Raw genomic sequence first — 72,089 nt, 5'->3', positions numbered from 1 at the left:
GGGCACGAGATGGTGGCCACACTGACACAAGCTGGCAGGGTCACGCAGCATTAGGCAGGCGCCTAAGGGAGCCCTTCACCAACCCACATCCTCGTGATACCTTTGGGGGTTGCCGATCTTGGAGGCCATCGGAAGGGTCCATGCGTGGCTTGAGTTCCCTGCCCTCAGCTGGGGCACCGTGGGCACTGGGCCAGCAGCTAGTCAGAGGGGGCTGAGAGCACGTGTACACACTGAGTCACGGAGCAGTCTCCAGACCCCCAGGGGGGCTGGCACTAACCCCATTAGCAAGTCCATTCCCCAGGGAATGTGACATGAAGTAGCAAATAAAAATGGGGAGGGGGGAGAGAGAAAAACTGGGGTGGGGGGAGAGAGAGACAGAGAGGATAGATCACTGAAGAACTGAAAAAAATCTTCATATTTTAGTATCTTTAGTAACACTTTTTTTCCTGCTGTTTGAACTAAGTTCCCCCCATTTTTATTTTGCCGTGGGCCCCACAACGTCTGTGGTCTGGAGACATTTTGCACTGTCACAGCTAGGGGTTGCTACGGCATCTGGAGGTTAGAGGCCAGGGATGCCGCCAAACACCCTGCAATGCCCAGGACAGCCTCCCAAACTGAGAAAATTATGTGGGCCCAAGAGAACCCTTGGGGGATTTGCTCCTCCTTTCTGCTTCCAGAATCCTCTGTGCTTTGCCTCAGCCCTTTCCCGTGTGGTTGAAAGGACCTCAGCAGGTTTCTAGAGGGGGTGGGGATGGGGTTGCATTTTTATTTATCTTTGTGTTGTCAGGTCCTAAGGCAGTGTTGGCACATGGTAGGTTCTCAATGCCCGTTGACTGGACTGACCAGCAGGGCCTACGAACTTACCTTCTCTCCTTTAAACCTGTCGTTTCGCGTCTGTTGGAAGCATGAAACTACCTGCAGCTCTCCCGAGGCACTACATGATTCTGTTTCGTCTCCTCCGAGTGGATCGTAAGTATCCAAAGCCACGGGAAAGAAACCTTCTCAATCTTGCGTGCTGCTCGGTGGCCCTGAGAGCGAGCCCCGTGTGCAGCTGGTGCGGGCTTACTAACTGCTTTCGCTCTTCCGCGGGCCCAAGGCCCAGCCTACATTCACTTATTCATTCAACAAACATCAATCAAGCACTTACAGTACGGGAAGTGCTGGGGGTTTAAAGATGTTAAAGGGACCTCTCCTATGCTTAAGGAGTTGGGTCTGGCCAGGGAGCCAGAGAGTGTTCTAAGTCAGTGTAATCATGCATCACGGTGGCTGTGAAATTAGCCTTCGGAAGATTAATGACAAAAGAGAGAAGAGAGCCGATCCATGACTCCATTGGTTTGCTCACCGAGCACCTGTCTGTGTGGGGCACAGTTCTCGGATGGCGGGGCAGGCTGCAACAGTGAGGAAAGCCAGGGAAGGCCCGGCCTCACAGAGCTTTCACTCCAGCGAGGGTGGGAGACCCACAACAGGACCCGTGAGCAAGCAGATGCATGGCAGGTCAGAGGATGGCCCGCTATGGGGAAAGGTCAAAGGGCAGCAAAGTGAAAGGGCACGTGGGAGACACTTGGTAATGAGGGGTCTTCCTTCAAGTAAGTGACATAGTGCTGAAAATCGAGCCTGGCAGCAGCCCCTCAGCTCAGGCCCTGGGTGCCCAGAAGTCCCCCCTGAGGGCACTGCCCATCAATAGGAATGAGTTGAATGAAGTGTTAGTTTTTAAGGGGCTTTTCCTTAAAGCAGGCATCTGTAAATGGGTGTCCCGATTATTCTTCTCAGTTAAACTGAAAAAGTGTGAGCACCTCAATTCTATTATCCGTATTAAGTAATTAATACACTTACTAGAGGTACTACTGTACTAATACTTGAATAAAGTACTAATACTTGTACTAATACTCATTATGAAGTGAACAGGAAAGTTAAAAAGGCCACGGAGTTAACGCAAACATGAAAGTAAGACCTCGTTTTTTCACCCTGTCCTCGCAACATACCGCCTCGCATGCTCTGCTCTGGGACCCATGTTCTAATGCACTAGAGTGCTACATTTTATTTTATTTTATAAGTGAAAACTTGGCTAGAGGCCACCAGATATCTGCCTCTCGGGAATTTTCAAGATTTGGGAAAAAGGGGAAATTGATTGGAGGCATAGGATGAGAGAAAGATTCAAAGGAAGAAGATAATGAGAAAAAGAGAGAAGATTGATACAATTTTAAAGGCAAAGGAGGAAAGATAAAAGGGAGAGAAAGAAAGAAAGAAAGAAAGAAAGAAAGAAAGAAAGAAAGAAAGAAAGAAAAAGAAAGGAAGAAAGAAAGGAAGAAAGAAAGGAAGAAAGAAAGGAAGGAAGAAAGGTGTTGGGGGGAGGCAGACAGGTAAAGGGTAGAGGGAAAATGTCCCCAGGATGCCACTGGATAGAGGCAGTGTGGACGTTCTCGGGCCGGCCTTTGCCCAGACCTCACAGCGTCGTAAGAACGTCTCGTCACAGTCCGTAGGTTGGACCTTGGCCTCTTTCCACACGTTTGGAATCACCAGCTAATGAAGTGGATATTGTTTTCTGATCCTTCTCTCTTACCCTATGGCTAGTTTCCCTTCCGTGGCCTTCACTTAGCAGTGGTGTCAGGAGTGATGGAGAGACTGACTTTTTCCCATCACTGTCCCACACACTTCATTAACTCCTTGCAGCTGGAGGTGCCCATCATGGGCTAGGCAAGCTGATGGGTTCTTCAGAGAGCTGAGGAATGCACAGTTTCCCAGAAAGCTCCTGACCGAGGGCTTCTCTCCTGCAGGACATGGGAGACAATCTTCTGGTTTAGAGAGTTGTTAGCACAAGAAAGTCATGTTGGAAGGTCATGAAAAGAAAGCCCCGAGCACTTTCTTTTTAGAGTCTTGCTTCAAAGACAAAGGAACAAGACAAGGCACTTCAATGTGGAACTAATCAAAGAATACAAAAATACTGTACAAAATTACACAGAATGAAAACTCGAGCAATGCTTCATTGAATGCTTATTTCGAATTTGATCTAGCCCTGGGCCAGGAGGCCATGCAATATTTGTTGAATAAATGAATGGTGAATTTTCACAATAATCTTGTGGATTAGGGGCACCTGGGTGGTTCAGTCGGTTAAATTTCTGCCTTCGGCTCAGGTCATGATCTCAGGGTCCTGGGATTGAGCCCCAAATCAGGCTCCCTGCTTGGTGGGGAGTCTGCTTCTCCCTCTGCCTCTGCTGTTTCCCCCACTTGTGCTCTCTGATGCTCTCTCTCTCTGTCAAATATATAAATAAAATCTTCTAAAAAAATCCTGTGAATTATACAAGGTGGTAGTGTGTTCATGTAACCGAGGAGACAAAGGCCAAAGAAGTCAAGGGCCCAAGGTCACACCGTGAGTAAACAGATGACAAAGTCCTGTCCTCCATTGTCACGGGGGCCCTCCTTCCATGCAGTCTTTTTGTTACCTTTGGGAAGATCTGTCGCTTGCCTAGATGCTCTGGTGAAGCCATTCCTTTAGTCCATGTATATTGTGCACCCACCAGAAGACAGCATGGTGCTGGGCATGGGGTGGGGTGGAGGAGAAAGCTGCAGAGCTGGCCCCTGCCCTCAGGAATCACTCAGCCCAACAGGTGCTCCTAGAGCCCATGATGACCTCAGTGACCCTTAAGCCCATCGTCTTTATCCATTATTATCTTCCAGTCCTCCTTATTAAACATGTTTTAATCTATGTGAGTGTTCACTTAAAAACAACTTTTTATTTTTTTAAATTATAAAACTTATAAATATTGCCATATGATCCAACAATTCCACTTCTGGGTAGATACCCAAAAGAACTGAAATCAGGGTCTCAAAGAGATACTGGTACACCCATGTTCCCAGCAGCATGATTCCCAACAGCCAAAAGGGGGAAGCAAGCCAAGTGTCCATCAGTGGATAAACGGATAAGCAAAAGGTGCTGAGTACATACAACAGAATATTATTCAGCCTTAAAAAGGAAGGAAATACGGACATGTGCTATAACACAGATGAACCTTGAGGCCATTATGCTGGGTGAAATAAACCAGTCACAAAAGACAAATGTTATATTACTCCCCTTCTATGAGATGCTGACTATAGTCAAATTCATAGAGACAGAAAGTAGAATGATGGTTGCGGGGGTGGGGAAGGGAATGGGGAGTTAGTGGTTAATGGGTATAGAGTTTCAGTTTTGCAAGGTGAAAAAAGTTCTGGAGATGGACGGTGGTGATGGTTGCACAAGAGTGTGAATGTATTTAATATCACTGAACTGTACACTGAAAAATGATTAAGATGTATACTTTTAAAAACCAAAACAGGATTTCTGATTCCTTCTTTCCCATTGTGTACTCACTCCTCAAGGGCAGCCAAGAGGGGCATTTAAACGCATTGGCAGTAGGGACACACGGCTGGGACTGAATCTGCATTCTACCCTTACTGACTGTGACCATGGGCTAGAGACTTTACCTCCGTGAAACTCGATTTCTTCGTGTGAAAATGGGTACACTATTATTGCCAGGATTTAAGAAGAAGAAGAGTGGCAGATGCTTGGCACATAGGAAACAGACAATAAGGGCTGACTGTGGTTGTCCCTCTCTGGAAGCTTCCCCCATGACCTGGGCTCTGCGAGCAGTCGGGGCTCAAGGAAGTCCATAGCAGGGGAGGGGAGGGAGGACCTTCTGGGAGGTGCTATGGTCATACTTGCCATGTGTGTATCATCTTTCCACAGAGGGGCTAGCTGAGAACACGTGATTAAGAAGGCATTCTCTTTATCTTTCCAGCAATCAGGAGAAGCTGTTACATACAGATGTCCCCTTCAAAACAGCAGATCCTCAGAGTGAAAACTCATAATGTAAACTTTTAGGAGGTGGTGACAGAGCAGAATCCAGGAAATACTTAGGACCCAGGTTACCTGGATAGATAACCATAGGGGGTGCCTGGGTGGCTCAGTCGGTTAAGCATCTGCCTTCAGCTGAGGTCATGATCCCAGGAATCCCAAGGTCTGGGGATTGAGCCCCACGATAGTCGGGCTCCCTGCTCAGCCCGGAGTCTGCTTCTCCCTCTCCCTCTCCCCCTGCCCCCAACTCGTGCTCTCTCTCCTCTCTCAAATAAGTAAATAAAATCTTAAAAGAAAGATATTGGGATAATGTAATATGTGCACCACTTGGCATCAAGAGACCTGAGTCCAACTTCTATCTTACGGTTTTGCGTTACCTTGAGTCATGCATACTATAAACTCTTTGAGCCTCAGTTTCCTTGCCCTGAATGTTGGCATCGTATTGCATATCATATAAGATTAGTATGAGGATTAAGGTAAAGTAGTATGCAAACGTGCTTTGCAAACCACAAAGCTCTAAGCAGGTGCAAATGATGATTACTGATTTTTTGTTATCGATGGATTTGTGCCCATGTCCTGCCACACAGCAGTGCTGGAATCTTATTTTGCTTTTTAGGAGTGGAAATAACTTGCTTTTTTTTTTGTTCTTCATAACATATAACCATTATAAAAAATTAAAGCAAAATGAGGAAGTGCCAGTTTCCTTAATCTCAAGTGCTTTTGATACTTTTTCATCCTTACTTATTGATTTAAAGATATCTCAACATATTAAGTGAAAAAAAGGTTTCAAACATTTTTATAGTGTGATCCTATTTATGACTTATGAAGTACTACTAATCAAGTATCAGTGATGAGAATAAACATACAAGACACTACATTAAGATCATACGATCTTTTAGGGCTTTTGTAATTCTGAAATTCTATCAGTTATTTCTAAAGAGCCTTCCTGTATTTATTTATTTTATTTATTTATTTTTTAAGATTTTGTTTAGTTATTTGAGAGACAGACAGACAGAGATAGTGAGAGAGAGCACGAGCAGGGAGGAGAGGGAGAAGCAGGCTCCCCACCGAGCAGGGAGCCTGATGTGGGGCTTGATCCCAGGACCCTGGGATCATGACCTGAAGACAGACGCTTAACGACTGAGCCACCCAGGCGCCCTGCCTTCCTGTATTTAAACTGGAATAGGGTTCTAGTTAGGACCTAGGTTCTACATGGGTCAAATGGAGTTAATGTAGTGTAAATTCATGGTTTTAGTGAGGATTAAATTAGATAATGCACAGCGATGCCTTCAATAAATGTTAGTTGCTATTACTGTCAATAATAATATATTAAAGTAATTTCATTCTCGGGCGCCTGGGTGGCTCAGTCGTTAAGCGTCTGCCTTCGGCTCAGGTCATGATCCCAGGGTCCTGGGATCGAGCCCCGCATCGGGCTCCCTGCTCTGCGGGGAGCCTGCTTCTCCCTCTCCCACTCCCCCTGCTTGTGTTCCTGCTCTCGCTGTCTCTGTCAAATAAATAAATAAAATCTTAAAAAAAAAATCTTAAAAAAAAAAAAAGTAATTTCATTCTCTGTGTCTGTCAAAGCACTTGCTTACTGATTACCAGTGGGTAGTTGATCTGATTAACCCATGATTACCTGAGATAAATAATGTAGACGATTTTAGGAACTTGGATTCTCAATTTACCAGGTATGAAGGTAAAGCAGAAGGAAGGATGATCAAATGAAGACCCTTTGAATGTCGGGAGTGGTGGATTTCTAACCTTGGAAGGTCAGGAGTGGTCCTGGGATTTCTAACCTGGGGTGACTCACTGTGGCTTCTCTGGTCTAAACTTTAGCCACTATTCCTGAAATTTCATGTGACTTTCTCCCCATCTCCCCATCCAAAGCAGCTTGAGGGTTATGGCCAGATTGGCTCATGTGTGAGGAAATAGTACATTTTTCTCCTCTGCCAATGATGGGAAACTTATTATGTGAACCTCTCATAATTCCCAAGCAAAAAAAGTTTGCCCATTTAATCTAGTTCTAAAGTCTTTTCCTACCACTGTCGGATAAAGGGATTATTAAATGTTGTACACTCGACACTTGGGACCAAACAAGAGGCATACATACTGGTTTTTGAAGTTTAAAAGTTATTTTTTAAAACAGCATTTGCTACCACAGGGAATTTTTTCTGTATCAAAGAAAAGCTGTTAAACACACACACACACACACACACACACACACACGCCCCCTCATAGTTTTCAGTGAATGGTATACAAAACAATTGGGACTTTAACCACAACAAAAAATGTGTCACCTGCTAGGTGGTCTTTGAGGTTTACTTTCTAAAAACTGTTTCGAGGAGCCGCCCAGTTCTGGTTTTGGTTTTTTTTCTCTGATCACTGCTGACTGACTAAGGACTTCAGGCTGTTTACCCGCGGGAGAGCTTTAGATATGGTTATTTGTGTGGCATTGTATCAAGGCCCTCAAATATTTGCCGGGAGGTTTGGTGGAAAATGTCTAGACCAGTGCAAACACTGCAGGCCCCAGAGAAATCCAAGAGGCTCAAAGGGACCATTCAAGAAGCCCCCATCTGTCCTGTCGTCACTACCGGGAAGCCCTCCCGCATCTTTGTCAGCCTGGATGAGCCCGCTGACGAGACTGAAAAGGGTCCACGTCGAGGAAAAGATCCCGATTTCACCACCGCTGCTTTCATTCATCCATGAAGGGGACAGGGCAAAGCCACGGGAACACCGACTTCCAGCCCTAGCTCTGCTCCTCACTTGCTGGCTCACTTCAGGAAGTCACTCACCCTCTCTGAGCTCTGGTATTATTCATTTTCAACAGAGGCGATGGAGCAACACGATCTCTAAGGTCCTTTTTTCGGTCCTATCTGCCTGTTAAGAATCTTCTAGTTGTGGTCATCGGGCTGGGCTGGCAGTGGACCAAGCTCTCTGCTAGATGTTTTATACTTTGTCTAAGGAATCCTCATAACAACCTTGTAAGTTAGGCAGCATCATCTCCATTTTACACACAAGGAAACCAAGACTTGAAAAGATTACGAAATGTGCCCAATGTCCTATTTATAGCAAGAGACTCCAAATCCAGCTCTCCTTCCTTCCAGAGACTGGTCTCCTTGCACTGTACCTCTGCCTCTGGGGGTAATGTTTGGCATTTTGCAAAGCACATCTACACAGCTCGATTATGGAGATGAGTAGGTCAGAGCACAGAGCGCTTAAGGGATGGGCCCCGAATCCCTTGGCTAGAGGGTGGCAAACGTGTGGCTTGAAACCAGGTGTTCCGACTCAAAAAAACCAGGGCTTTCCCCATCTCGCAATAATGCTTGTGCATGCGGCGGTGGACCAGTTTTGTCAGAATTTTGGATACCCCCCGCAAGCCTGACACATGTCTCTCCCCTTCTTATTGTATATACACAGCTTCCTATTTCCTTTCTCAACCTTGCTTTTCCTGCAATCTCTCCCAATTCCATGAATGGCGATTCCGTCTTTCCACCAGCTTGTGCCCCAAACAAGAACTCATCCTTTTCTCTTCTACCTGCATCTAATCCTGCAACAAATCCTGCTGGATCTTCCAAATAAACCCAGAATCTGGCCACTTCTTGGCACCTCCGTCAACATCCTCTCGGTCACATGAGACATCATTGTCTTCTCTAGTCCTTCTGCTCCTGTCCTTGCTCCCTATAGTCTATTGTCTACACAGCAGCCAGAGGGATTTTGTCAAATCAAAAGTCAGATCATGTTCTTTTCTCCTGAGAAATGCCCCAGTGGCATCCCTTCTTACTCAGAGCAAAGGCCCTCCATGAGGTACTTGGCTCCAGCCACAGAGCCTCTTTGCTGTTCCTGGAACATACCAGACACATGCCTGCCTCAGGGTCTTTGCACTTGTTGTTTCCCTGCCCTGGGACACTCTTCCCCAGATATCTGCACAGCTCACTCTTCATCTCCCTCAGGTCTCTGCTGAGTGTCATCTTCTCATCTTTTCCAGCATCTAGAGCAATGCCTGGCACTTAGAGGAGGTCTCAGTGATGGTTTTTGAATGAATGAATGAATGAATGAATGAATGAATGAATGAAACTTCTCTGGCCCCTGACAGTAATTTGAATTTCAGCCCTACTGGGCCTCATCTTTTCATGATCTGCAGAACAGATCATTTTTCCCTCAATCACCTGGCCATTCTTCTGCGGTATGGTTCATTTATCATCGCCTCTTCACCTGAACCCAGCTCCTACCTAAGAAGTTCTCCAAAGAGGCCTGGGTTGTTGACCTAACCCCACATTCTGTGAATTTCACGAGGAACATTTACTCCAGTGACATCCTGGACTCCACCAGCAGACAGTGCCTTCATGTACCACATTCTTATTCTTAGGAGCCACCCAGCTGCTGAAGGTCAACCTTCAGCTTATTGAATATTAATTATTTAGATGTGTCTGTTCATATGGGAAATGTTCAGCCAGTAACGAGATGAGGATGAATCAGGGCAAGGGAGAAAGCCCGTAATAATGCCCCTCTTTCCCCCCTCTCTACAGGGGTAAGAAAATACCCTCTAAAGAGCCCCTGGATTTCTGGGTTGAAGAGAGGGCAGGAGCAAAGAAGGAGAGGCAAGACTACTTATTTTGTAATTTGCAAAGAAAGAAGTTTGACATATTTAACGATATAATTGCCATTCAAAATTTCTTTGGGGGTAATGTTGCTGATTAAAAACAAAGCTTGTGCTCCTATTTTATGAATGAGGAAGCTGCCACACGAGGAGGGGGGGTCATGGTTCTCCACGAACAACAGCAACCCAACCAACCCTACCCCTCTTATCAAGGGATAGTCATGTCTGCCTCCATCTACCTGAAGGGCCCCAGACTGTCCCTGGAGACGTATGTCATCATGAAAGTTACCCGCCCCAGAGAGGGAGAGGAAGTGAAACTCACCTACTAGTCAAGGCCCTGACACTGTTGAATCAGGGGTGAGAACAGAGCAGGCAAATCTGGGAATAACCTGAGAAGTGGCATCAACGGCTCAGCTAGAGTGGTCCCCAGAGGTCATCCAGAGAGACCTCAGAGGTCATGCACACGCAGGCAAGCTGGGGTGCCGAGAGGAGAACGACTAGGGGTCACAGGGAGAGTTGGTGACTGGAAAGGAGCCAGAGTTATCCCACCTTGTGCCTCCACCTGGGGCCACGTCCAGGTCCTCAAATGACCTTGTGACCTGCCGCTCGCATACTCTCATTTTCCAGTTGAGGAAACAGAGACCAGGAAGGCAGAAAGAGCAACGAGGCCGAGGAGGACTGAGGAGGCCAGAGAAGATATTTAGAATGGACCTTTGCCCCTTCAGATTCTCTTGAGTTTATGTAAGTAGGACTTTCAGTTCTTTCTGTCTTCCTTTCCTTCAATGTCACAATAACTTATACATCAATTTCGTCTAGTCCCTGAGGAAATGGCCTTGTGAACTTGAAAAACAAATGCCTAAATGCACTGAACCAAGTTAGTTTCTTGTACTGTCCCTTCTGTTCCATGCCAGTGTTTCTGTCCAGAAGTGGGGTCAGTTAGGTCGGAGCAGGGGTAGGAGGTACACGGACTCCCCCAGAGCCATAGTTTGGCAATGAGAAAAAAGGGACGCCCAGGACATTCTCCTCAGAGTGGACGATCCCAGTGTTCTTGGCATACAGCAGGTGCTTAGCAAACAGTCGTTGGATTTCCTCGTTAGGTGCCATGCTGGAAAACCTGTAGGTCATCAGTCTCGCAACTGACCCATGCATGAGCTTCTTGATCGCTCAACTCCCCTGTGTCCAGAATTACAGTCAGAATTGTGCAGTGGTCAGGAGGAGACAGAGGTGTTTTGAGTCTTACCCTCAGGGTCCTTGAGTTCTCACTGGGAGGTCAGTTCTGCCCACATGTGACACAAACTGAACAAAAGACAAGACAGCTGGCACGTGAGACCATACGACCTCGACAGGACTGTGGGAGCGGACGTGACGGCAATCCTCCTCCATCACCACAGTGATAGTAATAATAACAGCTGCCTTTCTTTGAGCAGTTACTGTACTTACTACTGGGCATGTGCTAAGCACTGAACAGGTATTGTCTCATTTAATTGGCACAATGACCCTCCAGCTTGGTACTAATATTATTCCCTTGCCCAAGGTCACATGGCTATAGTGTAGAGGCAGAATTTGAACCCAGGCCCGTCTTGCCCATACTCAGCCTTCTGCCCCACTCTAGGCCTCCGTGTGTAAGGGGTTTAATTATTATGCCTCCAAGACCTTTTAAACTCCCCTCATCCCCAGGCCACCATGTGCGGTCCAGACCAGCAGTTCTCCAAGTCGCCTAATAGGGTCTAGATGAGTGAGAAAGAAAGGGGAACTGCTCATAACCTGTGACCCGTTTGCTTCCACCCCAGCTGGGAGGGAGCGAAGCACAAGCGCACCCTGTCGCAGCATCAGCAGGCGGTGGAATCAGTTGAGAACCACCGCTCGTGGTCACCCCCTATTGCTCCATTCCCACTTTGCCCATGCCCTTCCTGCTCTCCGGAAGCCCGTCTTAAATGACAGGGACAAAAATCACCTCTAAAGCTTGGGGAGCCAACCCTCCTCGCTTCACCAGGAGTCTCCTGAGCTCTTCAGAGTACTCCCAGTTCCTGCAACGCAGTCCTTTTGTCCTAAGCGGGGGTTCAGACATCGCGGGTGCGCCATCGCTGCTCCACCTTGTGGCTGTTCCTGGAACTGCAGCTCTCCTCTTCCGTTACCTCGGGCGGGCGTGAGGACGACCCGGCGTCCCCGCGTAGGTGCTGGGTTTCAAATCCACCCCTCTCCCGCTCGTGCACTCGCTCAGACGGTCTTCCAGTTTCGTGTGGCGCTACATCAAGCTGACAAGCCCATCTGACCTCCTCAAATTACTGCCTTGGCTTCCGGGTACACTGGAATTAAGATTACCCTGATACTACTACCACCGCCAACCCGTTACCCTCACCCCCAGCCCCAACCCCACCCCCGCTAAGGTCGCCGCCGCAGCCACTGCCTCTGCGAAGACTCGCTGCGGGCTCCGCTCGGGCCATATTACTTCAGTTGTCTCATTTAATTCTCACGACAACCCCTGAAGTAGGCAGTATTGTGATCCCTAATTTACAGACCAAGCCTTGGCGGGTCCCCTGATTTGTCAGAATGCCCGCTGCTTAGTAAGAGGCAAGTCAGGATATGAATCCAGTTCGTCTGACACCAGCCCATGCACTTGACCACTCTGCTAAATGGTCGTCCAGTGTTAAGGAGGTGACGTCTGCTTTGGAGCAGGGCGAGCTGGGTAACCAGGCGACTTAGTCCTCTCTGTAAAGTGAAGTGTCCACTCGCATGTGTAGGGTTCCTTTAGGAGGACATGAGTATATGAAACATGTAACAGAGAAGTTACCCTAATTCACCCGACCCCCAGGGAGCCTAACAGACCTTCCCTCTTTGTGGCTCTCCTCGCATAGCCAGCAACAGGGGCCCTGCATACATTTGTAGGATGACCCACTCTCCACTCAGGCCATATAAACTCCCTGCTAATCATTCATTTGTGTGTTCACTCATCTATGACACAATCACTGAGCACCTGCTATATGCCAGGTATCATGCTGGGACCCCGGGGGGGATTAGAGGGTGAGGAGAGCCCTTGCAAAATGTGCCGGAGTGGAGTTTTCCGTGTGCAGACAATTGGGTGTGCAAAGAACAGTGTGGACAAGCGAGGCACGTAGCATCTAGTGAGCTTAGAAAGAAAAGCAAAACAAGGACATCAACAACCAGGCACAACAATGATGAACGTCTTAAGAGATCTGAGAATGGATAGTCGAAAGGGAGCGAACTCCTATCAGAGAAAGAGAAATCCCACTGGAGGGCTGATCAGGCAGAGCTTGGTAGCACTGATAGGAAGGGAAAAGCAACGGCCACAGGTAGCAGCCGGGGTAGGGGGTGGGGGAGGGGGGTGCATGGCAGGTCATCAGTGCCTTGTCCTGGAGGACACTAACCAGTTCTTTCACAGCATTTCCACTGGAGAAGGGGACCTTCAAAGTTCCTCTAGGATCAAGAAGGGACAGATGATTAACCAAAGGGAAAATACTTCCCCTACATGCCGGGCACTGTGCTGGACCACACTCTTCATTCGAAGATAAGCCAGTAGTATCTACCGTAGGATTAAATCACTTAAAAGAAGAGGAGCCCCGCCCAAGGCATATATATGGGAAGCCCTCCGTGCGTGTGAGTTATCAAGCATTCTTTTACGAAGAAGGACCGAGGGCGGTGCTGAGGACACGCTGGTGCCCCAGATGCAGCTATCGGGCTTCCTTTCTTCCCAAGACCTGCCGAAATCCTGGCCACCATACCCCGAACCTGTAAGTCAAGTGGGTGTTTCGTGAGCTTATGAATTTTTATAAGATTCTATTTTTGCAATTTCATGCAATGCTCCAGTGCCACGGGACACGTCAGCTCCTGACCTTTCGGTCGGCAAGGCACTTCCCATCAACAGAGCCATAAAAGCCTGATGGTTTTCTCCTTGGCATGTGAATTGGTCTGGTGCTCTCTCTCTCTCCTTCACCATTTGAATAGTGATGTCATATCCAAGAGCCTCTCATCTCTGCTGAAAAAGACCTACCCGTGATTCCCTCCTGGGGGCTCTGCAATCCCCAGGGGGGAAGTTGTGGTTTCCAGCACGGAGCAGGCATCATGAAACCGAGAGAGAGAGAGAGAGAGAGAGAGAGAGAGCGCGCGCGAGTGAGCACTGGCGGGGGAGGAGTCACCCAAAGGTAGGGGACAGAGGAAAATGGCCCTGTGTGCTCATTGAACCTCAAGTCAGTGGCCGAGGCAAGTTTTGTTTTTTTTGGGCTTTTTAAATTTTTTATTTCTGAGGTCTGCTGTTAAGACATTGGTATAACATTCAAGGAAATAGGGATAGAATGAAGCACCCACCCATATTTCCCCCCGAATGCTGGCCCAACGATTTTTCTCTGGGACCGCTTTCAGTTTTTACACATATTTTTATGAAAATTATAATCACACTGCAGGGGTTAATTTGGAGTGCTCCTCTTTTTCCCTTAACATTATTTCAGGAAGGCTTTCCTGCGCTGTGCATCGTCTTTGCTCTTATCACGCGGGCTGTAGTATCGTGGCTCATTCCTGAGACTTGCCGCTCCAGGGGTCTTGGTCCTAAGCAACCCTAGGGATGAGTGGAACAGTTATAAAGTCTTCAGTTCAAGCCTTGGTTCTGCCATTTGCTAGCCATGTGACCTGGATTCAGTTCCCACCTTGGGCTCTGAGCCTCAGTTGCCAGGTCCGTGGTACACCTGCTGTGAGGCTTGAGAAGCCTGTCGAGACCTGTCAGAATTTCTTCCACAAAAGGCAGCTGTCCATAGGGAACTATTGTTGGAGAGTTCTAACACTATGAGGGACACCTGTTACGAATGTCCTTCTTTTGACTTCTCTTTTGGGGAAGAGTCCCAGGAGGGGGATCAGTTAGCCCAAGGGTATAAACATTTTGGGGGCTTGGGATATGCGATGCCAATTTGCCTTCTAAGAAAGCTGATACCAATTCATGTGGTTGTTGGCAAGGTAACCTGTACTTGACCCAAAGCTAGTAGCCAAGGGAGGTCTGGGGACAAGTAATGTTAGTCCTGCAGTTTAGCAATAAGCAGGTTCTTTAAGGAACCAAGATGCAGCAGTTAGTGGAATTTTGACGATGGAAGTCAGGAATTTGCAAGATGGTATGGAGGTGGTGGGAACGAGGCTGGGCCTAGTTACAGACTAACCAAAGGCAGAGAGTTGCCATCTGGGTGTTCCTTAACGCTTGTGCTTCAGGAAAGCTCAAAGAACTTAATATTAAAATGTGACTCTTCCCAAATTTATTTCTAGTTTAAAGCCTGAAATGAAATTCCTGCTGAAGTCTTGCATTGATGGTTAACATCGCTAGTTCTTCCCTTGGGGAGTTTGTTAAACTGTTAAAAGCAAGTGGCTCTATTCCTGTCTTCTGATTTGTGTAATACGTCGAAGCTGTTGCTTTGCTGGTTTTTATATTCCGCTCAGGCAAGCGGTAGACCACAGTGCTCGAGTACTATTTTCCCGTTTGGAGGGTGGCATGTTCATTCGTACTTTATGATTTGTACCACACCTCTGCAGTTGGGCGGAGAGCACCCGGAGTGGAGAATTGCTTGATCTGGGCTCAGGGCCTGGTTCTCTCATCATCTTACAGAGTCATTTGCGGTAAATCACTTCCACTTCCCCAGACTCTGAGGCCTTCTTCATCCTTGGAGACTTCTTGCCGTGGTGGTTGAGTTACTGGTGACTGATGAGAATATAGCCCTTGGCCGACGGTCTCCTTCTATTATTTTTCATGCCTAAATGTGAAGATTCTCTGATTTCCCAATTCAAGGGCATGACTCTGCTCTGTCCATCATGTAGGGTCGTGTAGCCCCTCCAGGAATCCACACCCTTAAGTTGAAGACGTTGAATTAGATAATACTGAAGGTCTCCATCTACCTCTTACTTCCAGAAAAGATTTAGTGAATGTTGGCATTGATCCAGGAAACACACTTGGACACTGAAATGTAGTTAGGTGACTATTTCTTTTCTTTTTTATTTATTTGTCAAAGAGAGAGAGAGAGCACAAAGCAGGGGGAGCGGCAGGCAGAGAGAAAGAGAAACAGACTCCCTGCTGAGCAGGGACTCAATCCCAGGACCCTGAGATCATGACCTGAGCTGAAGGCAGATGCTTAACGACTGAACTGCCCAGGCGTCCCGGTGACTATTTCTTTTCTTAACTTTGATTTACAAAGATGATAACTGGAAACAAATCGAGTGTCCGACAGGAGGGGATAGTGAAGTAAATTATGGCTCGTTCGCATCATGAAGTGTTCTTGTGGCCATTAAAAATATGAGATTTTGAAATAATGTGGAAAAAAGACTTCTGGGACAATGTTCAGTGATAAAATTAAGTATGATGTCACTTAAGTAATGTAAATGTGGTTGTGTATAGAGAAAAAAAAAATTGGACCTCAACCTACAATGCTTTTCACTAGGTATTCAGAGTTTGGGTGATTTTTCTCTTTTTTCAACTTTTCTATATTTTTCCAACTTTTATATAATTTATTTCTATTTTTTTATAATCCAAAAAAATATTTTCACTTAGGCTTTATAAAAATTTTGAAACTTTATAAAAAATTTGAAACTGCTCTAATCTAACTAGGAATCAAATTACCCCCACATTTAAAACTTTCTTATCTTAGAAAGTAATGTAAGAATAATCAATTGTAATAGTCAAATAAACATGTGGAAGAAATGGGCAAATACTCCCCTTTTTGACAAAATAAAACAGGATGAACGAGTTTTGAATGAGAGTCAGAGAACGTGGGTTCAAATCCCAGTAGAATTCTGGCTGAATGACGTTGGGCAAAATTACTAACTTTCACTTTTTTCATTATAAAATGTACCTCTCAAGGGCGCCTGGGTGGCTCAGTTGGTTAAGCGACTGCCTTCGGCTCAGGTCATGATCCTGGAGTCCCGGGATCGAGTCCCGCATCGGGCTCCCTGCTCAGCAGGGAGTCTGCTTCTCCCTCTCCCGCTCCCCCCTCTCGTGTGCTTTCTCTCTCTCACTCTCTCTCTCAAATAAATAAATAAAATCTTTAAAAAAAAAAAAAGACTATGTGATATATGGGGCACCTGGGTGGCTCAGTCAGTTAAGCATCTGCGTTCAGCTCAGGTCATGATCCTGGAGTCCCGGGATAGAGTCCCGCATCGGGCTCCCTGCTGAGCGGGGAGCCTGCTTCTCCCTCTGACCCTCCCCCCTCTCATGTGCTCTCTCTCTCATTCTCTCTATCTCAAATAAATAAAATCTTTAAAAAAAAAAATGTACCTCTCAAGATTGTTGTGAGGTCTAACAAGACAATGTCTGTAGAACTCTTCTGTAAAATGCTAAGTGTTACATGGAAGGTGAATAACTGGGGGAAAAGAGGAGAAGGAGCCCTTCTCTGCTTTCTTTTATAAGGAAAATAGCATGTGTTTCAAACTGTGGGTCCTGAGCCATTAGTGGGTCATAAAATCAATTTATTGGTTCATGAAGAAAAATTGTTTTTTTTTTTTTTTAAAGAATATAATTGAAAATTCCAGACCATATTGCAAAGTAATGTCATTGTTTTGGGAAATGCACATACCATGGTATGAGGTAAAACATATTTCTTAGTGCCCTAAGATGACTGGAGAGGCCTGGAGAGTCTGTCTGCTGTTTCAAGGTCAATTGTCATGGGGAGACCAGAAGAGCAAAGTCTCCTTTCTCTTGTTCAGCGCGTGAAGCTCAACACACTCAACACACTTGGTGTCTGGTGGCTTGTGAGTCAGTTTCAGGAGGAGAGGGGAAGTTAGAGGATGGTTTATTCTACCGCATGATATTATACTTACATATGTATCATGCCCTGCCGTTTGTAAATGTGTTAGTGCTCAGGATCCATCCTTCCTTCCTTCTTTGCAAAAAATTTTTTATTAGGCACCCAGTGTTATGGACTGAATCGTGTTTCCCCCCAAATTCACATGTTGAGGCTCTAACCCCCAATATGACTGTATTTGGAGATAGGGCCTTTAAAGAGGTAATTAAGGTTAAATGAGGTCCTAAGAATGGGGCCTTAATCCAATAGGAATGGTGTCCTTAAAAGAAGAGGAAGAGACACCCAGACTATGTGTGCACAGAGAAGAGGCCACGTGAAGACCGAGACAGAAGGCGACTGTCTAAAGCCAGGGAGAGGCCTCAGGAGAAACCAAACCTGCTGACACATTGACCTTGGGCTTCCAGCCTCCAGAACTGTGAGAAAATTCACTTTTGTCCCTTAAGCCACTCAGTCTGTGATATTTTGTTATAGAAGCCCTAGCAAACTAACATGCCTACTATATGCCAGGTGTGGTCCCAGGTCCTGGGGGATCCAGAGATGCAAAGATCAGGTCCCTGTCTTCCTGGAGACAGACAGCCAAATAACCACTTTACAATGCAATATGTTAATTGCAATACAACACTAAGTGTAGCTCAGGGTCCAAAGGCACTCAGAGGTAGCTAGCTGTCTCTAAGTCTTCCTAAGGAAGTCAGGGGCAGCGTCCCAGAGGAGGAAATTCTAAAGGCTTTAAGGATAAATTTCATTTCTCCTATCTTCTGATACCGTTAATAACAGATCAAAACACAAGTCCCTGATTTGGATACCTTCATTTCTGATCGCTGATTCGTAACACCCTATAGCAAAGGGTCTCCCACTGGAGGAATGTCTGTGATGTCTACACAGGAAGTGCACTTGTCTAAAAGGGACATGTCAGGGGAACCACCAGGAGGCCCTCATGGGGATCTTCAATGCTAATATAGCTTGTTGACTGTGGTGAAGGTGCAGGACAGAGACCGAGCTCACAGGGACACGACCCTGATTCTCTACACACAGGGGGTTAATTCTTGCCTTCTCAACACGCAGTCATCTGTAAGCTGCTAGGGAGTTTTCTTCATGAGTGCTAGGTTCCCCCTGGGAGGTTTTTAGCTTTAGATGGCAAAGCCTGGGATCACTTCCAAAATCCTGTTCCAAATCTTTCTTTTCTACCCTAAAGGTCTGCAAGCTCTCTCTGTAAAGGGCAAGATGGTCAATATTTTTGGCTTTGAGCATTCTATAGCCTGTCTGACTACTGGACTCTGCTGCAGAAGCAGCCATGGTTAATATGTAAACAGATGAATGTGGCTGATATCAAGAACATTTGATTTACGGACAGTGAACTGTGAATTTTAAGGGATTTTCACATGTCATGAAATGTTATTTTTCCTTCTCTTTTTTTTCCCCCCAGCCATTCAAAGAATGTACAAACCACTCTCCACTTATGGGATAGACAAAAGAGCAGGCTGTAGTTTGCCCACCCTGACTTACATGGTTTCATGCATTTTTCATGAATTTGGTACTTTTTTCCCCCAGATGAATTCAGGGAATCCTAGTAGTATCACAGAAAGTTAAGGACGGTTGAGTCTGCTTTATATAGCTTTTGAGCTTTCATAAATTGTTCTGAAGTTCTCTATGACAATGTGCCAAGGGATTTTTTTTTTTAAGATATATTTATTTAGGGCTCCTGGGTGGCTCAGTTGGTTAAGTGTCCAACTCTTGGTTTTGGCTCAGGTCATGATCTCAGGGTCATGAGATTGAGCCCCACATGGGGCTCCGCTCTCAGCAGGGAGTCTGCTTAAGATTCTCTCTCTCCCTCTGCCCCTCCTTCTGTACACTTTCTCTCTCAAATAAATCAATTTTATTTATTAAAAATATTTATTTATTTGAGAGAGAGAGAGAGCATGGGGGAGGGGCAAAGGCAGAGGGAGAAAGAGAACTTCGCTCAGTTTAGCTGCTTTCCCCCTGTTAATCTTTAAGAAAGAAAAGCATTAAATATACAGAATTGGAGAGCTAGGCCGTTTGCATCTTTCTTGGCAATAAAATCGAGGGGCCCCTTCAAGGAATTTCCTTCCTCATCTTTGCTGTCTTTCCTGGCCTATTCAAAGAGCCACTTGGGGAACTCATGGCCAGAGTTGGCATGCCCATTGCCGTGGGGAACAGTGCGGACTCTGGGTCCCCATGCAGCGCTGGGCTGGCTCAGGGGAGCCGCTCTCAGTTTCTCTTGCAGGAAGTGACTATGGCCTGGGGGCCCTAGACACTGTTTATAAGCCACCTTCATTGCCAGTGAAGAAAAATTCCCCAGGGCAATGTAATTAAATGTAGATGAGATTATTACTGGAACAAGTTTTGTCTCCCCACCTGCCCCCATTTAAGAAAAAAAAAAACCCAACAGGTTCATGGAGTCAGAGTAACAGAGTGAAGGGTCTCTCATTCTAGAACACCACCAGCTAAAGGAATGAACACAAAGTGGCAGATGGTCAGCTCTTCCCACAATTCCTCCCTCTTCCCAACACCATCCAAAGAATTCAGGCATCCACAGCCTGTCTGGGACTGTTTCTGAAAAAGCAGGTGGGCTCAGAGGAGGCAGAGGGGCTGACGTCTATACCAATGGAATTGGACTGAATGATCTGCTTTGGTTCTGGCACCAAAGGCCCAGAGGCATCTGGGGTGTGAGAGGGTGGGGTCCCTGGGCTCGTGAGTAAGCACGACTGAGGGAGGCTGCCTTGTGAGTTTTGTTTCAAGACTCTGGAAAAAATATCCTTGGCATTAGTCACCAGAGAGGGAAGTGACTGCCCTGTAAGGAAATATAGTCGAGCTCTTTCTCTGCAGTTCACCCAGGGAAATGATTGACCCTTCCTTTTCCATTGCACCTGGATATTGTGTACACAGACAGAGCCTCACCACGACCACATGGTGTTTCTTGTATGTAGTTTCTGGTAGCCTCTGAGCTCTGAGCTTTGAGAGTCTGGGTCTTTCTTTCTTAAACTTTGTTGGTCTTTTCCAACCCCTCGCCTCCAACCCCCATGGCCTGTGTACATCAGCGCGGTATTTGGCTTGTATTAGACCCTTGCTAGTCAAAGTGGGGTCACACATCCAAATGGCCAACAGACACATGAAAAAGTGCTCAACATCACTCGGCATCAGGGAAATCCAAATCAAAACCTCAATGAGATACCACCTCACACCAGTCAGAATGGCTAAAATTAATAAGTCAAGAAACGACAGATGTTGGTGAGGATGTGGAGAAATGGGAGCCCTCCTACACTGTTGGTGGGAATGCAAGCTGGTGCAGCCACTCTGGAAAACAGTATGGCAGTTCCTCAAAAAGTTGAAAATACAGCTACCCTACGACCCAGGAATTGCACTCCTGGGTATTTACCCCAAAGATACAAATGTAGGGATCCGAAGGGGTACGTGCACCCCGATGTTTATGGCAGCAATGTCCACAATAGCCAAACTGTGGAAAGAGCCTAGATGTCCATCAACAGATGAATGGATAAAGAAGATGTGGTATCTATATAAAATGGAATATTATGCAGCTATCAAAAAACCAAAATCTTGCCATTTGCAACGACATGGATGGAACTAGAGGGTATTATGCTAAGTGAAATAAGTCAATCAGAGAAAGACAATTATCATATGATCTCACTGATATGTGGTACTTGAGAAACAAAGCAGAGGATCATAGGGGAAAGGAGGAAAAAATGAAACAAGATGAAACCAGAGAGGGAGACAAACCATAAGAGACTCTTAATCTCAGGAAACAAACTGAGGGTTGCTGGAGTGGAGGGGGGGTTGGGAGGGATGGGGTGGGTGGGTGATGGACATTGGGGAGGGTATGTACTATGGTAAGCGCTGTGAGTTGTCTAAGACTGATGAATCACAGACCTGTACCTCTGAAACAAATACATTATATGTTAATAAATAAAAAAAATAAAAAACAAAACAAAGTGGGGTCACAACCTCAGGCCCCACTCCAGGTCTCCTCAATCAGGATCTGCATTTTAAAAAAGCTCTCTGGTGGATCTGTGGCACATTAAAATCTGAGACGCCCTGAATTAGAGGAGAGATGTTTGCTGAGTGTATGACAAGGCAAATCAAGAGACATGGGTCCTATCAGGGCTGCTGTCTCTTTCTTTGCCATTCTCTTAGTGAGCAATGGTTAGCAAGCAGTTTAACAGCTTGGGGCCTCGGCTGCCTGGGGACTGGCTTGAGGTCAAAGATTCTAAGTAGGTGAATAAATGAAATTAAAATAAAAAAATAAAAAATGAAAATAAATTTTAAAAATCACAGAAAAGCTCTTATTTGCCGTCCATGCTCAATATCATCCAGACTGTCAGGACGAGGAGGGCAGGGGACTCATCCTGTTCATCTCTGTGCCCCCAGGGTGTGGTGTGTTGCAGGGTCCAGAGCAAGAGCTCAATAAACATTTGTGACACTGGACCGAACAGCGGTGATTTTCACGGGCAATACAAGCATACCCTGGGGATGGCGGCACAGAGCCTTCTCTTGGGCAGTTTATGCCCCAAATCCGACGATGTAGCAAATTATTATCCTGTCTTCATTCTAGACAGGCAGATTCTAGAAAGTATTTCCTTTCAGTTGCTCAGGCATGAAAGGGAATTTCCTGAGGACCATGTTTCCCTCCAATAAGACTTGGCCATTTCTGTATTTTTTTTTTTTTAAGTAAGCTCTACACTCAATGTGGGGCTCAAACTCACAATCCCGAGATCAAGAGTTGGATGCTCCACCGACTGAGCCAGCCAGGAGCCCCAAGACTTGGGCACTTCTAACGCCCACAAAGAAGAACTTATCAGGGAGGTTCCTTGACACTTGACTGTTAGCCTTTTTGGGAATAAATTAGGATGCACAGAACTTTTATTTGTAAAGCTCTTTAAAATGGTTTTTTAGGTCTTCTAATACTCCACAAATAGGGTCAATAGAATCGCTTCCATTTTGTTTTTGGTTTTGGTTTTTTAAAGATTTTATTTAATTATTTGTGTGTGAGAGAGAGAGAGAGCACACACAAACAGGGGTAGCTGTAGGCAGAGGGAGAAGCAGGCTCCCCACTGAGCAAGGAGCCGGATGTGGGACTCGATCCCAGGACCCTGGGATCACGACCTGAGCCGAAGGCAGACGCTTAACCAACTGAGCCACCCAGGTGTTCCAAATTGCTTCCATTTTGAAAAACAAAAAAGCTAGGCAAATTTTCTGTCCGTTGTCACCAAATATAACCGGGAGCAAACCTTAGTTTATGTGCTAAAACATGTGTCCACTGGGGTCAGGGGACCCTTTGTCTATTTCCACAGAAAGAGAGATCTGGAAAGATGCACAGCATGCTTGGATTTCTATTTCTGATGTTAAGCTTCTCCTTTGAGGCCACTTCAAATGACAGAGTTTCAACCTGAAGGAACCTTGGATATCATTCATTCATTCATTCATTCATCCATCATAAAGAAATTTCTGGAGACTTCTGGTTAATGAGACAGGCTGACATGGGTTTGTTTGTCTAAAAATTCATAGACAATCTGGATTAAGTAGAACAAAAAAAATATTTTTCCGAATACATTGTTGAGTTTGTAAGAAAGTAATAAAGAGGAGGGTTCAAAGTTGGAGTGCTCAGTAAGCGCTGAAACCCTGATGCCTGACAGGGGTCTCAGATTCAGAGATGGGCGCTATTTGCCAGAGGCTACATTTCAATACTAAATGGGCACAGAAGACAAACTCTGAGGACAGGGAGAGGTGGGGAGGTGCGATGGATTCTAAGGGTTCCTCTGTTCACAAATGGGAACTGGAAAACTGCTCCTGACCTAGGGAATTTACAAGGAGCCTTAATGCTCTCCTGGGACGGTAGGTGGGAGAAGAGACACCATGAGAAATAGTAAGCCAAAGCCTGTGTCATATGTCAGTGTGGAGTGTGAATTTATAATATCCAGGTGAGGAAGTGTAAGAACCAGTTTAAACCAGTCAAATCACCAGAACCCTAGAGGAGGCATATATGAAACTGCACAAAACAGAATCCCTTCTGACAATGAGCCTGTGATGAAAGTTACAAACTGCGCTAGGAAATCAAGAGCCATGAAGGAGAGTTAACAAAAACAAGAAGTAGGAGCATTAGTACCCACAAAATTGCAGATAATAGGACATTCTGAAGGAAATTATAAAATATGTGGGTTTAAAATATATATGGAGGTAAAAGTCAAGAATGGGATACTGAAAATGAATTAGTTAATCTGAAAAAGTGGAATTTTAAAAAATGAAAAATATAGTCATCAAAACCTAAAACTTAATGGGTTGGCTGGATGGTAGAATAGCTACAAATAGAGAATTAGTGATACAAAATATGGATCTAAGGAAGTCACCCGAAATGAAACGTGGATAAATAAAGAGATACACATCATGGAAGGAGGCTAGGAGACATGAAATATAGAACAGAAAGTTCTGACATACTTTTAATAGAGATTTTAAAGGGTGTCTGGAGCAAATGTAGAAATGGCAATATTTAAAGAGATCCTGGCTTCCAACATTGAAGAGATGTGAGTGCTCAGGTTAAAGGAGTATACCAAGTCCTGTGCAAGATAAACCAAACAACTATACACATCAGCATAATGAAGCTGCAGAAATAATACAGACCCAAACAAAATAAAACACAAAAAACCAAAAACGTCAGAAGCTACCAGAAATAAATAAAAACACATTTCCTATACAGGAATGACAGACTGAAACAAGACCTTTCATCAGCAACCAAAGGTGCCAGAATGCAGTGGAAATAGTCTTCAAAGTGCACAGGAAGAATAACCATCAATGTAGAAATCTATTTGACCCAGCTAAAGTACTATTTAGGAGGGATGGCAAAGTAATGGTATTTCGAGGCAAAGACAGAGTTTATCTGTCACAAACCCTCACTGAGAGGGATACTAAAGGATGCACTTCAAGAAGAAGAGAACTGAGCTCAGGTGGAAGGAGTGGTGTTACAAGAAGCAAGATGAGATAAAGAAAAAAAATATCATACTGCTATATCTCAATAATCACTGGCTATAAAATTTTTTAAAGTAATTTTGGTGGGTCTAAAAATAAAATGAAACTAAAGTATTAAGACACAGTAGGGATGGGGAAGGACAAGTTAAAGTGTTCTAAAGATTTTGTATTTTGCGGAAACAGATCAGACGTATTATTAACTTTATAGTTATTCAGAATTTATGTTACGATTTTAAGGGTTCCCACTAAAAGAAGGAAAATAAAATGTAAAGCCTCCAAACAAGAAAATACAGTCAATTTAGTATTAAAAAAAAAAGAGAGAGAGAGAGAGAGGGAGAAGGGGAGAGAGAGAAAAAACAAAAAGGATAAAAAGAAAACATGAAGCAAAATGGCAGAAATAAATTCACAAATCACAATGACTCTAATTGGATGAAAACTGAAGTTTCTGAACACACACTTGATGTCAGGCACTCTGCAATGTGTGGGGGGATACAAAAGTAGATAAACTACAGCTTCTGTCTTCAAGAAGTTCACGGTCTCCTTGGCGGGGGGGGGGGGGGGGGGGAGGGAACAAAGCAGTAATAACAGGCTGAATGTCTTGACGAAGGGAACTAAAGAGAGGAGCACCCAGCTCGGCCTGCGGGGAGAGGGTGGAGGAAGGCTTCCTGGGGATGGTGATGCTTCAGCTGAAGGATGAGCAAGAAGGCAAGGCAGACGGGAAGGCTGTACCAGGGAAGGAACAACGTGCAAAAGCACGAAAGTGGGAAAGAATGTGGCACGTTCTGGTCCAACCATCTTCTATTATGGAGGAGGGACTTGAAACCAAGGAAAGGTAAGGAGACCGTCTCAAGGTCACTCAGCTGATTAGTCAACAGAACCAGGATTCGTACCTGAGACCCCATCTCCTTTTCCATCCCCCTCTCTAGTATACCACAGCACCTGAAGTTTGTAACAGGAGGCTTGGTGACTGTGCGTGGAGACCACAGCCAACTTTGGAAATGAGCTGCATCTGCGTGTGGGGACTGGATTTGTCTTTCCTGGGCTGGGGCAGAGCCAGGCACTTGGTAGTTTCCAGGGCTGAACAGCCCAGTTTACCCCAAGGAAGCCATGGCACAGATGCCCAGTTTAATCATTAACTCCCAAGTTCACAGGGCTGGAGCTGGAATGCACAGGACCTGCGGGGTGGTGGGGAGGACCTGGGTCTCCAGGGCGCTAAGAGAAAGATGGTTCTTGAGATGGGAAGGGACCAAAGTTTAGGATGGGGTCTTTTGTCTCTAAACAGATCTACATTTGGGGCTCAGGAAAAAGGGCTCGTGCTTTTTCTCTCAATTTTGTGGGAGTTTCGCCATCATCTTATTAGCTTGATTTCAGGATTCCCTTTTAGTGTTCATAAGATACTGTAATTCCCTCTGCCTCTTCCCTATGCGGCATGGAAATTCTTTACTCATCCATCTAGCCCATAAACTGTGATCTCCAGGAGGGCAGGACTCGGTCTTTCATCTCCATGACCTCAGTGCCTGGCACAGCTCCTCAGAATTTCGGAAAGCTGAGCCAGTGGTTGGAAAGACTGCCTTGGCAATAGCATCACCAAGCCCAGAGAACGCATCTCTAAAGGCACTTCGGAATCCTACAGAAGAACGCTCCCACTGGAAGGTGAGGTGCAGACGGGGGGCACAATTTCTGTTTCTCTCCAGCGAGCCTGATTTTTCCTGCTCTGTAAAGCAGAGGCAGTCCCACCTTTTCCTCATAAGGCACAGGGCAGGATGAAGTGGAACGGGGGCATCAAGTCTTTTGTGGCTAGAAGATGCTCAGTCACGGTGCGAGGACCTTCTCTTTCTCCCGAAAGTAGGCATCCTGACCCCCCGTAGCATCAGAGGTGTGGAAATAGATTCTGCTCTTCGAGGCCATGGGACTGGTGCCCAGCGATCCAGCTGCCCAGTCTGGACTACTACTACTGGTTTAAAGTGTAAACCCATGCCTCTAGTATTGCTGTTGACAGCACAAGGGGTGCTGGGAGAAGAGCCTCCCCTTGTAGGAACAGTCGCTCTCCTGGAAAAGCCAGCTTGCCTGGTTGGAGGTGGGCCAGAAAGGCTGACTCTCGCCCTGGCAAATTCTCTGGTGCTCCAGGGTCCAGGAGACTGGAAAAACTGCTCAGCGTCAGGGGGCCTCCTTCTGCCCCAGCCTCTGGGTTCTTGTTCATCGGCTGGTTGGTGGCGTATAATACAACCAGTTTGAATTCACCTCTTTCCACTGCCTGTAAATTCTCAGAGTTCTGTCAGTTCTTTGAAATTCTAGCACTCAGTGATTGCTAGTTCAGGGGGATAAGGTAATTCAGGAAAGAACCCCAGGCTTGGATTCCTCCAGGTTCTTGCCCTTGGTCCCAGCATCAATCTAGAGCAAATCACCTTGGCAGGGATTGGAAGACACTGAGCTGCTCTGGTCACCTGATTTCTTCCCCTTTTGCCTTTCCATTTCTCCTCCCTGCCCCAGAGAACTGAAATGAAATGAGAAGTAAATTGCCAAGGGAGATCCTCTCCTGGGGCAAAATTCCTGTCTTTGCTTACAGGCACAGAGACCCTGAATGGGGAGGCTGGTTGCAGAGGGCTCTCCCAGAACCAGCCCTGGGGTGACAGGTGCAGGCTGCATCCTCCACTCTTTCATGGGGTGGGGGTGGGGATTTAAAAAGTGAAGGAGGTGGAGGAGACCCCAAGGGCCATCCCTATTCCTCCACCCCGCCCCACCCCGAAACTGTCAGTCTCCACCAAGCCTCAGAGAGAGAAAGTGGGGGCGGGGAGAAAGAGACGGAGGGGGGAAATCAAAGAAAATTGCAAAAGTCAATGGCCCGGAACTAGAGGCAGCCTCAGCAACTGCAGTGTGACTTTGATTCCCCTATCATAACCCTGAATTAAAAATTCAGGCAATTATCTGCATGGCTTCCTTCTGATTAGAACGAGCCGGAGCCTCATTAATGCATCAGCACAGAGGAAAGCCATTAGGGTCTGTGAAATGGAATGTTTCTCTGAGAACAGGTTCCGCTTGATGTAGAATACCCAGCAAAAAGAAATTTCACACATTTTTGAGCTCAGAGTCACAGGACGGCACCCTGCTTCAGGGTTGCAGACCCTGCCACGGTTGTCCTTTTTCGGCTGGCTCTGGGTGAAAGCCACCTTTGTTGCCAGCCTCTCTCTGGCACCTCCGTCCTCTGGAGTCGTGCGGAGGGAGGGAGAGGGAGGTGAGGGGCCAGAAGGGACCTCCTGGCTGCTTCCTTTGCTTGGTCCTAAGACACCGAGGTGGCCCGGATGCAGGGTCTAAAAGTCCTTGCGCCATGAGGAGCACCAGAACTTCTTGGGAGTTCACTGCCCTCCTTTGCTAGAAGAACTAGGCGAAAGCTTGTTGGGAAAGTGGAGGTCCAAGACTCCAGAAAAGAGCAAAGTATCTGCATGTCCCCAACAGTCTTGGTACTTTCCTGACTCATGTGGCGACTTGGGCATCCCAAGGCCATCCAAGCAGGATCTGGTGAAGCTGAGCCAGCCTTGGGGGCTTGTTGCTTAGGAGAGGGTGAAGGGTTGGAGGTAAGGAAGGCATCCTTTGTTCATTCCTTATTGTGTAAGCTCTGAGCTCATAGAAATACAAATCTGCTGCCCAGTGCCTAAACAGGGTGACCGTCCCTACCACAGCTGACATTCGGAAACTTTCATGCCCCCTTTTTGGGATTTCCCCAGGGTGCGGCTTCCTTCTTCCAGTGACTGTGGATCACTTCCAGGGGCAGCCAGGAGCAGTTTCTTGAGCAACTTTCCTTGCAGCCCTAATAAGGTCAGTTCTTGGGAGGACTGGGCTTGATCCAGAAGTATTGTCTAGATTTTCTTCAAGCCAGTGGGCGGGACTTGGGCTCCCTCATTTCGGACAGCTGGGTGTTCTTCTAACGCAGGGATTCTCGAGGGATCCTGGGGCTGAATACGCTCTTTAGGAGGAAAGCTAGTCTTAACGTGGTGAGAACTGATAAAGATGAAAACGTTTTGTAAAAAGAGAACTAGTTACGGTCATAGGATGCCAACCAGGAAAATATTATCCTTCAAAGTGTTTGAGTAAGCCACGTTCTTCTGCTGGCACACCTGTTAACTATTCAGCGTTAGGAGGGCCCAGTGTCTGTGCAAAGCTGTAAACACAGTGAGCTGGTCATCAGGTTATGAGGGAGTCAATGTTTAACTACCGTCGTTTGCAGCAACTGCGCCCCCTACCGTACACCACAAACCTAGGCGACCGGCGGTCATTCAGGTTTTCGAGATGTTTTCAGTCACATCCCATGTTAGAAGGGTACATTCCTGGTCACCGGGGAGTTTTTATGAAGCATGTTTTCAATACTGCAGACAGTTTTATGGGTTAAGGCTCCTAGAGTTTTCCTCACCACTCCCCCCCCGCCCCCCCGCCAACACAAACAAGATGCTTGGTGATTCAGTTATGTTCTTTGTGGGCTCTGAGCGTCCGGTCTTGCCAACGCTCCACAAAGTCAAATGCAGGGACTACAGATGACCCCTGTGTAAAGGGCTGACCCAAAGGCACCTGAAGTCTTGGGTGGGGGGAGGTTATCTCTCTAGGCTCACCAGCTGGGACGAGAGTGAGAGGAGCTGGCCAAAGGTCAGGAATGTGGGCCTTCTAGAGAGCAAAGCCACTCTGGCAGCTCCACAACACAGGCCGCCTTCGGCCTTGGGAAGTGATCACATCTCAGCCCTGAGAACCTTACCTCCAGCCACGGTATTTCTCAATCGTTTAAACATAGACTCTTTCCAGTCCGATCATTCCTTTCTTCCCAAGATAGTTCGGTTCCCACCTTTGAGACTGGTCACTCCTTATTCATTCAACAAATATTTTCCGAACAACTATTACGTGCTACACATTGTTCTATAGGAACAGGAGCGCCGAACACAAAGCAGACGAGGGCTCTGTTCTCCTGGAGCACGCATTCCGGTTGGGAATGCAGACAATTACAGAAAGACGAACGAGTGAGTCGGCGGTGTAAGTGCCGTGGATAAACAAAGCTGGGTAAGCGGGAGGGAGGGAGGGAGGGCTGCTTGATACAGGTGGTCTCTCAGAAAAGCACACCGGCAAAGCTTTGTGCCGCCCTCCGGCAATCCACCCTATTGCTCTCTTTCAGAGGTAGGATTGCCTCTTCCATCAAACCTCCCCTATGAACTTTCCACCTGCACTGACGTTCTCTTCAGCTCATCTCTCCCCCAGCGTCTTCATTCTTGGAAAGATACACAGTGATAGTTTTGATGATAGCCTCCGGGAATAAGGGTCCTGTCTTCCATTTCTCTGGTTTGCTATCAGAACAGGGGGTGGGGAAGGCAGGGAGGAAACAAGCGTTTCTCTGATGGGCTAGGGACATGAATACATTAGCTCATCTCATCCTCACAGAACTCCTGCGGACTCTCTATTATTTTCCCCATTAGAAACCAAGGAAATTGGGGCGCCTGGGTGGCTCAGTTGGTTAAGCGACTGCCTTCGGCTCAGGTCATGATCCTGGAGTCCCGGGATCGAGTCCCGCATCGGGCTCCCTGCTCGGGAGGGAGTCTGCTTCTTCCTCTGACCCTCCTCCCTCTCATGCTCTCTGTAAATCATTCTCTCTGTCTCAAATAAATAAAGAAAATCTTTAAAAAAAAAAAAAAAGAAAAGAAACCAAGGAAATTGAGGCTTAATTTATCTAAGAGCACGTGACCGCCATATGGGGCTCCTGGGATTTGAACTCTGACCAATGTAGCACCGAGGCCTGTACTCTTTTTTTATTTTTTTAAAATATTTTATTTTTTTTAAAGCAGGCTCCACACCCAATGTGGGGCTTGAACTCATGACTCCAAGATCAAGAGTCGCATGTTCCACCGACTGAGCCAGCCAGGCGCCCCGGAGGCCTACACTACGGTGAGCGTCCGGGAAGTGTTGTCAGTGAATAATGAGTACAAGGGAGGGATGAGCTCTATTTCTCAGAGAATGGCCATACACAACATGTGATTAAACTCTTCCTGTCTGCTGGGTTATAAATCCTTCCTTTGCTACTAACTGGGTGATGACAGGTACTTCCCTTCCCCTTCCCGGGGCTCAGAACCCTTCTCCGTAAACTGAGCTTAGACCCATAGGATCTCCTGGGTCTTTTCTAGCTCTGACACTCTAAGAAACAGAATCTCCTACCCGGGATGGTGGAGGGCAGGGAGAAGTCAAGTGACTTCACCACATCAAATCTGATTTTTTAAGAGAGCACGAAACACCGCCTTTGTTCATTCAATTAAAATTCAGCATATCCTGCATATGTGCCGGGCCCTGGCATGTGCTAAGGATACAGACACAGACTTTTAAATTACGTCCTCACCCGGGGTGCCTGGGTGGCTCAGTCGTTAAGCGTCTGCCTTCGGCTCAGGTCATGATCCCGGAGTCCCGGGATCGAGTCCCGCGTCGGGCTCCCTGCTCGGCAGGGAGTCTGCTTCTCCCTCTGACCCTCCCCACTCTCATGTGCTCTCTCTCATTCTCTCTCTCTCAAATAAATAAAATCTTTAAAAAAAAAATAAGTTTAAAATATGTCCTCACCCTATAATGTGTGTAAAGGGAAAGACAAACATGACGAGAAATTATGACAATAATAATTACGGCTAACATTTTACATGGCCCTTACTCTTTGCCAGATACCATTCTGAGCACTTGGAAACCTTTTAACTCCTTTCACTCTTCCCAGCCATCAATGAAGTGGGTACTACTTTTATTCCTACTTTACAGGTGAGTAAACTGAGGCACAAAGAGGTGTGCAGCTCAGAGCTATCGTGAACAGTAATAATGCACAACAAGGACTGACTTATAGGACCTGTGCTGCAGAAATTATGATAGGCAGATGCTGCGCAGCATTGACTGGTGGTTTCATTCTCCTGAGATTTCTGGTAGTCCCTGTTTGAGCCCTCTGCCATTTGCAATCAGTCCCACAGAGCCAGGTGGAGGGCTTTTCTGTAGAGAGCAGAGAAGGCTTTAGGGTTTTGAAACTCAAAAATCTGCGGCTGTGAAGTCACTCAGGACATGGAACACACCGGGTGAGTTAGAGCCGGTTTTCCTGCCAGCAGAAAGGAGAGAGGGAGGGGAATGCTAGACCCCCTGAGAAATGGAGAACTAGACCGTGTTCCCTGTTGGGGCCAGATGCCCAGCAAGCTGTGGGATCGGACAGCGGGTGTGCATCTCAGAGGGGCCTGCCACGGCCCTGCTGAGCTATTCCCTGGGCACGGCCCTAGGTTTGAGAGTCGCTGGAGGTAGAAGAAGTCTTAGGCCTGCAAAGTTTCCCTCTGCCAGCACAATGAATGTCCATCTCCCTAGCAGGAGTGTGGAAGTCAAAAGAGGGCCCCTGGGCCTGCAGAGTCCTCCAGAATGGGAACAAGGAGAAAGGCTGCCTGGGGGACCAGCATGGGACCAGCATGGGAGGTGGGTGTCTCAAGGCTGCCAAAGAGGCAGTGGGGCAGAGAGACCGGGATGGGAACTCCTTGAGGGTGGGGGTCTCCGTCTGCTTAGTTCACTGCTCCAGACTGTGGGCCTGGGTCATGTAAGAGGGGATCGATCAATATTTGTTAAATGAATGACCTTAGGTGGGCTGCCTCTAGAACCAGCCTGTTACATTTCAAACCTCAGCTCTGCCTCTTAGTACTTGGGTAAGTCTCTTCTCTTCTCTGTGCCTCGTGTGTAAAATGGGGATAAAAATGGTGCAGGTCAGTACTGATCTGAGATCAAAAGAGAGGATGCATAAAGCACTTAGTGTTTGGCAGAATACAAGTGCTCAGTAAGTATTTGCTTGTAGTATTAGCAGATGCCCCCACCCTTGCCCTGCACCTGTGTGCTACATCAGATTCCCCCCAATCCTGAATTCAGACACAACCTTGAGGACTCCAGAATTGGCTAAGATGGAATTCCCACCATGCTACAATGGAGACTCTGGATAGAAATCAGGCTAAGCACTTAAAAAAAAAAAAAAAGTTACTTTTCCAGCACAATGGATTTTGTAGTGCAAGCCTATAAAAATTAGATGCCCTGTGAAGACCCTTGCTAACATTTTAAATTAAATAGCTTTCTCACTTGTAGGCATGTTTATTCACAGGACAACTTAACCTCCCACCTTACTTGTCTTTCTAGAAAAGCACAGTTCTTCAGGTGAGTTATCATTTGCAAGTGCTGCTAATAGAACTGAACTTTAAGGCAAAGAGGACAAGTCTAGGAAACAGAACTCTGTTTTTCCTTTTTCCTTCCACTTGCTCCTACTGAAAGAGCTCTGGGCTTTCCTGAAGAAATTCAGTACAGAGGGCTTTATTTATTGTTAAGATAAACTCTCTTGAAGGTGAGTGATAAATATTATCATTAATTTTTTATTTAAAAAATCATCTGGATTTATCTGGCTTCCCACTTATTTAAATGCCAGTAGGTGACCAACTCTCCCATTTGCCCAGGATTGTCCCCATTTTAGCACTGAAAACCCCATATCCTGGGAATGCCAATGACCAATCAAGTAGACTTGTCAGCTCAAAAAACCATTTGAAGATCGTGTTTTGGATGGACAAGGAAAGATACTTGTTTGAAATTAGAAGAGGTGGTCTCCTGGGAAACAGATTCCCTTGGGGAGATTCCCACTCTGCTCATTCTTAGCAAGTGTGGCCCTGAAGGCCCTGTGAAGGGAGGTGCCCCCTGCTGGGAACACCTGATTTGACAAGGAGGAAATGGGAGGGCGCCGAGAAGACGGTTTCAGATAGGGCCACCAGACAAGCCTGCAAATGCGTGTCTTGGCTTCCTTCCTATAATGTCCCTCACTTTGGGTCAGGCTCTGGATCCCCCAACAGACCCCACAGGGAAGTTTCTGTGTTCCCAAGTCACCATCAAGTCTGCATCTAGAGAGCCCTGTGGGTGTCCCCACGCAAGGGAGCAGCCCAGCATGGGGGTTCCTCCGGGACACGTGGAAGGACTGCCCAAAGCCTCCGTAGATGTCTCCTTTCCTCAGATCAAGGGTCTTTTGCTATTTTTGTGGTGTCTGCAGACCTCATGGGATTGGCCCACCACATGCAGGATGAATTTCTGCTCACAGAGGATGCAGTGCCGCCTGTTTCCACACCCAGTAGGTGACTGTAAGGGCCCATCAGGGCTGTGGGCATGTGGCTTTCAGGTTGGATTCCTGAGGCCATGGTGCTCCTTCCATGGACTGTAGTCATCTGAAGGCTTGACTGGGGCTTGGAGCATCTGCTTCCAAGATAGCTCATCACGGGGCTGTCGGCTAGAGGCCTGTTTCTCACCATGAGGATCTCTCCGTGGGGCTGCTTAAGAGTCTTCCTGACATGATAGTTAGCTTCCTCTGCAGGAAGCGATCCAAGAGAGAGAAAGTAAGAAGGAAGCCGCAGTGCTGTTTAAGACCCGATCAGGCACCATCCTTTCTTCCATATACTATTGTTGAAAGAAAGTCACTAAGTCTAGCCTGCAGTCTAGGGGAGGGGAATTAGGGAGGGAGAAGAATCAAAGGATTTGTGGGCATATTTTAAAACCACAGTTTCCCAAAGCATTAAGTGGCTGGATGGGGAATGAGTTTCCACAAAGTTTGGTTCTGATAGTAACATAGGAGGAAGAGCATGGGCTTTGAGTCAAATCTGAGTTTGAAACCAGGCTTTGCTCCTTTCCATTTTCTGGGATCTGGGGCAAAATGATCATCTCTAAGCCTTAGTTTCTTTATCTGTAAAATGAAAATAACAATAGTAATTCTTTCAAAGAGTTATTATAATTTATTTTTTTTATTTATTTTTATTTTTATTTTTTTAAAAGATTTTATTTATTTATTTGAGAGAGAGAATGAGAGACAGAGAGCATGAGAGGGAGGAGGGTCAGAGGGAGAAGCAGACTCCCCGCGGAGCAGGGAGCCCGATGCGGGACTCGATCCTGGGACTCCAGGATCATGACCTGAGCCGAAGGCAGTCGCTTAACCAACTGAGCCACCCAGGCGCCCAAGAGTTATTATAATTTAAACGAAGTGACCCATGCAGGGACAGACTCAAATGATATGGGGCCTGACACCTTTACAACTTGACAGGGCCCTCTTTAAGAAAGGAGAATGCAAAATTACAAGTGTAAGTTAGGCACAAAATGAACATTTATTTAGAATTAGAAATGATAAAAAAATGCCACACATTTTAAAAACTGATAAATACCACAAATATCACAAAATTTCAGAAAAATGACAATTTAAAAGATCACCTAAACATACCTCTTTAAAATACCTTCTTTCTTACATTTGGACTGCATACTTTTTGATCACTTGTCAACATGACCAAGATTTTGCAATATTTTCCATAGTCAGGGGCGCCTGGCTGGCTCAGTCTGTGGAGCATGTGACTCTCGATCTCGGGGTCATGAGTTCAAGCCCCATGTTGGGTGTAGAGATTACTTAAGAATAAAATCTTCGGGCACCTGGGTGGCTCAGTCGTTAAGCGTCTGCCTTCAGCTCAGGTCATGATCCCAGGGTCCTGGGATCGAGCCCCACATCGGGCTCCCTGCTCAGCAGGGAGTCTGCTTCACCCTCTCCCACTCCCCCTGCTTGTGTTCCCTCTCTCGCTGTGTCTCCCTCTGTCAGATAAATAAATAAAATCTTAAAAAAAAAAAAGAATAAAATCTTTAGGGGCGCCTGGGTGGCTCAGTCGGTGAAGCGTCTGCCTTCGGCTCAGGTCATGATCTCAGGGTCCTGGGATCGAGCCCCACATTGGGCTCCCCGCTCAGAGGGAAGTCTGCTTCTCCTTCTCCCTCTGCCCCTCCACCTACTTGTGTTCTCTCTCAAATAAATAAATAAGTAATAAATAAAATCCTTAAAAAAAAGAAAATCTTTTTTTTTTTTTTTTTAAAGATTTTATTTATTTATTTGATAGAGAGAGACACAGCGAAAAAGGGAACACAAGCAGGGGGAGTGGGAGAGGGAGAAGCAGGCTTCCCGCCGAGCAGGGAGCCTGATGCGGGGCTCGATCCCAGGATGCTGGGATCATGACCTGAGCCGAAGGCAGACGCTTAATGACTGAGCCACCCAGGAGCCCCCAAAGAATAAAATCTTAAAAATATATATTTACCATAGTCAGAAGAGAAAGATAATTTGGTCTTTCCTTAGCATGGCTGATTAAATTTTGGGTTTTATTATTGAGAGCTTATTATTCAGCTTCACAACTCATTCTTCAACATGTCAGGCAGTTTTTTAAGGGTTGTTGTCAAATTTGGAAAACCTCCATCGGATTTCATGTGTGAGCTCAGGGCTTCGAGTGTTTCTGTGTGGTGAACTGATGGCACCCATTAGCCAGGGCTGTGGGGGAGGTCGGCGCAAGGGAGTGGGGCTGGAAGCTTCAGCCCCCCTGGCAGCCCTCCCCGGGAAGCAGGTGTGTACGGAGCAAATGCTCAGGAAATGGGAGAAGCACAGACAATTCTCATCTTCCCGCACCATTGCCTCAGGCAAAGTCAGGGATTACTTTGTCCTCGGTTCTGTCTTCTCTAGAAGCCTCTCCAGCACCCCTCAGAATACAGGGACAAAAACACACCCCTTGGGTGGGAAGAATACTGGACTCAGAAGGAAAAGACCTGGGTTTGAGTCCTGTCTCTGTCACTTAACTACGGGACTTTGGCAAATTACCACCCCCGCCCTGTGTCAGTTTCTTCATCTCTGAGATGGGCACAGCTAGACCAGTCATCACCGGTTGTTGTCTGTTAACGGCAGAATATCAGTAACAAGGGCTTTGTAAATTACAAAGCAATTTTTTTTTTTTTTTTTTTTTAAAGATTTTCTTTATTTATTTGAGACAGAGAGCATGAGAGGGAGGAGGGTCAGAGGGAGAAGCAGACTCCCTGCCGAGCAGGGAGCCCGATGTGGGACTCGATCCCGGGACTCCAGGACCATGACCTGAGCCGAAGGCAGTCGCTTAGCCAACTGAGCCACCCAGGCGCCCACAAAGCAATTTTTACTAACGTCACATGTTTTTATTTTGGTGCCTAGAAATTACCAAGGAATCAGTTTGGACACTCTCCAGTGTTTATGAGCATCTTAAATTCTTTGTTCTCTGTGGTCTAAGTGAATTGGAAATTCAAACTGGACTTTAATTGAATTTGGCATAAAAGACCAGGACACCAAAATTATCCACTCTCTCCACAAAAAGGTACTGGGTTCTAGCTATTGCCATATTTGCGCTAGACATGGGGATTACCGAGATAGACAAGACAGTCCTGGCCCTTCAGGTCTGTAGCACAGGTAGATGAAACCCCAGACCGACATCTGGAGGATGGGTTCAGCCCCTGTGAAGTTCACAACCTTGGCCTCCCTACGGCCCACTGTTTCCTCTGCCAATGGGCATTGCTAACTGCAGGAGATGGGGGTTGACACAAACAAGTGAGAGCCCCGCGCCTCTTGGACAGTACCCGGACAGAGTCATCAGAGGGTTGCACAGAACCCTGCTGAGACTGGCTGTACTTGGGGATTTTTCAGGAAGCTTTGAAGTGCAGCCAGGACGAGGGAGGCTGCCCCATCTTGGAGGTGCACTCACTTGTAATTTACTCCTCCACGTGGGCTCTGGAGCTCCAGTCTCATAAGTACGTTGGCTGCTCAATCCTGCCCTGGAAGATGGGCAGAGGGAGGGGGCAGGAGGGGAGGAATCGCTAAATTAAGAAGGTCCCTGGGAGTGACTGGCCTACAGACAGGACTGAGTCCCCTCAGTTTCTCTCCTTCAAGCATAAATATTTCCAACTACGATCACAGACTCCCTCCTCATAAAATCAATGAAACCACAAGGGAAAATGACCTCCCGCTTGACTGCACCAGAGATATCTCAAATGGAGTCACTTCCCCTCCCACAGAAGCAACTGTGCTGGGCCTCAGGATTTGAAACCCAGGCACTGCCCTGGAGAATCTGAGAAGAAGAAATCGGGGGGGGTTGGGCATGTGTCTGTCTCTTTTGACATGCTGTGTTTTGTGATGGCTTCTGTGTGGCCCTGGGGCAACCCGAGACTTTTTTTCCCTGGAGTCAGACCTGGGTTCAAGCTCCAGCTCATCTAATGACTGGCTGGGTGTCTTTGGGCAAAGTAGGCCCCCCTCCACCTGAGTCTCCTCATCTAGTACACGGAGGATGCTGCCCCGCCGGAGAGGTGACAAAATCAAGAGAACTGTCTGTGCAAATGCTTTGTAAACCGTACAGCTCTTGACAGATAACAGCTCTTATCATTAAAAGATAAAAGCCCCAATCCCGCTGGTGTACTTGTTAGGACTCCTTATGCTGTAAGTGACAGAAAACCTACCTCAAACTGGCTTACGTAATTGAAAGGGATGGAATCGGGTGAGGACTAGATTCGGTGTCACCAAGGCAGCTCCTCCCCACCCCCCACAGCGACGGCACGTCTCACATCTTGACCAGATGCCATCCAGAGGAAGGTTAAAGAGAGATGGGGTGGGAAGGGGGGAGGGAGGGAGGGGAGGAACTCTTCTTTTCCCAGACTCCGCATATGTGTCCGATGTCATTGGCTCTCTTCAACAGCCAGGGCATCAGCTCTGCTGATCGGCTGGAGAGAATCAAGGACCATCCCTAGATCCTGGAGGTAAGATCACGACGCCAATCAAACCACATTTAGAGGGGTCACTTTATCAGAAGAAGAGTGAGCAAATGCCGAGTTGCACAAACATCCAACCAGTACAGCCCATCCCCCTTTAAATGCCCGATATCCACACTCACTTGTCTCCCCATAAATATACCTTCAAAAATCTCCACTCTATATGAACACAGTCAACCTCTCTTCCCCAAAGAGACAAGCCAGGATTTCATATAGTCTGGTTCTCTGGGTGATTTGCGGTGCTCATGTGGGGAGCTGCTATGGTCCTATGAGGTCCAGTGAGGCTAACTGGTAAATTTAATCCCCACTGATGCACTCAGTAAACAGTAATGGAGGGAGAACAGGGTAATTGCAGAAATCACGTGGACATCCTTCCTCGGCAGCAAGTATCTGTCCTCCCCGGTGCTGTCCTCCGGAAGGCTTCCCTTTCCCCTTTGCCCTCTGTGGGGCATTGTCTCTTTGGGAAAAATCCCTTCTATGGTGTCCTCCAAAGACCATATGACAAGTACATGGAGGAGGATGCCCCTTTTGGGGGCTGCACTGTTTTATCAGTTCTCTTCCTGCTGCTATGAGTTCCGGAGTAAAAATTATTATCGTAGACCATTGTGGACCAGGTTTGAGGTTTCTCTGGCAAAATGATGCCCTTAAAAAGTGAATGGAGGGCGCCTGGGTGGCTCAGATGGTTAAGCGTCTGCCTTCGGCTCAGGTCATGATCCCAGGGTCCTGGGATCGAGTCCCACATCGGGCTCCCTGCTCCTTCGGAGCCTGCTTCTCCCTCTGCCTCTCTCTCTCTCTCTCTCTCTCTCTCTCTCTGTCTCTCATGAATAAATAAATAAAATCTTTAAAAAAAAAAAAAAGTGAATGGAATCCTGGCTTATTTGCTTCTAACTAATGCCATGGATCGTAACAAGAGTCCGGGATCTTACCATGTCCTAGTCTTTTAACTAGAACCTGCCTGGGGACAGCTATGGCCTGGCAATAGGCCAGGTGCTCTGGTCATCCTTTAGTTTCTATCTTGGCCTCTATTTGAGAATGATCTAAAACAACAGGCTAGGTGGGGATGACTCACCCTTCCTCACAATAACAATAAAAATAACAGGAGCAACATTACTGATTGCTTACTATGGGGTGGGCACTGTTCTAAAGGCTTTATGTGGACAGTAACTCACTTAAACCTCACAGCAGCCCTAGGAGACAGGAACTATCTCCCCTTTGCAAACACTGGTCGTGGAGCAGTAAAGAATCTCCTCCCAAGTGGCAGAGCAACGATGCACACCCAGGCAGGCCGGTTCCATGGTCCTAGTGGACCACTAGCTGCTGTTCTTTGTGACTCCCTGGCTACATCCTGCTGCATCTCCCCAAGAGGTGTGTTGACTTCTTTGTTGGAGGCATCACAGGAGGGGTCTGGGAAGGGGTCTCTCCCAGGCCTTAATCTTACTTCCTGCTTGGTGTCTCTGTTCCCACTACGGAACTTCTAACTTTCTTCTTCTTCTTCTTCTTTTTTTTTTTTTTAAGATTTTATTTATTTATTTATCAGAGAGAGAGAGAGCACAAGCAGGGGGAACGGCAGGCAAAGGGAGAAGCAGGCTCCTCGCTGAGCAAGGAGTCCAGTGCGGAACTCGATCCCAGGACCCTGGGATCTTGACCTGAGCCAAGGGCAGATGCTTAACCGACTGAGCCACTCAGGCGCCCCTAACTTTCTTCTTCTACGAAACTTTCTTCTGCCAACTTTGATTTGAGGGTAGAGAATTGAGATTTTCCTGGACTCTCAGACAATTTAACTGCAGACCATCGGCAAAAAGGCAACTCTTAGCAAATCTGTGTTTTTTCCCTCTCTTACTTTTGGATGGATCAGTTTAATCTAAACATTCTTGGGAGAACTTGCTGAAGAAGTTACCAGCACACATTCCAAAATTTGAAATTTTCCTACAATATCTTTTAATGTTAAAGCCTCAGGAAGCACACAGTAGGAGTCTTGAGGCTTAACAGGCAGCAGGTTAACCCACTGTTTACTCTAACATAAAAAAGAACTACCAAATTCTCTTATTAATTCTTTCCTTCACCCAAATCTCTCAGCTTAGTCTTGTAACACCCCTCTTATGGTATTAGATTCTGCATCAGTTAGGAATCTTTTGGTTGTGACTCAAACTCACTTAAGCAGAGAAGAAATTTGTTGGCAGGCTACTGGGGGCTCAGAGAACTGACTGGAGATGGGGTTATGGCTGAAGAACATCAACAGTGATCCCCTTGGAGGAGCTGCCCTGGTCAGTCAGTGCTGTAGCCAGTCCCTGCTCATTTGCTCTCTGCTCCAGATCCTGTTCCCAGGCAAGGAGCATCAGACTGGTCAGGCTTGGGTCACTTGCCCACCTGGGGGTAGGGAGGCCCCACCAGTCTATGCTTGGTGCAGCAGAGATCATTCCAATAAAGGAAACAAGGTTGTTGTTCAGGAGGAGAAGTGGATACAGAGCAGTGGGAATCCCACAAACTCCCCTCCCTCCCAGCAACACTGATCACATGGCTCTGTGGCGGTTACAGCAATTTGGTCCTGGCAGCTGGATCAGAGCAAGAACATGCTGGATGGAGGTCTGGAGGAAATCTACAGCAGTTAGGTGGATGTTAAGGACCACGATGAGTGTTCCCAGCCAACACTTGCCCTTGGATGTCACCTTCAGGGACAGAATTCCACATTGAATCTGCCTTTGGCTCTGGTGATGATACTGGAGATGGAGCCCCGCCCCTCAGGCTCCCAGCTCAGCGGGGAGTCTGCTTCTCCCTCTCCATCTGCCCCTCCCCCCATTCATTCTCTCTCTCTCTCTCAAATAAATCAATCTTTTTAAAAAAATGGAAGTTGATAAGCAGAGTGAGTCTAAAATATATTAGGAAATAAAAAAAAAGAAGATAGTAGGAAGGGAAAAATGAAGGTGGGGGAGTCTGAGGGGGAGACGAACCATGAGAGACTATGGACCCTGAGAAACAAACTGAGGGTTCTAGAGGGGAGGGGTGTGGGGGGATGGGTTAGCCTGGTGATGGGTATTAAAGAGGGCACGTTCTGCATGGAGCACTGGGTGTTATGCACAAACAATGAATCATGGAACACTACATCAAAAACTAATGATGTAATGTATGGTGATTAACATAATAAAATAAAATAAAGAAAAGCGATTTGACCTTTTAGGCTCTGTAGTCTTACTAAGAAAAAGACGTGTTTGTTTAATATCTGAACTAGCTCTTTGCTCCTGTTACTTCCTTCTCAAAGCTTCAAGACCCTCTAAGATCAAGAAACGAAATTTGATAAACTGGTGTTCTGTAGTAGAATTAAAGCCAACATGAAATTTGCCAAAAAATAAATAAATAATAAATAAATAAATAAAATACATAAGGAAGTAAAAAGGGCCAAGAACAGCCAAGACAACGTCAAAGAAGGACAGAGCAAAAGGGTCACACTACCATATAACATGATGTAAGGCTACGGCCCCTCCCAACAGTGTGGTTTTGGCCCAAAGATAGACAAACAGATTAAGGGAAGATCTGGAAACACACCGACCTGTATGGGTCACTTAATGTATTAATTTATGACTAATATTGCAGAGCAGTCAGGAAAGGATTTTTTTTTTTTGTAACAATATCTGTCCTTTTATGTCTTGCTTATCTCACATGTCTTCAAGATTCATCTATGCTATAGCATGTGTCAGAATTTCATTCCTTTTTAAGGCTGAATACTATTCTGTTGTATGTACGTACCACATTCTGTTTTTCCATTAGTCCGCTGGTGGACATTTGTGTTGTTTCCAGATTTTGGCGACTGTGAACCATGCTGCTTTGCATTTTGGTGTACAAATTTCTGTTCAAGTTCCTGTTTTCAATGCTTTCAAGTATATACTCAGAAGTGAAATTACTGGGTCATTTGCTAATTCTGTGTTGAATTTTTTGAGGATCTGCCATCCATTTTCCACTGTGGCTGCACCATTATACGTTACCATTCATGTTATACAAGATTTCCAATTTCTCCACATCCTTGCCAACACTTATTTTCTGTTTTATTGTTTATTTTTTGTTTTTGATTATAGCCATCCTACTGGGTGTGACCTAGTTTTTGTTTTTGTTTTTGTTTTTAAAGGGGGGAGTGAGGGGGAGAGAGAAAGAGAATCTTAAGCAGGCTCCAAGCTGAGCATGGAGCTCCATCTCATGATCCTGAGATCATGACCTGAGCCGAAACCAAGAGTGAGACATTTAACCGACTGAGCCACCCAGGTGTCCCATGACCCAGTTTTTCAAATTTACTTTTTGTACTGCTAAATGAGTATCTCACTCTGGCTCATCATGGTCACTGGTCACTATACTATGAAATTTAAATTAACATTTAGTGGGTGTTTGCCACATAATGGTCACTGAACTGAGTAATTTATTACCTTATTTAATCACCACAATAATTTTTTAGCAAACACTTAATTGAAATATAACATGCATACAGAGAAGTGTGCAAATCATAAGTGTACACATTGGTGCATTTTCACAAAGTGAATACAACTACAGGGCCAGCACCTAGATTAAAAAGTTAAAACAATAGCACTCCAGAAATCCCCCTGGTGCCCTCTCCCACTGCTGCCCAGTCCCTCACTCCCCACCCACCCCCAGTAGAGAGCAATGATAACTAATACCTTGACTTTAAACTCATCGTTTTGCTTGTTTTTAAATTTTATATCAATGGAATAATAAAATATAAAATATTCTGTGTATTGCTTCTTTTACTAAATATATGTTTATGAGGTTCATCCATGTTTTCACATGTAATAATAATTCATTTATTAGCATTGCTAAATAGCATTCCATTTTTTTTTTAAGATTTTATTTATTTATTTGAGAGAGAGAGAGAGACAGAGATAGCGAGAGAGAGAATGAGCGGGGAGGAGAGGGAGAAGCAGACTCCCACTGAGCAGGGAGCCTGACGCCGGACTCAATCCCAGGACCCTGGGATCATGACCTGAGCCGAAGACAAACACTTAACCGACTGAGCCACTCAGGCGCCCCTAAATAGCATTCCATTTTATGACTATATCGCGATTTATTTATCCATTCTACTTTTGAGGGATATTTTAGCAGCTTCCTGCTTTAGGCTACTACTAGTAGTTCTGCTGTGAACATTCTTTTGGTAAATATCTTTTGATGAATATATGCACACAAATCTATTGGTATTTACCCAGGAGTAGGATTGCTGAGTCATAGGGTGTGCATATATTTAGCTTCAATGGCTACTTTCAAAGGGGTTGATAAATATACACCCACCACAGAATATGAGAGTCCTAGGAGCTCCAACCACTTGCCCACATTTGGCATTGTTTCTCTCTTTCATTTTAGCCATGTTTGGTGAATATTATGGCCTGAATGCATTCCCCTCCCCCATTCATATGTTGAAACCTAATCCCCAATATGATGCTATGTAGAGGTAGGGGCTTTAGGAGGTGAGGGCAGGATTGGTGCCCTTATAAAAGTGGCCCCAGATGCAGCCACTCTGGAAAACAGTATGGAGGTTCTTCAAAAGTTGAAAATAGAGCTACCATATGATCCAGCAATTGCACTACTAGGTATTTACCCCAAAGATACAAATGTAGGGATCCGAAGGGGTACGTGCACCCCGATGTTTATAGCAGCAATGTCCACAATAGCCAAACTGTGGAAAGAGCCAAGATGTCCATCGACAGATGAATGGATAAAAAAGATGTGGTATATATATACAATGGAATATTATGCAGCCATCAAAAGGAATGAGATCTTGCCATTTGCAACGACGTGGATGGAACTGGAGGGTATTACGCTGAGCGAAAGAAGTCAATCAGAGAAAGACATGTATCATATGACCTCACTGATATGAGGAATTCTTAATCTCAGGAAACAAACTGAGGGTTGCTGGAGTAGGGGGGGGTGGGAGGATGGGGTGGCTGGGTGATGGACACTGGGGAGGGTATGTGCTATGGTGAGTGCTGTGAATTGTGTAAGACTGTTGAATCACAGATCTGTACCTCTGAAACAAATAATACATTATATGTTAAAAAAAAAGAAGAAGAAGAAGAAGATAGTAGGAAGGGGAAAATGAAGGGGAGCAAATCGGAGGGGTAGATGAACCTTGAGAGACTATGGACTCTGAGAAACAAACTGAGGGTTCTAGAGGGGAGGGGGGTGGGAGGATGGGTTAGCCTGGTGATGGGTATTAACGAGGGCACGTTCTGCATGGAGCACTGGGTGTTATGCACAAACAATGAATCATGGAACACTACATCAAAAACTAATGATGTAATGTATGGTGATTAACATAACAATAAAAAATGAAAAAAAAGAAAAGTGGCCCCAGAGACATCCTTTGCCAAGGTGACACTAGAAAGTGCAGTCTATGCACCAGAACGTGAGTCCTCACCATACAGCAGATCCACGCCTACACTGTGGGACTTCCCAGCCTCCAGAACTGTGAGAAGTGAATGTCTGCTGTTTATAAACCACTCTGTCTGTGGTGCTTTGTTATAGCAGCTCACGTGGACTGAGGCAGTGAATGCATAGGGGTGCTGCATTGTGCTTTGAATTTGCAGTCTCTGGGAAACCGTGAAATTGAGCACTATTTGCATATGTTTATTTTTGGGCAGTGTCTGTTCAATCTTTTGCCCACTTTTCTATTGTGTTGTCTTCCTTTTTCTTATTAATTGTGGAAGTTCTTTTTTCTGAAAAGGAGTCTTTGGTATCATATATTGCAAATATCTTTTCTCACTTGCCTTTTCACTCTCTTAATAGTGTCTTTTGATGAAGAGAAGTTTTAAATTTTAATATAGTCCAGTTGATTGTTTTAATTTTTATTTTTTAAAAATTTTAAAAAGATTTATTTATTTGAGAGAGAGAGAGAGCTGGGCAGAGGGAGAGGGAGAGAAAGACTTAAGCAGACTCCCTGCTGAGCGTGGGGCTCGATCTCACAACCCTGAGATCAGGACCTGAGCTGAAACCAAGAGTTGGATGCTTAACCGACTGTGCCACCCAGGTGCCCTATTTTACTGTATATTAGTACTTTTTGTGTCCTGTTCAAGAATCTGCCATCCTCCAAGGTGATGAAGACATTTTGTTTTATTCTAGAATATTTATTAGTTTTCCTTTTACCATCAGATTTATAAGGCATCTGAATAAATCTGAATATATTTCTATGTCTTATATGAGGTAGGGATTTGAGGTTCACCTTTTTTCCATACAGATAGCTAATCAAAAATGAATTAGATTGTGAATTTGGCCTAGTCCAAATACTACCTCCTTTCTGAAACATTCCCACAGAATCCTAGTTCGAAATAACTGATGATTTTTAATTAATGCGAAACGTATTTTTTTGCACATCTAGTATTTGCTAGTTTAGCTACGTTGCCAAGGGGAGGCCTCTCTGAGAGCGGACACTTGAGCTCAGATCTGAGGGAAATGATGTCAGCCATGAGTGGGTTGGGGAAGAACATTTCAGGAAGAGGAAAGGAGCAGAGAGTTGCAAGCTTGACATGGTCAAGGAACAAGAAGAAGGCCAGTGCCGCTGAAGGACAGTGTTCAGGAGGATGTGAAGCACAAGACAACTCTTAAGTGTGAGATAAAAGGGAAGACAACCAGACAGATGTCACTGCAAGACGGCCACGGGGCGCCTGGGTGGCTCAGTCGTTAAGCGTCTGCCTTTGGCTCGGGTCGTGGTCCCGGGGTCCTGGGATCGAGCCCCACATCGGGCTCTCCCTGCTCAGCAGGAAGCCTGCTTCTCCCTCTCCCACTCCCCCTGCTTGTGTTCCCTCTCTCGCTGTCTCTCTCTCTGTCAAATAAATAAATAAAATCTTTAAAAAAAAAAAGATGACCATGCCATGCCTACAAAGTTCTGAGGGAAACTGTTGTTCAACCTGGAAGCGTCGCCGTGAGAACAGTGCATCTCTCCCGGAGGACAAGTGGTTCAGGATGGAGCAGGTCTGGAAGAGGTTTTTGAGTATTTTTAGCATTCGTTTGTGCTCCTTCCAATCCATCTTCCACAATGTTGCTCAAGTAGACGTGGTAAAATTTTAGATTACTTCCCCCTTCAGGTTAAAATCCTTCAATGGCTCCCTGTAAGTTTCAGAATAAAACCCAACTTTCAGCGTGATATAAACGGCCCCTTGTTAGTGATCTCTGCCCATCTGTCGCCACCACTCTGGATGGCCACTCAGCCACTCCTCCAATCGCTGATCCTTTTACAGACTTCTTTTTTTTTAATTTTTTAAAATTTTATTTTATTATGTTATGTTAATCACCATACATTACATCATCAGTTTTTGATATAGTCTTCCATGATTCATTGTTTGTGTATAACACCCAGTGCTCCTTAAAGCTCTCTGCCATAGTGAAGACTTTGTAGCGACTGCTCTCTCTCGGCAAGGAAGCCCTCCTTCCCCTCCTTTCCCTGGAAGATTCTTTCTTGTTTTTCAAACTTCATCTTCTTGGGGAAACCTTGTGCTCTCCCACCCACCACCGGCTTCAGTGCCCTTGGTTTTACCCCATGATTTCTCCGTGCTTCTCACCTCTAGTACTAATCTGTCTCTTTTTCATTTTTTACGTACGTATCTGTTCTCCTCACTAGCTTATAACCTTGAGAGTAGGGCCTGCATTTTTTTTTTTTTTTTAATGTGGGACACTGGGCTTGAACTCACGACCCTGAGGGCGAGACCTGAGCTGAGATTACGAGTGGGAGCTTCACCGACTGAGCCACCTGGGTGCCCTGGGGCTGCATTTTAATCATTGCTGAAGTTTCTATGATGGCTTCTCTGTGGTCAGACTTGGGTAAAATCTCAGTGGCATCATTTGCTATGTTATCTTGGGAACCCTGAGTCTCAGTTTCCTCACTTGCAAAACGATATGGTATTTTTATCTGCAGCACTTGGCACACAGAAAGTGCCCAGTAGTTGTGTGGAATGAATCCATGCAGATGTGCAGAGTTCCCAGGGTAGGAGCCTCTCAGCAGGGGAGTAAGGATGACTCACTTCAATCAATCTTGATTCCTCCCCTCCCCTCCCAAGAAGGAGTGCTCAGCTTCCTCTCTTAAGACCGTTATGCCTTGAGGGTGGTGGGGGAAAATCTGAAAAATGCAGGCTCTTTTCTTTTTCATGTTTATCCATGTGTTGACCTAAGGAATTCAAGATATCTCAGAGGGAAAAATTTCCCAAACATGCCATTGTCTGACCGTTCTTACCAAACTGTCCAAACATGGTGTTGCTTTAGGACCTAAATTTTCTTAGATGTGGATGTGTTAGTTATAGGCTGCCCGGAGGAGGCAAAGGGATCATGTACCCATTCTGCAGATGGAAAACCTCATAATCTTCTCTAAACTCCTCAGAGCCTAAGAACTCACGTACCTTGTTAAGAATTCACACAGAGGAGGGGCACCTGGGTGGCTCAGTCAGTTAAGCTCAGGTCATGATCCGGGGGTTCTGGGATCGAGCCCCACGTTGGGCTCCTTGCTCGGTGGGGAGTCTGCTTCTCCCTCTGCTCCTACCCCTATCCCTACCCCTACCCCTGCTTGTGCTCTCTCTCTCAAATAAATAAAATCTTAAAAAAAAGAATCTACCCAGAAGAGGTCCCCAGCACCCCTGCACTGAGTGTCTCCTTTCCCCCAGTTAAATGGATATTCTCTTTTTGTTCTTTTTTTTTTTTTTTTTTAAAGATTTTATTTATTTATTTGACAGAGAGAGAGATAGCGAGAGCAGGAACAGAAGCAGGGGGAGTGGGAGAGGGAGAAGCAGGCCTCCCATGGAGCAGGGAGCCCGATGTGGGACTCGATCCCAGGACCCTGGGACCATGACCTGAGCCGAAGGCAGACGCCCAACGACTGAGCCACCCAGGCGCCCTCTCTTTTTGTTCTTATGGTGGAGGCCGCATCCCATGGGGCTGCTCTACTGTGAATGAATTTCTAGAAGCAAGAAAGAGAGTTGACCCTTCTCAATGTGTTTACAAGACCTGAAGCAGAGTCACAGAATGGATTGTGAACGGGTACATGAAGGTTCATAGCAGCATTATTCATAATAGCCAAAAAGTGAATACAACCCAAACGTCCATGAACTGATAAATGGGTACATAAAAGGTGGGATATCCCTACAATGGAATATTAGCAGAAAAAAGAATGAGGTCCTGACATGTGCTACAACCTGGATGAATCTTAACCTTATACTCAATGAAAAAATCCAGACACAAAAGACCCATGTTATATGATTCCACATATATGAAATGGCCAGAGTAGGCCAATTTATAGAGACACAAAGCAGGTTAGTGGTTGCTTAGGGCTGGGGATGGTGGCTGGGAGCAATGGGGGAGTAGCCCCTGATGGGTGTGGGGTTTCTTTTTGGGGTGATGAAAGCATTGTAAAATTGATCATACTGTTGGTTGCACAACACTGTGAATACACCCAAAACCACTGATTTGTACACTTGAAATGTGTGAATTGTAGCTCAGTAAAGCTGTTAGAAGGAAATAGATCTAGGATAGAGTTGGGGTGGGGAGAAAAAAAGAGACTGGATTGTGCTCTCCCATGGATCTCCTCCTGCAAGCATTCATTCTGCAGGAGAAAGAATCAAGACCCTAACAGTGGGTCTGAGACCGATTTCTGACCATCAGGGCTTCCTCTCCCCCTCCATAGAGAAGAGTTGGTTATCAGGGTGGGCTCTAGCTGGGTTGTCTTTAAGGTTAACGTTTGCAAACTATTGCTAACTTTTACTTCTCCCTTTCCCTTCTTTCTGTCTTCTCCTTCTCAGGGACCCAGTTGTCCTACAGGTAGACCAGATGCACCACAACTTGGATCATAGAACTGGGGCAAACAATCTGCCTAGAAAGTGCGTTGAGTACAACACTGATTCAGGGTACAATGCCCTGAATTTGAGGTTTGCCTTCAGTGTTTCTCTGCAGGAAGCTATAAGGATGATCCCTTCCTGTAGAAAGCTCATGGTCCCCTAGGGAGATTGGCCAATTCATGTCAAGAAAGAGCTCAGGATGCAGGTGTTTCTGCTTTTTCTTCTCCATGAGGGATTGAACGTGAGGCTGGCCAAGGAATGTCAGCTTGGCAAGAGGCACAGCACCAACCTTCACACGTATGCCACCAAATTTTGTTCAACATGTAACATTTACTTTTCTTACAAATGACTATCTATGCCATTCTCTGTCAGATTGAACATTGAGACTGTATTTCTCAAAGTAAGGCAGTAAACTTACTTTAAGAGTGAGGAGGCATAGGGCAAGGCCACACTCAAGCCATTGCCAAGAAAGCAAGAGTGATTGCTGGAGTATCCCAGCACTTGCCTTGATTACTTAAGAGATGTGATCAGGGCAGGGACAGCTGGACTCACACAATGGCATGGGGCAAACCAGGGAGTAAAGGGTTAACTGTCAGGGGGCTTGGACCCTGAAGACACTGCTACACTATAATTGTTGTGATTGTATTGTAATAATTGCTGGCTCGTTTCCTGTTCTTTTGATTCCAAGTATGCCACCAAAAATTCTAGTATCTGAAAAAGCCGAGAGCCACTGGATTATCTACTTATTCCCGAAAGTCCCCTCTGATTAAGACTGCCAGATGAAATACAGGACACCCGTTTAAATTTGACTTTCAGATAAACAACAAGTAATTTTTTTAGTGTAAGTGTGGTGTCCCATGAAATATGCGTTTGTCTGAAATTCAAGTTTAATTGGGAGTCTTCCATTTCTATTTGCTGAATCTGGCAACCCCACTTGTGATTCCCTTTGCAAAGTGATAAATGCAGCCCCACTTCAGGGCTAATGTTTTGTACTGTGCGCCATCTAGTGGCCACATGGACAAGGCGGAAACCAGGAAATCACTTGAAAACTGCAATGCGAGAAAGCTGAAAAGAAACAACTCTGCTTTCATTTTTAAGATTCTTTAAATTTTTTTTTTTACTTTCTTTGGATGTGGTATCTGTGATCCAGTCAACAACTTAAAGTGTCCAGCAAATATCTGAAGTCCCTTGTAAGTCATCCTGTGTTTAAAGGGCAACACTCACCCACCCGCCACCGGAGACCTTGGGCTCCCCCATTAACACATAAATGCAAATGTGCAGCCTTGTCCTTGATCTACTGGGGCTCCTAGGTTCCTAGTAATTGTTTTATAATAAGCAGGTGGCTGCCAGCAGTATCTAGTACGATATAGGTCAAGCTGGTGCAATTTTATTAAACCCAACTGAGCCCATAGACAGACACAGGGAAACAAGTATTTCCTGTTTCCTGTTTACCCAGGGGTATGGGATTAAGTGCCAAAGGGAACTGGCACAATCCAAGGAGCCTCTGGCTGCACGCTGGAATCACCTGGGGTGTTTTTCAAAATACCAGTGCCTCTGCCTTCCCCCTTTCATCTCCCCTCCCCTCCCTTCCTCCGTCTCTTCTTCTCCTTGTTCTGTTCACATCATGGGCCTTAGGCATCCGCATGGCACTGCTCTAACGTAGTGCATTATACGGCCCTGGAGACTTAGTAAGAGAGGGACTTTGAAATCAGATTTCCCTTTAAAGCTTGGGATGTTTTAGGGACAGAATCTCTCCTCCTCAGTATATCCAGAGACCTATACGCTTTGTTTTGTTTTGTTTTACAGAGAAGGTTGAAAGGCACAGGAGCTTCTCTGTCTCCAATTTTGTTTCTGTGGTTCTGTGATCTCATCACAAACACTCATTATGAAATGATATAGAAACTCCATTTGCAATTTAGCCCAGAATAAAAGCTCAATTTGTTCTTTGAATAGATTTTAGAATAAACCGAGAGGGAGTTCTGGATAGAAATTTATTTTCAAACACCCTCCAAATTGACAAAGTAGCTCTATAATTATAACAGTAATTGTAATAATAATGATAAAAATTACCTGCAATTTATCAAAAGGCTCTTATTCGCCAGATATTAATCAGAAAGCTTTACACGCATTATCTTTTTTTTAACTCTCAAAGCAGCCCAGAGGGCTGGGGACCATATCCCCACGTTCCACACAAGGAAACTGAGGCTCAGAACTCGTGTTTCCTCAGGTGACAGCTGTTAAGCAGCAAGGCTGTTTTTTACAGCAAAGCCTTTGTTCTTCCTTCTCTGATATTCTGCCAAGGTTACAATGCACAGTTCTGCAGGTGTCTTTCCCCTCTAAGCTCACGCTTGGAATGGAGAGCTCACTTCCAAGTCCCTCACGTGTCAACGGCACTCAGTTTCCAGCTGCAGTCACCCAGTGTTTTGAGGTACTTGAAACCAGATTTTAAAAATTACTCATTTCCTTCTGGCTGGCTCAAGGCGTCCAAATGGCAGTTTTCATTTTTTATGACACTTACCTTTGAGGAGCTGAGTCACCTTGGGTCTTACTGGGGCTTTGGTGATGATATTCTAGGCTATCCCTAAGGATCTGTGGAGGACGAACAAGAAAACAAACAACGGTTTGTGAAATGAGGAGTGGAGATATTACCAATACAAAAACCGTATTTCAGAATCAATCCATTCCTTGTGCCGAAATGATGTCCCTTCCTCTGCAAAACTTTCTGTGACCTGCCTCTGCCGGGGGGCCGTGAACTGCTCCCTCCAGGTCCCCCAGCTCCTTTTGCTCAGGCCTCTGTTCTGCTCAGCACACTCTATCAGAAGCGGTGGGTTGTGGGGGTGTGCAGACACATCCCTTTCTCTAGACCATGAGCTCCCTGGGCTGAGCAGAGCTTCCCCGGTGAATGTGTGGGTGTCCAAGAGGAAGGGGTCCCAGGGCACGTGGAGCAGGCAGCAGGCCAGAAGGAGGTGCGTCTGCAGGGTTTTGCTTGGGCACTCAGGAGGGCACAGATGCCTCTCTGGGAGGGCTTTGAAAATCCGCACGGTGTTGTGGGATGGTAAATCTTGTCCACTTCACAGCCTGTGGTTTTTCTGAGCACCTTAGATTTTCCTGAACACCTTTAGCTTCTCCTCTGTGACCTCCCCTGGCTGTCAGAGGACTGAAAACACTCATTCTTTCATTCAGCAAGCACTTCTTGAGAGTCTACTAGGGGCGAGGCACTGTGCTGGGTGCTGGGGATAAAATGGCGAACTATCCGTGGCTCCCACGCCCATGAAGCTTACAGACAAGGGGAAAGGCTTCCAATCACTGGGGCTGAAAGTGTCCAGCATACTGTGCGCTCCTTGAAAGTATAGATTAGGTTGTATTTCCTTCTTAACATTTTCATTTTATTTTTTAATTTATTATATAATTCACACACTATAAAATGCACCCTTTGAAGTGGGCAACTTTAACCGTTTTAGTATATTTGCAAGGTCGTGTGACCCTCACCACTGTCTACTCACAGAACATTTTCATTGCTCCCCAAAAGGAAGCCCATCCCCATTAGCCACCACTCCCCATTCCCTCCTGCCCCCATCCCCGGCAACCACCAATTTACTTTCTATTCTGTGGGTTTGCCTTTTCTAGACATTTCACGTAAATGGAATCCGGCAATATGTGGTCTTTCGTGTCTGGCTTCTTTTGCTTAGCATCGTGTGACCAAGGTTTGTCCACCTTGGATCACAGATCAGTGCTTCAATCCTTTTCTATGGCCACAAACCCCATGACATGAATATCACACGTTCTGTTTCATTGGTCATCACTGGCTGGATGGCTACATTTCCTTCTGCATCTCGTACTTTCGTGTCCTCCTTCTTCCCTCTTTATCTTCCTTCTTGCCTCTCTTCTCCATTCCTCCTTCCTTCCCTTGTTCCTGCTTTCCTCTTTCAGATGCTTATTACTCCAACCTACTGTGTGACAGGCACCATTATTTTTTAATTTTTTAATTTAATTTAATTTAATTAATTTATTTTTTTAAAAGATTTCATTTATTTATTTGAGAGAGAGAGAGCACATGAGAGGGGGGAGGGTCAGAGGGAGAAGCAGACTCCCTGCCGAGCAGGGAGTCAGATGCGGGACTCGATCCAGGGACTCCCGAATCATGACCTGAGCCAAAGGCAGTCGCCCAACCAACTGAGCCACCCAGGTGCCCATTTTTTAATTTTTTTTATTTGACAGAGAGCACAAGCAGGCAGAGAGGCAGGCAGAGGGGGAGGGAGAGGGAGAAGCAGGTTTCCCACTGAGCAGGGAGCCCAATGTGGGGCTCGACCTCAGGACCCTGGGATCATGACCCGAGCCGAAGGCAGACGCTTAATGACTGAGCCACCCAGGTGCCCTGACAGGCACCGTTATTAAGCATCTGATAAAGGTTCCAGCCCGATGTAAATTGAAAAGCACCATGTACAATCTTTTTAAATGAATGCTTTATTTTAAAACAGGTTGAGATTTGCTGAGAAGTTATGAAGATAGTCCAGAATTCCTGTCTATCCATCACCCAGTTTCCCCTACTGTGACTGTCTTACACACGAAGGTGCATTCCTTCCAACGAAGGAGCCAGGATTGTTACAGAACTGTCAGCTAAACTCTACCCTTAATTCAGATTTCACTGGTTTTTCCCTAATGGCCTTTTCCTGTTCCAGGATCCCACAGTGCCTTTAATCGCCACATCTCCTGAGGCCCCTCTGCTCTGAGATGCTTTCTCAGGCTTCCCTTGTTTTGGATGACCTTGACAGTTTTGAAGGGTACTGGTCAGGTGGAATGTCCCTCAGTTGGGGTTTGTCTGTTTTTGTAGGTTTCTCGTGGTTAGACTGGGGTTATGGGTTATAGGGGGATGGCCACAGAGGTGAATAAAGGCATCATTTTTAAACTGCTGTGAGAAGCCCTACAACCAAGAAATGAGACCAAGTCGGCCAGGATTACTCGGAAAAACAACGACAGAGAAGCTTTTCTTTTGAGACCCTCACATGATAAAAGTGGTATAAGGAAGGATCCCCTTGCCTTTTTTCCAGAGAGTTGTATGTCCCCTGCCCCCACCGTGGTGAAGAAAGCCTTTATCTGACATATAAACATAAGTGGACATTTGTTCTGCCTCTCCCCTTGGGTGAGTCAAGCCCTCTTTCTTGGTGTCCATAGAATCCGGAAGTTGGAATCAGTGACCTCCAAGGCTTCTTCTGGCTACAACAGTGTATGCTTGAAGAGGTGATCCCTGGTCTCCTCAACACCCAGCACATCCCACAGTTTGACTCCCTTTTCTTCCATATCAGTCTCAGGGGGTTGGAGTCACTTGACATATGCCCCCAGAGAATAGGCCCGCCCAAGCCCGTTTCTAAAGGCTTCTTGGCAGACAAACACACAGAGAAAACAGAACCTAGAAGCTTGCGATGAGGATCTGCACTCTGAGGACTGTGGGGAGAGCTCCGGTGCGGCAGTGCCCCGAGCGGGACCCCTGTCCCTGGCTGTCCCTGATCCCCTGCTGACACAGCACAAGGGCCAGAGGGATGAGGGTCACAGGCAGCTCCACATGCAGCACGATGTTGGAGACTCACCCCAAGGGGCTGTTTTGGTTCAGCAGCTCCCGTGGCTTGAATAAGTTAATCACTGATGACAGGAGATTAATTGATAACCGGACGGCAGACAAGATAGTTCAGGCTTCGGTGGGGTGGCACTGAACTGTGGCACGGGGCGTCGCGCAGAAGACGCCTGGTCTGCAGCTTGGTGCGGAGGCCGCGAGCCTCACATCCGCTCGGCTTCTCTAGAGGCCGGCTGGACAGAACAGAGACGCAAACTGTGCCAGGGACTCTCCTCTCTGCAGCAGATTCGCTGGTCTTAGAAGACCTTTCCCGACAACAGCTGAGCTTATGGGAAACGTCCAGTGTGAAAAGTCCAGTTAGGAGGGAGTATCAGCCTGCCAATGCAGCCCAGGCCCGTCAGCTGAGCCATATGGGAGGGGAGGACAGGAAGGAGAGAGAAGGCGATGGAAAGACGCGGAAGGCTAGCTGGGAGTCCGGAGTGGGGTGTGGGGTGAGAGGTGCCTACAGCCTGCAGCACGTCGCTCGTAGACGGCTCGCACTCCAGCAAAGACAGGTCTCTGAGGATCTACCCTCCCACCCCAGCTGCATCCCCTTGGCCATTCCCAACGTGACCACCCCATTCTGGGCCCCAAATAGAAAGGAATGAATCATGACTTGCAGACCCCTCTGGGGCCTGAACTTCATACTCTTGACATTGCTTTTGCATCAAGTAAAAAGACCCTTTCCTGCCACGTGTGGTGCGCGTGGCGCCTGTGGGTACTACCATCCTGCCAACGGCAGCAAGCTTGTATTTCTAGGCAGGACAGTTTGGAATTCTGAAGTCAAGCCCATTTATCAAGGAAGCCCTGGCAATAGGGCCCCGATGGCACAGGGTTCGGGAGGCTATCCCACGAGGTCGCGGTCTCACTAGAGAAAGGATAAGAAAAAGCAAGAAGGCAAATGGAACCAAAAATAGGAAGGAAGCCAGATTTAAAAATAGGGGTTGCTCTACGACCCAGCAATTGCACTACTGGGTATTTACCCCAAAGATACAAATATAGTGATCAGAAGGGGTACATGCACCCCAATGTTTATAGCAGCAATGTCCACAATAGCCGAACTGTGGAAAGAGTCAAGATGTCCATCGACAGATGAATGGATAAAGAAGAGGTGGTATATATATATACAATGGAATATTATGCAGCCATCAATTAAAAAAAACAAACGAAATCTTGCCATTTGCAAAGACATGTATGGAACTAGACGGTGTTATGCTAAGCGAAATAAGTCAATCAGAAAAAGACATGTATCATATGATCTCACTGATATGAGGAATTCTTAATCTCAGGAAACAAACTGAGGGTTGCTGGAGTAGGGGTGGGTGGGAGGATGGGGTGGCTGGGTGATGGACATTGGGGAGGGTATGTGCTATGGTGAGCACTGTGAATTGTGTAAGACTGTTGAATCACAGATCTGTACCTCTGAAACAAATAAGACATTATATGTTAAAAAAAAAAAAGAAGAAGATAGTAGGAAGGGAAAAATGAAGGGGGGCAAATCGGAGGGGCAGATGAACTTTGAAAGACTATGGACTCTGAGAAACAAACTGAGGGTTCTAGAGGGGAGGGGTGTGGGGGGATGGGTTAGCTTGGTGATGGTTATTAAAGAGGGCACATATTGAATGGAGCACTGGGTGTTATATGCAAACAATGAATCATGGAACACTACATCAAAAACTAATGATGTAATGTATGATGATTAACATAACATAATAAAAAAAATAGGGGTTGCTGAAACGCGGGCTTCCCACCCAGAAGGGTTCTGGGAACCCAGCTGAAACGTGGGTGACTTATGCTTGATTGCCTGCCAGGAGCCCAGTCCTTGTATTTTGATTCAGTCCCCCTGCCCTCCCCCAAGAAGTGCACCCCTTGCATATCCTGTTTCTGTTTCTGTTCATGTGGTTCCTTCCACCCAGAATGCCCTTCTCTCCTTTTTTCACCTAGCTCATATTTGCCAAGACCCGGCTGAGGCACCATTTCCACCAGAAAGCCTACCATGAAACTTCTGGCTGGACCTCAAGCTCCTTCTCTTTGGTATCCAAGATTCCTTATATCTATTGCAACAATATCTGTGGGTTCTGAACCCTGATAGGCAATTTAGCATCACCTGGAGGACCTTGTTAAAAATATAAATCCTAGATGCCTGAATCTTTTGGGGGCGAGGCTTGGGAAGCTGTGTTTTTAAGTCTTCACGTGTGTTTTGGATGCCAGGCCAGGGTTGGGTATCTCTTGTCTAGTCTGTGTCCCCTGGGCCTGGGCACGGGGCTTAGGTCATGGAGACCACATGCCACTGTGCCCAGACACCCCGTAGGCCTGGCAGAAAGGGATGCAGAAGAGCAAGACCCATGTCCTTCGGTTCAGATTGTTTCCGTCCATTCATAGCTCGTGCCTTGTGCCCCAGACACTGTCCTAGGGATAGAAGAGCAAAACCCAACACAGCCTAACCTCACATAGCTTACAGGCTAGTCAGCAGACAGAGGCAAATCACATCACCTACACGCATTACTGCAAAGTGCAACCTGAGTGTTATAAAGGAAAAGCGAAACTGCTCAGAAACCCTGCAACAGGCACTCTGGCAAAGGCCTTTGCTGAATTACAAAAAGATACATGCACCTCCCTTTGAACTGACATAATCTTGCACGGGACACCAGGCTGAGTTTAAGTCACCCTCCCCCCTCCGCCTCCCCCCTTCCTCATCAGTGGAGCACTCTTGCGCAGTGAACAACTTGGACAACCTTCTGTGGTGGCCCTGTTGCAGTCTCGAGCAGAACGTTCTGGCTTCTTGGCTCTCCCTGATAGCAGGAAGATTCCTTTATCCTAGAAGGAGATAATTACATCTTCTATGGGCATTAATCTGTCTGGACATTTAGAGAGGAATTTATATGTATTTTCTGGAGGACTGGGTGTTTTTTTTTATCTAAATTGAAAAGAGGATTCTTTTAAATATGATCCAAGAGAGTTCTTTCATATGGTAATCACACACACTCCGGCTGATAAGCCCTAGACTTGGCATAGGGTTCAAAGCAGAAATTGTGTTCAGTTGAGGCACAGGGATGCTTTTTGATCTGATTTGCTTTCAGCTGCTGACATTGGGATAATTTTGGCTTCTGAGTGGCAGGGGGCCTCAGAAACCTGGGAGAATGAGATCTTTGTAAAGAAAGTCCGAACGACCTAGAAGGGGTGGAAGGGTCCTTGTTACATTTGGGAGCTAGGAAAAAGCAGCATTCTCTGGTGGAAGAAAACTCTTGTCACACGCTAGCCACACAGGATTTGAGCTGGAGTGGCCCTTGAGAGACGTCTCATCCAGATCCTTCTTTCTCCCAATGGGGAAACTGAAGCTCGGAGCGAGAAAGTGGATTGGCAGTGGGCGGCAGAGCCAGGTTGACACCCGACAGGTACCTTCTGCACCCAAACCTTGTTGATGGCCCACAGTGTCCAGTATGAGGATGGTGTGAGTTAACTGGGTGGCTATGTATATGGAGAAGGCGAGAAGGGGGCATGTAGGGCTGAAGACACGGAATTTTGCTACGGCCAGCATGGCCCCTCCTCTTTCAGATAGGGGACGCTGCTCTTCCTACTTAGGAGGGTTAGGGATAAGTGTCATCTACAGGAGAGGACACTGGGAACGGAAGTGATGGAAGATGGAAGTCATCCGACAGATGCCAGAGAATGCACAGTGAGCCACATGCCACGTGGCTGTCTCACGAGTGACGGTAGTAATCAGTTTGGGATGGGGGAGGCTTGGGTGTCAAAGTGGCATCCTACCTTGGACACCATATCTTTCAACGCTTTCAGTTGTGAGGATAAGATGGGCTAATGGGTGCTCAGCAAATGGCGACATCTCTCAACAGAGAGCCTGCTAAGGAAAGGGGTGGAGGAAGGGAATTTTCTCCTCCAGTCCCCTCGGCAATGCTTTCAGGAGGTAGGATTCTCCCCATCTCACGGATGAAGAAACAGGAACAGTTTCCTGCCCGGGTCATACAGCTTGATAGCAGTGAAGCCGGGCTCACAGGTGGTGTGCCTTATCCTCCGAGCCAGGCTAGCTTCTCTCAGACTCAGCATAATTTCTGCCCGCTCTGGCTGACAGCTCTTGTCCTTGCCTCCAGGCCCTGCCTTCCCTCCCCAGAGGACATGTAGCAGACATGGTCCCCAAATTCAAGTGCGTTTGAGTAGAGGTGTGGCGCTTTGTGCACGAGCCCTGACTTTGGCAGACAGATGTGTTGGCAGCTCAAGCATTTTTTTTTTAATATTTTATTTATTTATTTGACAGAGAGAGACACAGAGAGAGAGGGAACACAAGCAGGGGGAGTGGGAGAGGGAGAAGCAGGCTCCCCGCTGAGCAGGGAGCCCGATGCGGGGCTCAATCCCAGGACCCTGGGACCATGACCTGAGCCAAAGGGAGACACTTAATGACTGAGCCACCCAGGCGCCCACAGCTCAAGCACTTAAGAATGCTGGAAATGGGAGTCCCTTTCCCAAAGATGAGAGATCAGGGGATGCTGTGGGACATACCCAGGTTTGGTTTTACTCCAACTTGTTTTCCAAAGGCCCAAGCTCCACCAGCACACCAGGGCCCTGCTCTGATTCAAACTTAGGATGTCGGCACAGACGTCTCCAGCCGAGGCTGCACCTGCTTGGTTCCTGAGGGGTCCGGGCCGCCTTTCCTTCTCTTGTCTCCTAGTTACTGTGCTTCTGGGGACAAGGAAGAGACAGCTCCCAACATTTCTTCTGTGACACTCTCCTACAGATTAGGCAACCGGGAGTTTTTCCTCAATATCCACTTCTCTAGTGAATTTCACCAAGCTGGAACTCTAAAAGACAAAACTCAACATTTCCATGCCCTGTGAAGGGTGTAGGTAAATGGGGAAAGATAAATCCAAAAGGTGAGCGTTTCTAACTCCTGAGGGCATGTGCAGGAGTCCCGACCAGGCTGGGGGTGAGGAGACTTAGGTTTCAGTCCTCATTCCCTCCTGCTTCCTGTGTGATCTTGGGCAAGCTGATTAATCTCTCTGGGCCTCCATGCTTGCTAAGGCCTCTTTCAGGGCACACATTTCACTGTTATAAACATGGAAAGAAACCTCTCAGGAATGTGGTTCCTTTGTAGTGCTGAATTTTGCACGTTCACCATGGCCAATGATACTTGAGGAGTTTAGAGTTTTCTCTTGGTGGGACCAGGGACAGGTGTTTAAAACAAAGACTTGAGTTCTTTCCAACTGTGGCCCCAAGTATGTGGGTTTGGGAGGCCAATCAGGCTGTAGAGTCACATGTATTTTACATTGTAGAAATATATCCAATTTGCTTAGAATAAAATCCTGGAGATAAAGTGGTATTTCCAAACTCCATTGAGTTGCAGCCTCAGAACTAAGAGCCAGACCCTGTGGTCCAAACTCCTCAGCTGACAGGTGGGGAGGCCCTGAGTCCACAAAGGAAGGACCCCAGGACTCCTGGAGAATTTGAGACGGAACCGGAGCCAGAACCCAGCTGCCATCACGTCCAGTCTAACGCTTGCGTCCTCTCTGTATGAATAAAAGCTGATTTGAAGAGTAAGGGATTATAAAAATCATCTTATTATCTTAAGAACAGCTTTAATATATGTAAATACAGGCCCAAAGATTTTTATTTATAGTTGCAATTTAACACGTGTCAAAACCCTGCACGTCTTCAGACACCACTATGGACGTTCGATTTGCATTTCCCGAAGCCACCCTGAGAGCAACTCTGAAATAAATTAAAAAGAATGGTCAAGCCTGAATGCACACTGAGGTTTCCATGTGCTCAACTCAGCAGATTCAGGTATGACCCCTACAGAGCTTGGACTCTGAACAGCCACTAACATTCTCTACGCTCAATGACCATTTCACACAATGAATTCATCTGTGTAATTGTGCTTAGCTGTCCCAAGATTAACTCCATGTTTGCATGAAGATCAAAATGCTTACTTTAAAAAGTTTGGTTTTCTTCCATTTCTGTCTTATCTGGGGAGGTAGTCATGCTTGGAATTTCCTGGGCTTTTCTTTTTTAAATCCCTTGGAGGGATTGAGAATGTGAGAGCAAGTAGTAGGGGGTGGGGTGCCTTACTGACCTTTTATTGTCTTTTTTTTTTTTTTTTTTGAAACAACAGTAGGCACCCATTCTTCCTTGTGTTGATGTCTTCTTGTCAAATGCAATCCAGAAAATCGGGATCTTAAAGTGGGTAATGGCATCCTTGCTTGTCTCCACCCCTAAATCCTACACTAGTTAGAACGTGATCTAGAATTCTGCTTTTCCCAAAAGTTTTCTATTGGGTTAGAGTTTACATGCAGTAAGAAGCACACATCCGAAGTGTACATCCTGATGGACTTTTATAAACGCATACCCTTCTGCATTTGTCATACTTCGTAGTGGAATATCTGTTCTGGGCTCTTCCAAGGCTGGCCGCTTCCGAGAGGGGGGCAGAGGCCGACATCTGGAGCGCTGAAAGGGTGGTGGCGTGATTCGAGTCAGAAGGCCTTATTTTCTCCAGGTTCACCTCACTTGCACTCTGGCTGAAGCTCTGGGAGAAACGTTGGCTGACACACTGCACCTTCGCTCACAATGGGGATCGGCCGGGAAAGGGAGACGTTTGAATGGGGTGGGGTGTTTCCACTTAATCATTACCACTGCTGACATCAATGGAAACCTGCATGGGTACCCACAATAAGTGGAAAGGAGGCCAGACTCTCGGTGAGTATTGTGATGAGGTAGGGGACACACAGAATACAACACCGAGCGCAGCTTGGATTGTGGCTTCGGTGCACGGTTGTTTTTTTGTGGTTGAAGGGTGCACACTGCCTTGGCTATTTCAAAACAATGTCAGGAGAGGAATGGTTGTGTTTTCCAGCAGCCCAGTGGGTGCCCAGGACAGAGGCAGCCTTGAGAACAAATATGTCCTTTCCAGAAATAGGAAGTCAACTATTTACCTATGCAAAGCAATGCTATAAAAGGGCTTTATAAGTTGAGTTGCAGCTCCTGAGCTTTGGACTGAACCCTGGATTTGTCTCAAAAGGCTCCTTCCGGAGGAAGGAAGGTCCTGAAGCTCTGGCTCAAACAACGATTGAAGTCAAGTGGAACCTCCCCCATCTAACAAGCTGACGAGCCCCAGCAAAACACCCTCAAGACAGCTTTGGGACAAAGAAGACAATATCACCATTTCAACCTGAATCAGCATGGCAGCCAGGCTTCAAACTTCATTTTGTGAAGTTTAAAAAAAAAGTTTTTAAAAGAAGATTCACTTTTAAATCCTATGATTATTGCCTAACCCCCAACTCCCCGAACCCTTCACCTCATCACACTCTTTTGGCAAAGCCACAGCCTTGGTTAGATCTGACTCAGCTCACTTCACGCCTGACCCCGTGTAGCCGAGCCAGGTTCCAGAAAAGCGTGCAGTCATGCTGGTGCCTCACACTTTAAATTCACAACCTCAAGCCTCAAGAGGATCCTCCTTGATGCCGCCAGGCCATTATGCCATGTACCCCTGGTCAACGTACATTGGCATATCTCATTCAATCAGTATTGGTTGAATGAATGGATTGAATGAACGAATGTTATTTAGAGTCCTATCGGCACTATAGTTCTGCTTGCTCAAGCTTACAAATGAATTTTGTTTTTTATTTTATTATTTATTTATTTATTAATTAATATTTTATTTATTTATTTGACAGAGAGAGACACAGCGAGAGAGGGAACACAAGCAGGGGGAGTGGGAGAGGGAGAAACAGGCTTCCCGCTGAGCACGGGGCCCGATGCGGGGCTCGATCCCAGGACCCTGGGATCATGACCTGAGCCGAAGGCAGCCGCTTAACGACTGAGCCACCCAGGCACCCCTGGAGAACTTATTTCTTATCAGTTTTTTTTTTAAAGATTTTTTTTTTAACTTATTCATTTTGACAGAGAGCACAAGTAGGCAGAGCACAGGCAGAGGGAGAGGGAGAAGCAGGCTCCCCGCCGAGCAGGGAGCCCGATGCGGGGCTCGATCCCAGGACCCTGGGATCATGACCTGAGCCGAAGGCAGCCGCTTAACTGACTGAGCCACCCAGGCGCCCCAGTGAATTTTATTTTTAAAACTTTTTTTTTTAAATGAGCACTGGCCTTGGACCCAGAAGACTCACATCCCAGTCTTAGCACTGCTGCTTTCTAGCTGGGTGATCTCAAACAAGTTATGTTTCCTGCCTGGCACTCAGCCTTTTCTATAAAATTTTCTATAAAATGAGGTGGTTGGACCAGGAACACTAGCAAATGGAGAGTCTCTTTAGATGTAGGTCAGATGAGTGATCTAAGGTCCCTACCTTCTGCTGAAGCTCACGGATCCGTGATTCTTCCTTGAGCCAAGCAAGCCCACAGCTGGGTGTCAGTCAGGAGAGGCGTGGGGTCGCTGGCGTTTAAGGGACCCGAAGAGAAACGCTTGCCGGAAGACCTCTTCTCTTCTTTATTGGTCTCTGAATATAACTTCTGATCCTGCAGCTAGAAAGAGATTCCAGAGTAGGCAAACCTCTCCTGGTTCTGAGCAAACTTAAGGTGGAGTATAGTGGAAAGGTGACATTGGACTGGGATTCGGGTGCCTGGATGCTATCCCAATCCTATCTCTGCTCATCAGCCCCTTCCTCCTGTTGGGTCTCTGTTTCCCGGTCTGTATAATGAGTGAATTTAAGTTCACTAAGCTTTTTTCTGTCCTCCACCACTTTCCAGCACTGATGGTATCTTTTTGCCCTTTTTATTTATTTTTTTAAAGAATTTTTTATTTATTCATTTGAGACAGAGAGATACAGAGAGAGAGAGAGTAGGAGCAGTGGGGAGAGGTGGAGGGAGAGGGAGAAGCAGACTCCCCAGTGAGCAGGGAGCCCGATGCGGGGCTCGATCCCAGGACCTGGAGATCATGACCTGAGCCGAAGGCAGACACCCAACGACTGAGCCACCCAGGTGCCCCTTTTTTGCCCTTTTTAAGTTGCCAGGCCTGTTTCAGATCGGAACCAGCACAGCATCAGCAAGTTTAGGATGGAAACACCAAGGTCTTGAACAAGAGCCGGACTTTGGAATGGTAGGAGGAAAGGAAAGGCATCGATGGTAGAAACACCTGCCCTTGAGTCAAAAACCAGCTGGGCGAGTGACCACAGACACAGGAGACACCCCCCTGGTTCTAGAATACTGTACAGCACCTGCCCCCAGTGTGGGGTAGAGTGGACAGTTTGGGTGCTACGTGGGCAAATCATTAAACATGAATCAAAACTTCCAGTGCGAAAATCATGTTCAATTAATTATCTTTTAATCTTTCTGATTCCTTTAAGGGGTCTGTTTGGGCTAGGACATTTTAATAACATTCAAATGCTAATCTGTCCCTTCTTCCCTGGCAACATTCTTCCCTGGCCTCCACTTTTTATTAAACAGAGAAGAAACAGGGCTGAGGCTCAGAAAGCTTTGCCAGTCTAGAATTTGGTAATGTTGTTTTGCTTTATTGCATTTATTTTTGTGGATAATTAATGGAAAGGGATACTACGTTCCCATGTAGAGTCGTGAAAAATTTACCTTAAAATACATGCATTTAAGTTAAAAAACTGAGTTGATTTCTATATAAATATTAAGTAATAATGTGTAAGGTAATGCCCTCCTTTATGACCACATGGAGCAGATACTTCCTGGGGTTTGAGAAACACTGGTGGGTGGCAGGTGGGTGGCATCCCCCAACATAAGATTGCGGGGGGAGGGGTTCTCTGGACATTACAATAGTGTTTCATTTAGTTCTAGTAGGTAACTCAGCTTCATGTCTCTCTCTGTCTCTTCCTAAGTAGACTCCATGCCCAGCATGGAGCCCAATGTAGGGCCCAAACTCACGACCCTGAGATCAAGACCTGAGCTGAGATCAAGTGTCAGATGTTTAACGGACTGAATCACCCAGGTGCCCCTCTTTTTTTGTTTTTAAATAAATGTTTACCTTTTCCTGATCACTATTGTATAAAACTGGAAATACAGAAAAACATGTAGAACAAAAGGAGAAAATATAGAAAAGCCTATAGAATGGAATGAAAATTTGTTCATTCATTTATCCATTCATTCTCTGCTCAGAAATAACCACTCCTAACACACGGGTAAATTTTTCTTCCTCGGTGTACCAACACAGCTGTTATTATCATGGATGTATTTTATTTCTGTAGCCAATTTTATTTCCCTAATATTATAGTATAAATGTATCCCAATATCACTCAAAACCCTTTATACACATTATTTTAAATGGCTATGAGGTATTTAACATGGAAAAGCCCGCAGTGGATTTAACCATTCCCCAGCCGTTGGGCCCCTGGGTTGTTTCCAGTTTGGGCCATGAAAATGTTGTGATGAGTATCTTTATGCATTATCAGTTTGTCTGCATTTTGGATGGTTTCCTTATAGTAATTCTGGAAGAGGCATTCCTAGGTGGGAAGATTTTTAAGGCTTTTGGGATATATTGCCAGACTTTTTTATGGGGCCTGAAAGTACTTAGATCTGAACCCATGTCCAGTGGGACTCACTCTGCTTTGCGTATGCAAGGTGGGGCTGTTCCTGGAAAGAGCTCTGCCTTTGCGCCTTTGGGCAAGTTACCCAACTTCACCACCTCCTGCTGGTACAGGTAGGACCAGTCACTCCCCAGGAACCCAGGAGCGAGCGTTCTTCATATCTAGGCTTGTGAGTGCCCGTATTTCAGCTGCAAAAGTACACACGTCATTAACTTATGTGTTTCTCCCTTTGTGTAAAGGGATCAACAACAGTTTTCTGGAAAATGACTTGTCGCAACAGCCTAAAAGGCTCTTTTGTAGCCGAGCTGGGCAAGGTTTGAATAAACATTGCTGACTTTCAGGGGAAGAGTGCAGACGGCGGCACTCATGCTCAGTGTCCTCTGTGTGGGAGCCCCAGCCGTGCGGGCGGCCAGGTGCTTAGCATCTCACTGAAGCCTCCACGACAGCTCTCCCCAAAGTGCATTACAGAGAAGGCTGGCTCCGCTGGAGGCTAGTACATGAGCCTTGCAAAAAATTTCTGTTGCTTGGAAAAGACTGTGTTGATCAAAGCTATACAGATTCTTTCACGGCTTTCTCAGAGCTTGCTGGATCTAATGTTTTTCACGAATCCCCCAGACGGGGATGTGATAGTCCGCGTTTGCCAGGCTCACCTGACAGCGAAACCCTTTCTCACGCATCTCATCTGATGGGTGTTCCAAAGACCATGCTTTGAGAATCACTGCTGACAACAACTGTGCAAGAGAATGTTTGTCCTTGTAATGTACAAATGAGAAAACTGAGGCTCAGATAAGTCGACCAGGGTGGCCCCGCTGGTGATTCCTGGACTCGGGATTTGAACCCAAGGCCACCTGACCTTAAGCCTGTGTTCTGCTCCACTGTCCCCTGCGGGGCCAGGGTGCAGGGTGCCTCTTAGCTAAGCACTGGGTGCATGAAACTGGAGGGTGAATATGAAATCAAGCTCGGAGCTTGGGAAGAGGATCCCATGCTGTGTGCATTGGTCATGGAGCCCGAGTCGATGGAAACTGATGCAATCTTAAGAAACCAAGGAAGTGGGAAACCCAGAAAGCTGAGATCAGGCAGTGGAAGACAGAGGGGTTGAATTCTGGGGGCCCTGCTATTAACACTTCATGGATTGCTTTCTTATGGGCTCGGCTGGTTTATGAGCGTGGAGGATTCATCTCTTGTGCCCAGTGTAAGGTGGAGAGCGAGAAAGGAGCATTATTCTGTTGTGCTGTGGTGTGGAAGAGCCCGGAAGGCTCTCACCTTACTACCTAGCAGCTCTTGACTGTGTTCATTGCTCCATGCCTCCCCTGATAGGCTTTTCCCTTGATTCCTGTCTCCTGTGGGGCCTCTGCTCGGACTGTTTCCTGCTGGGGCTCTGCTCTCTAGCAGCAGCAGGCCTACTATGTGTGCATTTCACTGGCTTCAGAGATGTGGAAGAGAGGAAACCTGGTAACCCAATAGCATAATAGCCAGAGCACTTCCATTCCATGCATTCAACGAAAATTCACACGCCGGCATTGTTGCAGGCTTCCGGCATGTATTAAGAAACCATCCAGACACGAACCCCCTCCCTAGAGGCATAGTCATTCTAGTGGGGGAGGGAGACAATAAACCAGGTAAGAAACATGTTAGATAGTGATCAGCAATATGGAAGAAAAGGGGACATGAGCAAGGTGGGGATGGAACAGTGGGGGCTCACATTTTGGATAGGGATGGGCTGGGAGGCTTACTGAGAAGGGGCTTTTTACTCCCACACAACCCTTTGAGCAGGGAAGGGATCCCACATGTGTTGTACCTCTAGTAGATGCCCGGCATCGCCCATTTATACATGCCATGTGTATTTTTTTCCTTTTCAATGTACAGATGAGTAAAGTGAGGCTCAGAGAAGCCAAGTAATTTTTCCTAGGTCACACAGCCAGTGTATGGAAGAGCCCCCAGGACACTGGAAAGCCCATGCTTTCTCTGCAAACCCACACTTTCTCCCTGAAAGAGTTAGCCAGGCCAGGCACCACTGACTCACTTTATAGGGAAGGAAACAGATACCTGGAGAGTCTTAGGTAGAGGTCAGGGATGCTGCTAAACAACCCACATGCAGAGAATTGTCTCCACAACAAGGAATTACCCTGCCCCACGGTCGAAAACATCGAGGCTGAGAAACCAGAGGTAGAGGGAGTCTTATACAAGGGAGGTAGCTCATGGCAATGCTCTGCTCACGACCCTCTCAGGCTGCCCATCTTGCTCACAGTGGGCCCAGAGTCCTCAGGGGCTGGGGGAGGACAAGGCCCTCCTGGCTCTGTTCCTGCTCTCTGTTCCACCTCCTGTTCCTCAGAGCCTTGCCCCTACTTGCCATCAAATGTCACCCTTGCAGGGAGGCTTCCCCACCGCCTCATCTAAAACTGTAGCCTGGTCCAGCGTTCTCCATCCTCCTCCCGTGTTATAGGGGTCCCCACCTCACCGACGGCCTGACACACTAAGTTACTGTATTATTTTCTCTTCCCCACAGGGAAGGCATGTTTGTTTTGTTCACTGTTGTACCCCACTGCCTGGTGCTCAAAACACATTTGCCGAACGAGTGAATACATCCACATCACACCGTCCCCGACTTGCTCCTCTCCTTGTGCCTGCGACCTGATTCCTGAGGCCACCATCTTGTCAGGAAACCAAGGATCATGCCTGAGCCTTCCCTTTCTCCTTCTGATAGCTTTATTGAGGTGTAATCCACATACCGTACAACTCATCCACTTCAAGTGTGCAATTCAGTAGCTCTTCCTAATCAGGTGGGGGTTCATCATGTGACCACCATCAATTTTAGAACATTTTCCTTACCTCTCCCCTCAAAAACCCCATAGCCATTAGGCATCAGCTCCTAGTCTCCCCCGCACCCGAGGCCTAGGCAGCCAATAATCTACTTTCTGTCTGATACATGTGCCTATTCTGGACGTGTCATATATATGGAATCAGACAATACGTGGTCTTTTGTGACTTTTTCAGTTAGCATAATGTTTTCAAGGCTCCTTCATGTTGCAGTAGGTATTAGTACTTCATTCCTCTTTTTACTGAATGACACTTCATTGCATGAATTTCATCTTATTTATCCATTCATCAGTCGATGGACATTTGGATCGTTTTTGTGTGCATGTATGTTTTCATTTCTCTGGGGTATAGACCTAAGTTGCTGGGACATATGGTAACTCGATGTCCAACCTTTTGAAGAACTGCCAGGCTCTCCCTTTTCTCTAAGAAGTCATATCCAACCCTCCACCATGGGCTGGTGTTCTCCTTCTTGCATCTCCAGAAACCGCCCGGCCGCTTCTCACCTGGATGGCCACATGCTTCCTACCCGGGATGTCTCTCCAGTGGGTCCCCCTCAACTGCACATCGGACTCACAGGGAGAAGGAGGTTCAACATCCCAGGGCCCAGGCCACCCCCCAGACCCATTACAGCAGCCTCTCTGGGCAGGCGGGGGTGGGGTGGACCCAGGTGTCAGCCTCTCCACGGCTCCCAGCTGATTACAAGCACAGCCATAGTACCTCTGTCTAACTCATCCTCCATGCTGCCACCTTAGAGCAAGTCTGGTGGTGTCACCCGCACTCTTCTTGAAAGCCCCTCATGGCTCCCTGTGGCCCTCCACAAAATCCCAACTCCCTGGGATGCACACAGGTTTCTGTGACCTCCACCCGCCTGCCTCCGTCCAGCCGCGTCCGCTCCCTGACTCGTGTGGCCCCTTGCCCCACCACTCCATGCCTTCAGACACACCGGTCCCCCTCCCCTGACTGCTCTCTGCTCCCCCCCCGGGGGGCTGGCTGGGACCCCTCCTCCACACTGACTGTAACCTTATGTTTACTGGCCAGTCCATGAGCTCCTCCAGCCCAGGGCCAGTATACGATCCGTCTCTGTATCCTCAAGCTGCAGCTTGCCTGTGGGTTTGTTGGGTGGGTGGGGAAGGGTTATGAGTGAGGGAGAGAATGCCTGCTGGTCTCCGGAGGGACGGGAGCCAGGTAGGCAAGCCCAGCTGTTGCCGGACCGTCGTCTTCTGAGTCCCAGCACTAATCCTGGGGCGGCCAGCAGGCCCTGCCCGCCGCGCCTCCCGGACCAGTGAGGGTCAGGTGCGCATCCACGCTGGTGGACTGGCCATGCCCCGCCGTGTTTCCCCACCTAGCCCCAACGTGCTTCATTCCCTAGCTGCGGCCCTGGAGCCGGCAGGTGTTGGCAGAAAAGGGGGCACTGTGAGTGACCGTCCTTCTGCAGCTAAAGGCAAAGGGCCCCAACCTAGACATCAATCATGTAAATCCACTTTCAAAGGGCCTGAGTGGAGTGGAATGTCCCTCGTCCCTTCTTCAGCCATAAATCTTCAGGCTGCGGAAGGTAATTGTCCTCCTCTTGAAGAAGCTATAAAGGGCACGGCCCGTCAACAGTTGGCAGGGCAGAGACTATAACCGGCCCCCTGGGTGGGGCCCCGACTGTGCGCCCTCCGCCCGCTGAGCTCTCCTCCCCCTCCACCCTGGCGTGGGCTGCGCCATCTCGGGAGGGCCTGTCCCGAAGCTCCACTGCTTGTTCTGGAGGCTCCCACGGAAGCCTTCCATTGCCCCGTAAATAACCGAGCCCCCTTCCACTGCTCAGCCATGCTGACGTCTCTTCACTTCCTGGGGCGAGAGGAGCACTGTAAAGGGAGTCCAGCTCTGCTGTGTGACTGTGGGTGACTGACTTCCCTCTCCGGGTCTTGGATTGCCTTGAGGTGAAGAGGTGAGGAGGGTGGACTGGCTGACGGAGAAGGGCTGCTGTCAGCTCTGACGTCGCAGCCCGCCCTCCTGACAGCAAGGCTGTAGGAAGGTCTTCCCATGAGGGCCTGAATTATCCCCGTAGGTGGGGAGACCAGGGTCAAACCCAGCAAAACATAACAAGCTGGAAAATCACTCCTCTCTGTATCTTCATTTCTTCTATATCTGGCCTCAGGGTAACAGCAGGGGAGAGGGACACATCACTGGACGAAGGAGCCTCCAAGACCTGAATTCAATCCCCGCTCTGCCCCTTACTGACAAGCGTCACTTGGGGCAAGTAATTTTTCCCTCTGTGTGACTCAGTTTGCTCATCTGTGAAATAGGGATATTTCACACTTCATTCACACAGGCACTTGCCGAGCGCCTGCTCTGTGCCTGGTCCAAGGCTTGGTGGGGGAGAGAAAAAGGTGGGTAAGGCACGATGCTGACTCTCAAGTTGCTCACAGTCTGGTAGGAAGACGGCCAAGCAAAAGGGCAATTGTAATACAGTGTGGCGAGTGATATGATAAGGATCATAATGAACACCATGACAACAGCTAGCGTTCATTTATGTCTTGTTAGTGCTCGGCACTCTGCTAGGGGCTTGATCATTTCATTCCCCCCTGTAAAACCCTCTGGGCTGAGCATGGCAAACATCCCATGTCACCGGTGCTCAGGGAAGGTGGCCCGGAGGAAATGGTGTGTCTGCTGGGAACTGAAGCGGGTATGGGAGCTTTGGCAGGCAGAGACTGAAGGGCTGGGAGGGAGCATGGGGACTGACCAAAGGCCTGCACACGCCTGGAGCCCACATGGCTGGAGCCCACGCAGGAGCTGGGGTGGGGAAGGGGCTGGTAGGCAGCCAAGCCATGGGAAGGGCTCCGTGGAGCCCTGTGGAGGATGAGCCAAGCAGCCAGCAAAAAAGGCAAGAAGACCTACAGACCTGCTAGCGGTGGGAGCCCCTTCTTTGGAGGCTGTTGTCATAGTCCCTAAGGGCCTGGGCTTAGGGACTTGTGGCCAGAGGGGACTGATGGCCATGTGCGTAAAGAGTGATGGAAGCTAATGAGATCCTGTATCCAGGCAGCCTGGCAGAGCCCTCCAGGTTGTCCCCGTTCTAGCATCAGTCTCGTTCCCAAAGTGACCACTGCCCCGCTCGCCATCTTGGCTGTCAATACACTGACTAGCACCAGGAGAGAGGGGCAGAATGGGGAAGAGACTGGGAAACCAACCACAGCCCTGAAAGAATATAAGCAGGTAGGATCTGAGCAAGGAGGCACGTCAAACCCAGGGGAAGGATGGTTTGATTATTAAAGCAGTGGTCCAGAGACAATCAGAAAGACATCAAGTTACATCTCTGCCTCATATCACACATCCAAATAAAATTTAACATCTGTTAAAGAGTCGCATGGAAGTCAACAATTGGAAAACAATGTCCAGCAAGAGAGAACTGGTTAAAATGCGATGTATTGCTATACTGTGGACAACTCTTGAGTCATTAAAATCGGTTTTAGGAAAATATTTAATGCTCATGAGAGGTTATTAAGTAAAATAGCAGACTACCAAAAACGACACGGTTATGATCACAGTTTTGTAGACTGATTTCCCACAATATATATGGAAGAGTGCTCATGTGAGTCCACGTGGATGGCACATACTCATACTCACACACGCACGTATCACCAAAAGTCTGACATGAAACATACCAAAATGATAATAGCAATCATCACAAGTCATTTTTACTTACACAGACTTATTGGGGTTTTTTGCAAAAATTCTACAGTGAAGACTCATTGCTTTTATAATATGGAAAAGAGATAAATGTTACTTAGAAAATTAATCTATGCTGCCTCTAATATTAAAATAATTTAAACACTTTGGTGAAAGAAAGTGAAAATAAATCTGGGGAGCATACCTCATGAAGGCTGGAAATCCAGTCGCCCAAGGAGCTCAACATTTTCCTAATGCCCCTCCACGAAATGACCAGGTATGACTATTAATATTCCTGGAACCTGACAGAAACTTGTGCTTCTCTGGAGAGGAGACCTCTTCCTGCGTCCCACAAGATGGTCCCAGCTGACCCAGGGGAAAAATGAAGTCCATGATTAGCGTTTTTTTCAATTAAGATTTATCTCCTATAAGATTTTCTTAACATTTGATGCCTGAAGTTACTGATATATTAGAATCTAGTATGAGATGATATCAGATTCAGTCCTGATTATATATTTAACTCTATTAAGTTTAATATGTCACCATTTCAGTATGCACTGGTTCTCAAAAGAGTGAAGACTACAACAGCCTGAGTCTCTGGTTTTCACAAGTTCTCCAGGTGATTCTGAAACTCACCGCTGGTGTTGCTCGTGCTTAGGTAGGGGGTCTCAAACTTCGCTGTAATTAGAATCACTTGTGCAGATTTTAAACCTGCTCGTGGCAAGACGGCACCCCAGACCGCTAAACTCAGATTCTGTAGGTTTTAAAGTTCCTCAGGGGATTGCAATTCAGCCAGGTTTGCGAATCAGTGTTCTACTGAGAGCTATCTGAAATCCAGGTGCTAGGTGAGCCCGAGAAACAGCCTGGGGTCTAAATGGCTTTGTGTGTTC

General features: G+C 46.7%; 1 long non-coding RNA gene across 1 annotated transcript; it reads right to left on the bottom strand.

Moving 5' to 3' along the window:
- Positions 1-58,267: 58,267 nt before the first annotated feature.
- Positions 58,268-71,600, bottom strand: LOC135362937 (uncharacterized). Its single transcript, XR_010408402.1, has 3 exons — positions 71,405-71,600; positions 62,536-62,710; positions 58,268-60,890 (listed from the first exon to the last, which is right to left on the bottom strand). It is a non-coding gene; the product is annotated as an uncharacterized LOC135362937 (long non-coding RNA).
- Positions 71,601-72,089: the final 489 nt, after the last annotated feature.

The sequence above is a fragment of the Mirounga angustirostris genome, unplaced genomic scaffold, assembly GCF_029215605.1.
Source record: "Mirounga angustirostris isolate CCGP_5_RB_7025 unplaced genomic scaffold, mMirAng1.0.hap1 SCAF_17, whole genome shotgun sequence".
Taxonomy (NCBI): domain Eukaryota; kingdom Metazoa; phylum Chordata; class Mammalia; order Carnivora; family Phocidae; genus Mirounga; species Mirounga angustirostris.
This window is presented reverse-complemented; position numbering and strand designations above follow the sequence as displayed.